Source organism: Hypanus sabinus, chromosome 7 (assembly GCF_030144855.1).
Source record: "Hypanus sabinus isolate sHypSab1 chromosome 7, sHypSab1.hap1, whole genome shotgun sequence".
Lineage (NCBI taxonomy): Eukaryota > Metazoa > Chordata > Chondrichthyes > Myliobatiformes > Dasyatidae > Hypanus > Hypanus sabinus.
The window spans coordinates 127,333,724-127,405,812 of NC_082712.1; positions in this window are offsets into that span (position 1 = coordinate 127,333,724).

Consider the following 72,089-nt stretch of genomic DNA (forward strand, 5'->3'; position numbering starts at 1 on the left):
CCTGTAACGTTTGCCTGATGGCAGAACAAACAGTTTATGGAGAGGGTGTGAGGGGTCTTTAATGATGTACCGTGTCTTCTGGAGGCATTGACTCTGAAAGAGGTCTTGGACAGAAGGTAGGGAGACCCCAATAACCTTCTCTGCTCCCCAACCACCCTCTGCAAGGCTTTTTTGTCGGCAGCACTGCAGCTGGAGTACCAGGTTGTGATGCAAAAGGTCAGCACACTCTCAACCACACCTCTGTAGAATGTAGTTAAGATGTTAGTGGGGAGTGATGCTTGTTTAAGCTTCCTCAGAAAGTGCAATCTCTGCTGGGCCCGTTTCACAATCCCAGTGGTGTTCCCGGACCAGGTGAGATTGTCCGATATCTGCACCCCAAGGAATTTGACGTTTTCCACTCTCTCCACTGTGGAGCCGCTGATGCTGAGGGGTGTGTGCTCAGGCTGAGACCGTCTGAAGTCAATGATCATCTCCTTGGTTTTGGTGACATTAAGCATCAAGTTGTTGTCACTGCACCAGCTCTTTAGGTGTTTGACCTCCTCCCTGTATATTGCTTCATCATTTTTGCTGATGAGCCCCACCACTGTGGTATCATCAGCAAATTTAATGATCAGGTTCCCCTTGAATCTGGCTGCACAGTCATGTGTTATCAGTGTAAACAGCAATGGGCTAAGCACACAGCCTTGTGGGGATCCAGTGCTCAGATGTTCCTGCCAACACGGACTGACTGTGATCTCTCTGTCAAGAAATCCAGAATCCAGCGACACATGGCAGTGTTAAGGCCAAGCAGCGACAGTTTCTCCACTAGTCTCTGTGGGATGATGGTATTGAACGCTGAACTGAAATCAATGTACAGGATTCTGGCATAAGTGTCTTTATTGTCCATGTGAGAGAGAACTGTGTGCAGTCTTTATCATCTAAAATCAATGAGTTGTTTGGTTTATGTCTCCCCACTCACTAACCCTTTACTGGGGAGAGAGAGTGCCTGTGGTATGTCAAATTGTCGGGGTAAATAATAAGGTTCTGTTCTACTGCAGATCATAGTTTTTCTTGGAGGCTTTGCTATTGTTTCCTTGGTGGGTGGAGGGCGCTGATGCAATTTTTTGCTGAAGTAATTTGGGGTGGGTTGTCACTTTGCTGCTGCATGTGCATTGGGAGGAGTGGGGGAGATTTTGGAATTCCAACGTTTTACTGTCACTCGTTCTTTGGGGCACTCCTCTGTTCTTGTGAATGTCGGCAAAGAACACAAATTTCAGATTGTGTATTGTATACATTTCTCTGATTTGAAATGGAACTATTGAACTATTGAGACATTAAGGTGAAGGTCTTGAAGCTTATTGATTAGATTTAAGGGGATGATAGTATTGAATACCGAGCTGTAATCAATAAAGAGCATCCTGATACATGCATCCTAGCTGTCCAGATGTTTCAGGGTTGAGTGAAGAATCAATGAAATGGCACTTGCTGAGGGCCGGTTGATTCAGTAGGCAAATTGGAGTGGATCGGAGTCACTTCTCAGGCAGGAGTTAATATGTTTCATCACCAACCTTTCAAAACACTTCATCACAGTAGATGTAAGTGCTACTGGATGATAGTCATAGAGGCAGGTTATCACTTTCTTCTTCAGTAGCGGTGTAATTGAAGCCTGCTTGAAGCAGGTGGGTACCTCAGACTACCAAAGCAAGAGGTTAGAGATCTCAATGAACACTCCAGCCAGTTGATCAGCACAGGTCTTTAGTTCTTGGCCAGATACCCCATCTGGGCTGAACTTTTCTGTGAGTTTACCTTCCTGCAGGATGCTCTCAGATTAGCCTCAGAAACTGAAATCACACCATCACTTGGGGTCTGTGGGAGTTTGCGATGTTTCCTCCATGGTTTGTTGGTCAAAACAAGCATAGAAGACATTGAATTCACCTGTTTCCACCTGTTACTTGAATCTACTTTATAAGAGGTGATAGCATTCAAGCCCCGCCACAGCCTTGTTCATTATCAGCCAAGTAAATAAAAGTCCTTGATGGAGAAGTGATCATGTCTTGAACTACATATACCTGTCTGGACACGCCCCACCTGCTGACTGCTCCTGTGGCTCCTCCCACAGACCCCGGTATAAAGGCGATTGGAGGCACAGACCCTTCCTCAGTCTCCAGGATGCTGTGTGATGGTTACTTGCTGCTTGTGCTTTCTTCCAGCCAATAAAAGCCTACCTTAACCCACGTCTCAGGGTTATTGATGGTGCATCAGATCATAATGTGCCTTTGTTCAAATCTGAAATTCGAACCTTATGAAAACAAAAACAGAATAAGGAGGAGTCTTCCCCCTACCCTGCCATTTTATATGTTAGTGGCTGATCTTCACCAGGCCTTGTCTTCTATTTTGTACCAATTCCCCATGGCCCCAAATTCCTGATCTTTCAATATATTATCTTTCATCCAAGTAAGGTTAAACCTGAATAAAGTAAACTACAAAGACATAAGGTATGACTCAGCTACAGCAGGTTGGAAAATTCAATTAAAAATTTTGCTGTTTAAAGAGTTTATGAAGTTTCCGGTGTATTTGTATCTCAGGTAATTATCAGGTATCATGTACAACTGAAGCTCAGGAGAATTTAAAGTTAGTACAACATCAAACAAAAAGGCTGTTCACAAAAAAGTAGTAACCCTGAGCACTGGGAAATTTTCAGAATTTAACAAAGGACCAAGGCCTTGTTAAGAAAAGGGAAAGTAGATTTAAAGAGTAAGCCAACAGGAAATATCAAAAGGGGTGTTAAGAGCTTCTATTAATATGTAAAAAGAATGACCTGGTACATGACTTGCAAAAGACTGACCTGTAGGTAAAATAATTATTTATGAGACCTACCAGAATATAATTGTTTTATGCGAGGAGAATTTTTTTTAAATGTATGCAGTTTATGCTTCGTGTAAATAAAACATTGACGTCACATCTGGAGTCTGTGTGTAGTGCTAGTCCCCCTAAATGCATTGGAAGCACTTTAGAGAAGGTTTACTCAACTAACACCTGAAATAGGCAGAATATCTTACATATGAAAGTTGGCCAGGTTCAGTACTAATTGGAGTCTAAAATGGGAGGGGATAAAGCTTGTCACCAAAGTAAGATCGCAGCAACAAGGAAATGGCAGAAAATTAAACCGATGTTTTGTTTCTGTCTTCATAGTAGAAAGTACCCCCAATTATCTCACCTAATTGAAAAGCATTGCGGAAATTTTAAATATCAGCCTGTTATCAAGAGTTAATATCAGGTAAATTAAACAGGTAAAAAGGTGAACAGCTTCCTGGATTTGATAACTTGCAATCTAGGACGCTAAAAGAAGTTGCCTCAAAATAGTGATGACATTGTTTGTAATCTTTCAAAAATCCTTAGGCTCTGGTGAAGTACCAAAAAACTGGAAAACTGCCAACCCAGCATCTTAATCGCTAAGGGTAGGAGGGAAAAAAATCAACTAACTATAGGCCAATCTTATTTATTATTGGAAAAATGTTGAAGGAGAAGAGAGCAGAATATCTGGAAAATTATAATCTAATCAAGCAGAGTCATATACCTTCATATATGATAAAACATTATTTATTTGATTTATTCATAGAACTATTAGTCCAAGGGACCATGTGTAACCAGTAGGTGTAATATATTTGGATTTTCAAAAGGTATTCAATAGTTACCACATTAAAGGTTATTTGGTAGGAGCTGTGGTGTTGGTGGCAATATATCTGCATAGATAGAAGATCGTCTGACAAGTAGGAAGCAGTGGATAAGGGTAAGGTGCTCAATCTGTAGTCAGTGGGGTGACTGCATCTGTTTGCAATATATATTAATAATTTAGAGGAAGGAAGCGAATGTACTGTAGCCATGTTTTCCGATTATATTAAATGGGAGGAAGGGGTGGAGATCATCGGCAAGTTGGTGCGAATGGAGAGATAAAGATAGGGTATGCAAGTGGGCAAGAAGTTGAAAAATAGTGTGTGGCCATTCACTTTGGAAGAAAAAAAATGAAAACACTTATTACTTAATGGAAAAAGTCTGTAAAAAGCCACTGCAAATAGATGTGGACGTCCTTGTAAATGAAAAACAAAAAAAAAGTTACTGGTCAACATGTAATTGGAAAGGTTCATATAATTCTGGCTTTTATTTAAAGCAGGTTGGAGTATCAAGGTAGGGAAGTCTTAGCTCAGCCTTATCTGATACTAATGAGCCTGCATTTGAAGTATCAAGAACAGTTTTAGTTCCCTTTTCCAAGGAAAGATGATATAGCAGAGACCATTCATAGGGGTTCACTACAAAGATTTGATTATCTTGTGAGGAAAGGCTGAACAGATTGGGTTTGAGCCTATAACCTTCTAATCTTTTTAACACTGCTTTGAGATTTTGAAGGTGTTCCTTGGCATCCCTACTGGGAAGAATGATGTCATCCAGATAACACTGAGTCCCTGAGCAGCCTTGCATCACCTGGTGCATAGTTTTCTGCCAGAATGCAAATGCAAATGCTACTCCAAAAATAAGCTTATTATAGAGATAAAGCCCTCTGTAAGTGTTTATAGAAACACAGAAAAACCTACAGCACAATACAGGCCCTTTGGCCTACAAAGCTATGTTGAACATGTCCTTACCTTAGAAATTACCTAGGGTTACCCATAGCCCTCTATTTTCTAAGATCCTTAGAAATTATTCCCTTCACTTTTACCATGTCCCCACAAAGTGGCTAGTTACCATGATAAATATAACAAATGCACAAACAGTGTACATGACTCCCACAGAAGGCATGGAAAACAAAGTGACAATAAAAATCAATTTACCAATATACAGTGGGAATACCAAACAGATGTCAGAAAAGAGGCTAATCAGCATCTTCTTGAGAACAATTAAGAGTGGATAATAAATGCTGGCCTTGCCTGCATTCCATAAATGAATCAAAAAGGTTTTCTCTCAGGTGAACACCAGAAAACAACAAGGTCCATCAATATACTATGCTTGGACTTTGAAATAAAATAGAAAAGTATTCGGAACATCCTGATAAATTTAGAGAGAAGAATTAGTATCACCAGCCAATGAGGTTTTCGTAGGGTCTGAGGTTGATAATATTTTCGTCAGCAATCAGAATCTGGTTTAATATCACCGGCATACGTTACGAAATTTGTTAACTTAGCAGCAGCAGTACAATAAAATACATGATAAATATAGAAAAAAGTGAATTAAAGTATATACTGTATGTATATTATAGTGAAGTTATAATGTACCAAACTCATCTATTCTTCATGGCCAAGCAGGTATAAAGTTTTGAAACTCTTTGTGAGGAAGGCTTTATCAAATCCTGTCAGAAACATTCTGGAGCAGTTACACTGTAGTCATTAAGAGCAACAAGCTTTCTCAAACCTCTCAAGGAAGCAGAAAGACATTGCTCATTTGGTGGTGGGAAAGCACCCTTTTCAGAGGTCAAGTCCAGAGTTGAAGTCAGCACAGAAATAAAACAGAGAGAAAAGTACAGTGCAATTCTGTATATGTTTGCTTTCAGCTAGTGATTGTTGCCCACACCTATCCTCAGTTGTCCAGTTACCTATTATTTAACCTACATTAACTTTAGAACATCTGACACTCTGTTGCTGTTCTAATTTGTACCATCCTGTTCACCAATCAGCCACGCACTTTCATATCAAAATAATTTTCCAGTTAAGCAACATTCAACTTGAAAATTCTCATCCTCATTTACAAAGCCCCCACCATCTCAATTTTTGCAATGTCTTTCACTAGGCAACAATTCAAGATATTTGTGTTATAATTCTGTCCACTTGATTTCTGATTTTATCTATTCTATCACGAGAAGCATTGTCCTAAACTCCAGAATTCTTTCCCTAAACTTTCCGGACTTTAAAAAAATCCTTTGACAAGCATTAAAACTCATTCTCTGAACAAACTATTGGTCATCTGTACCTAGTATTTGGGTCTGTGCAAGTGCTTGCTTGATAACTCATTTGTTAAATATTTAAACCCACATAAAAGCAAATTACTGTATCGCTATTATTATGTATGAAAGACCTTAAAATGGACCTGTTTAAATTATATTAAACCATGCAGAACCAAGCACATGCTTGATTATTCATTCAGATATCCACTGATTAGAACTATTCACCGAATAACAAAAGCAATTCAGTCATATGAAAAATGAACATTTTCCTTATTTTCAAATGATACGATATATTTGGTGACCATTTCGACTAGACATTCATGAAGTACTGTAGTTCTAAGTCAGGGGGAAAATAAACATAATCCTTACAGCCCATGATTAACTGGACACAACTTCATAGAAATTAACATTAAATTGGCACAAAGTTGATACAATGCATCTTCTCAGGATAAAATAAAGGTGATTGTTGCTACTATTTTTCCCCAACTTCAGCAGCTTTAATACAGTGGTTTGGCAAGCTTTCCATTATTTCATCTCTATCAAGTTGAGATTTTTCAAAACTCTGTTGCAATGTTCAAACCAACACCAAGTCCCATCTATCTATTTGCTACCCCTGTTCTCTGTCTTGGTTAAGCTTTGGTGAAACAAGGTTAAAATTGCATTTTGGTTAAGCATCACCTCAACTTTAAAGTCTTATCGTTCTTGTTTACATTCAGTTAAGTGATACCATACTAGCTTTATGCAAGAGAAGTAATTATGCTGAAGTCCAATTCAGCACACTATTTACAAACTTGTAGCTTTAACAATGAATCTTGGATATTACTTAATCCTACCACTTTTAAAAGGTGCTGTACAGATATTGGATTCTCCTCCACCTAAGGTGCATACATTGGTCTTTTGAAACCACATATCAGTGAATTTAGAGTATCAATGAGATTTTATTTTCACCTAGAATGTCTATTGATTTTAATGTATAAATAATAGCAGTAAGTATTTTGACCAAGGATTTGAAATTTTCAAGATTCTCTATAACTTGTATTTCTCAGGCACTTTCTGTTCCACACAAATTATTTGAAGCCTTCACTCCGTCGTAATGTGTCCCTAAATAGTTCTTTAATTGTCCTTCAATTTTAAGAATGTAGAACAGTACAGCACAACAACAGGCTCTTTGGCCTACAACGTTGTGATGTATCAATTAAATTAGGAATCAACTAGCAAGCTAAACTAAACCCCTCTGCCTACACAATGTCCATATCCTTCTTTTATAGAAATAGAACAGTATATTTTGTTACTCATTTCATACAACGGCAGTGCAGTGGTTGTTCATGAACTAGAAACCCGGTGGCATGGACTAACGTTTGAAGAACTGAATTTAAATCCTGCATTGGTGCTGGCCATGTCACTGATGTCCACTTTTCAAAAAATGAATAAATAATAAAAAGATCAAAATTACCAATTCTTCGTTCTTTGCTGTTATCCATTTTTTTTATTTGAGCTGACTGAGAAACATTGAATATAACTAAACTACTTTTTTACAAACTAAACCTAATTTCTCAGTCATTCTGGCAGCAACAACACAAAAGAGGAGGATGTGCAGGGGAGACAGACAGTTAAGAGCAGTTTGGGATTATACGTATTTCATTATGTTCAGAGGAGGAATGGGCAAATGCAAAGTTCTTGTTGTAATGTGAGTATTATTAAAAGTAAGTTAATACTAATCGGAGAGCTGTTGGTAGCAAGAGGCGGGATCCGGGGTTGGCGGGGTTTTTACTTCTGCTCTTTTTACTCCCAGTATGCATTGTATATAGTTCCTCCACCCAGGCCGCAGGAGGTACCTGGAAGCCTCTGTATTGTAAATATCATTTGCCGTCCCAGATACAGATGCTCTTTTGGCCATAAAATTGTTGAGTGGTCTTTTGTAAAGTAGAAGTTACCACATATTTTTGGCGACGAGGTAAACTGGTTTTGTGGACATGTGGCCCGTTTCGAACAGGAGCTGTGAGAGGATGAGGAGCCTTACATTCGGATGGCTACATTCAGGACTATCGGTGACTTTGTGGAGGGAACTGAGGAGTGGCTGGAGTATGAGGAAAGAATGGGACACTTCTTCTGTGCTAATGGAGTTACTGAGGAGGCTAAGAAGCACTCTATTCTCCTGAGTGTGTGTGGGGCAAATACTTACGAGCTGATACGGAACTTTGCCACACCGCGGGAACTGGGAGAAATTCCATATGATGAACTGGTCAAGCTCGTGGGGAACCACCACAATCCGAAACCTTCAGTGATAGTCCAACAGTTCAAGTTTCACAGCCATGTCCGGAAGCCCGGTCAGTCTGTGGCCAATTTTGTGGCCGGGCTTCGGCAGATGTCGGAGCATTGTGATTTCGGAGCCGTGTTGGATGACATGCTCCATGATAGATTAGTACGCAGCATTAATAATGACGCTGTACAATGCCACTTGTTGGGGGAAACCCCACAGTTGACTTTCAAGAAAGCCTTAGAGATTGTCCAAGATATTGAGATGGCTGCTAATAATCCGAAGGATATCCAGAAAGGACATGGGGGGTCGCAGTCAGCGGCAGTGCACCAAGTCCGGAGGGAGTCTGGTAAACAGGCAAAGTGGGTGGAATGTTTTCGGTGTGGAGGGACGCACTATGCAAATGTTTGCAGGGCCAAAGATACTGTCTGCCATGCTTGTAGCAAAAAGGGACATCTAGCTAAAAAGTGCAGGAGCATAAAGGGTAAGGTTAGGCCTGGACAGGGGAAAGCTCAACAGTCTCGGGCAGCCACACACCACACACACACAGAGTCGAGGAGGCAACATGTGCCTACAGCATGTTTGGGGTGGAAACGGATGAGGAACCACCTGAACCATATTATGCCACAATTACCGTCAGGGGAAAAGTGGACATCGGTGACATGGCCAGCATCAATGCAGGATTTACGTTCAGTTCCTCAGATGTTAGTCCATGCCACCGGGTTTCTAGTTTTGACTTTGTAAATAAGGACCAGAATTTTCAAGTTGAGTGTTGCTGAACTAGAAAATTATTTTAATATGAAAGTGCGTGGCTGATTGGTGAACAGAATGGCACAAATTAGGACAGCAACAGAGTGTCAGATGTTCTAAAGTTGATATAGGTTAAATAATAGGAAACTGGGCAATGGAGGATAAGAAATGTGGGCAAAAACCACTAAATTCCCAGTTCTTCTATATTTGGGGAATGTTGGATTTTAAAGTGGGAGAAGTGCAGTAATGTGAGTGTTAGTAAAAGTAAGTTAATACAAATCGGGAAGCTGTTGGTAACGAGAGCCTGGTTCCAGGGTTTTACTCCTGGTGTGCATTGTATGTAGGTCCACCACCCCGCCGTACGAGGTACTTGAAAGCCTCTGTATTCTAAATATCATTTGCTGTCCCGATAAAGATGTTCTTTTGGCCATAAAATTGTCAAGTGGTCCTTTTTTAAAGTAGAAGCTACCACAGTTCTCAAGTTAGGTCAGTGCAACATGCATTTCTGTATCATATCTGATTGTTCCTCTCTTTGCAAATATTCTGACTTTGGTTGCTTTGAGACAGGTGTTATTTATAGGCAAATTCTTGTGATCAGACTAAATATTAATTACAGAATTACTAAAGACGATAAGTAAAAACCTATTCCTATGTAACTATTGAAGTTTCTGTAAAATTTGGTCAATGGGAGCAGGCTGTTCATATGGTTTGGCATGTACTAGATGGGCCAAAGAGCCTGTTTCTGTGCTGAACTTTTCTATGACTTTATTTCTCAATGAAAATTATCTGTTCCATTTCTGTTCTTGATCTATCCCCTTGCTCTTTCACCAAAACAGAGCATTCCCCCCCCAATTTGATTAGTTATTTAATTGTATTTTGCAAAAGTTAGCACTTAACTTCATCAGGCAGTAAATTTCCAGTCTTAACAACTAATTACTCAAAAGGGTTTTGCCTGCCTTTTTATAGCTTATGGTGAGAAGTACTTTGGACACTTCTTCCATCTCCATCTATAGGTAGGCCTCAGCTAAGTCCACCTTGTTGAAGTATTTTTCTCCAGAAACGTTTGCAAAGATACAGTATCCTGTATCTTCAGCATACGATATTGATCTACGTTCAGTACAGTGTTGATGGTGAGCATAAAATCACATCAGATCCCAACAGACCTATTCCTCTTGGCTACTGGGACCTCTGGCTTTGCCCATGAACTCCACTCAACCTTAGAAAGAATTCCTTCAGCCTCCATGTGATAAAGTAACCAATGAACTACATCACAGGCTACTTGATCACAGATGGTATAAAGAACCAGATGGACTTTATAAAATTTGAGTGTGGTATTTTCATTTAACACAGTTTTACCCTTGATCTGTCTGAGTTTTCTAATGTCATCCCTGAATGTCGCAGTGGCATTACCCAGTAGCTTTCTTAATTCACTTTCAGTTGACTCTGCTGAGGGTATTTGGCTCGCAAATGGTGGATGGATCTCCAATCAAGTTGTAGTTGTTGCAGCCATTCATACTCCCACAATTCTGGCTCTCCGACTTTTACCACATACAAGCGCAATGTGGTTTGTTGGTTGTTCTGTTTCACAGTTACGAATGTAATTCCCACAGGATTCATCTTTTCTCCAGTATAAGTTCTGAGTTGGATATTTGCAGGCTTAAGTTCAGTGTCTTTGAAATGCTGTTCAAGCTCATTTTGTTGAATGACTGAAACAACTGAGCCAGAGTCCAATTCCATTTTAATTAACTTGTCATTCATTTCTGGTGTTAACCATATTGCTTGTCTATACCCTGAGCCAATAGGCTGGTCCTGGACATATTTTCACTTGGAATAATTTACTTATTATTATTTAATTATTTATGGTCTTATATTGCTATATTTCTACACTATTCTTGGTTGGTGCAACTGTAACGAAACCCAATCTCCCTTGGGATCAATAAAGTATGTCTGTCTGTCTGTCTGTCTATTGTTAGTTTTCACTTTGTAAATCTTAAGACTACTCAGTCATTGATTGGCCTTATCTCAAACAATAATGAGGTGGCCTACAGGGAAGAAGTCATCCCATGGTTCAGGACAGTTACAGGAACAGGTGTGTCAAAAGGGCCCGTAGGATCATTGTGGACTCAAGTCATCACAACCACAATCTATTCCAGCTGCTACCATCCGGGAAACGATACTGCAGTACAAAAGCCAGAACCAACAGGCTCACAGCTTCTTCCACCAGGCCATCAGACTGATGAACTCACACTGATTTGAGTGTACTTTATATTACATTGACTGTTCCATTTATTATAAATTATTATAAATTACTTGGTTGTTCTATTTATTATAAATTACTATGATTGCACACGGAACATTTAGATGGAGACGTAACATAAAGATTTTTACTATTCATGTATGTGAAAGATGTAAGAAATAAAGTCAATTCAATTCTTGTATCACACACAAAATGCTGGTGGAACACATTTTGGGCCGAGATGTCAACAGTGCTTCTCCCTATAGATGCTGCCTGGCCTGCTGTGTTCCACCAGCATTTTGTGTGTGTTGTTTGAATTTCCAGCATCTGCAGATTTCCTCGTGTTTGCTTTTCAATTCTTGTGTCACTGTCATCATTAACAGACTTTTCATCAACAGGATGCAGATTAGTGCTCTTGTTTTGAAACTCCCACTTGACTTCTTTCTTTTTCTCTTCCCTGTGCAGTTCATTTATTTTTTTCTGCCTGACATACTCTTTGTATGTGTCCTATTCTGTTGCATTTTCAGCAAGTTTCGCCTTTAACTCTGCATTGATCTGGTGTACGTGAGTCCCTGCCACAACAGTAACACAACTTGTTTGGCCAGGCAGGTTTCTGTTTAGCCATTGCAATCTTGTTCATGCTCACTTTCATTCCTGACTGTAACTCAGTTGCATCTCTATCTGCTGTTTCCACTGATAGAGTGATTTCAACTGCTCTTTTAAATGTGCTTTAGTTAGGAGCTGTTTTTGAATGCTTTCTTGTAAAATTCCACAAACTAAACAATCTCTCACTGCATCATTAAACCCATCACTGAATTGACAATGCTTGGACAATTTTGTCAATTCAGCCATGTAAGCTGAAATGGACTCTGTTTCCTTTTGATTCCATTTATGACACATTCTGCATTCAACAAAGGCTTCAGCTCTATATGCTTCTGCATTATTTTCACAATATTGACAAAGCTCATTTTGGCTGGGTTGGTTGGAGCAGCTAAACTTATTAGCAAGCTATGCCTTTAAAGCCAATGCTCACAGCAAAATTGGCTCTCGCTTCTAAATGAGCAAAATACTATGCAGTTCATTCTGTATACAATATTCAGTTCCTCCTCTTCAATTGAAAGCATCTATCTTTCCAATGTAGGCAGCCATTTCTGCTTTTTTATTTCAGACTATCATTACCCAGTATTTACTGTTTATGAATCCCTGAATATTTCCATTTCTGCCTTTTTTTTACTTGTAATTGAACATTTCACTGCACTTTATTTTAACTCGAACGTCTTGCTATGTTTCGTCAGGTCAGTAGTTGTCTTGAGCTCATTTAAAACTTCCTCGTTGCCACTGCTATGTTTTTTAGTTCCAACACAAAAAACTCTTTGAAAGAAGTACAATGGGAGACCGAAAGAACTTGTACACTTTGTTTTTAATTTATCGAGGCAGGCACGTATGGTGTGGTAGCATGTACTAATCCTGATGAATTAGTTAACAAAAAAATAATGCCTAATAAAACAAAATATTTACAATATTATTCAAACATTGGTACAGAAGCAGTCTCTTGAAGTCCGAGGAAGACGAATGTGTTACGCAGTTAACGTCTGTGTACACGCATATGACTTCTGAGGCCAAAGTCCGAAGCGCAGATATGGTTGCAGATGGGGCAAGGAGCGCTGCCTGTTGGGGTAGGAGCGGGCACCTTCCTGTGTCTTTCTCGACTCGCCTTGAGGCGCTCCATACGCCAGTTGGCTTGGAAGTTGTTTGCTGCCTTGGAGCATAGATTGCGCCACTTGGACCAATCAGCAGCCGTGTGTTCGAGATCACGGGGCTGAAGTTTGGCCCACTTAAGGTTTGATTTGAGGTTGTCCTTGTACCTCTTCCTTGGGCAACCTTGAGTACGGTTACCCTGCTCCAGTTCTCCGTAGGACAACTGACGCGGCATTCTGGACTCATCCATGTGGATCACATGGCCGGTCCATCTGAGCTGAGCCTTCAAAACCTTGGCTTCAATGCTTGTGGAATTGGCTCGGTCCAGGACTGTCAGGTTGGAGATACGATCTTGCCAGCAGATTTGCATGATTGATCGCAGAGCGCGATTGTGGAATTGTTCAAGCTGTTTGACATGTCTGCGATACAGTGTCCAGTTTTCACAGCCATATAGAAGTGATGAGACCACAACAGCATTGTAAACCTTCAGTTTAGTGGAGAGGCGAATGTCTTCGTGCTGCAGAACTTTGACCGGGAGCCTTCCGAGTGCTTGGCTTGCTTTCTGGATCCTTGACGTGATTTCTTTATCAAGGGCACCGTCGCTGGAGATGGTACTCTCCAGATATTTGAAGTTGTCAACGTTCTGTAGCTGTGTGTCATAACCTAATAGCGCCCCGCCACAGCCATGCATCACCATTCAAACATTACTGATTTATTAAATATACAAGAAGTCCAATTACACTTATCCTCTTACGTGGTGATCAAAAATATAACTTGGTCCAAGAACACACACAAAATGCCAGAGGAACTCAGCAGGGCAGGTAGCATTTCTGGGAAAGAGTAAACAGTCAATTTTTCGGGCCAAGATCATTTATCAGGACTGAAAAGGAAGGGGAAGATGGTAGAATAAGAAGGTGAGGAGGTCCATTTAGTGTTGAATCCATAGCCTTCCTATTTTTAAAAAGCAAGTGGTACTTCAACCCCCTTACTTACCTGTGCTGCTACCTCTAAGGACCTGAGGATATACATCTGCAGGTCTACCCTATCCTCCACACCACTCAGTATCGTCTCACTTTTTCTGCATTCCAGGGCCTTCTCACACTTCGCCAAATGCATTACTTTATGTTTCTGCAGACCAATTTATATTTTCTACTTTTCTTCCCAAGTGAGCAGATCATCGATAACTTCTAACAGTCCAAGGCATTCCTCCTCACTGTCAGCTGCCCAACCACATAACAAAAAGCAGAAAATGCAGGGAACACTCAGCAAGTTAGGCAAACTCAAAGAAGAGAGAAACTCAGTAAACATTTCAGGTTGATGACCATAAAACTCTGTTTCAAGTTGAACTATTGAGAGTTCTACATCTGTGTGTGCTGCAGTGTAGGAAGCATTGAATGTGCCCGAAGCTGGATAGTCACATCTGACCCTCCACACTTTCTCTTGACTCACTGTTGCATCAGGAGTTCATCTGACCTGAGACACTTCAAATATTGGCCCTGAGCTTTATATCAGCAATGGCTGTCACAATGGGGGCACTAACCTTCATTAAAAAGGGAAGCACTGGTAAGTGATTTATTCTTTTTAAACTCATTTTCTTTTCAAGGATTTAAGGTTAATTTTGATATTTTAATTTAACTTCCAAGCAATTGCTCCATTAATTTTAATTAATGTTTAATTTAAATTACTTATTTATAAATGCTCAATTGTTTCTGAATGTCACTGATGTTTGGAAGTAGTGAAAGGGCTTTGGATAGTATGTGCTGTCAGAAGTCATGGAACATTGTGTGGGAAGTACCCCAGTTTCAGCCCTTTTCCATGATGAGTACCCCTTTCTGCCACAGTGTGGGTCGGGTGATGAATAAGTCTACAAAGAGCAATTCAAATTTATTTCCCTTTTCACTGATGCTATTTCGGCATTTTCCATTTTAAATTTCGAGCATTTTGCTCTTGGAAAAGCTGTGTGCACGATTATGTTATTTGAAGAGTCCAGTAGTACTGGAGTGTGGGCTGTAGTCTTAGAGATCAAGATGCACACAGAATTGTTTGCTTGCTCAAAGAGAATGACAGTGAAGTTAGGTCTCCTTAAGATTCAGTAGCAACAAAGCTAAATACTTCAAACTGCAATCATGTAAACTCTAGCTAGCAGCCAGATTTTAACTGAAGTTGAAAAATCAGTCAAACATTTAGACCACCCACTGGTACTTCAGGGATTGTACAGCAGAACAGACATATATGGAGCTGTTATTTGAGTGTATAAGCACAGAAGAAAGTGCAATATGGAAACAGGAAGAGTAAATGTATTTGGAATAGATCACCCACTCAGTGGTTAGACGCCAAATGACTTGTTTCCATTTGTCATTTCTTTGTGACTTCTGTACCTGGCTGACACCTAAAAGATCAGGCAATTGTTAGGAAATACACAGTCATGTCAAAGCTGTGCTAGCTCCATCAGAGAAGAAGAAAACCTGGAAGAATAAAGGCACCCCAAGTATGTTTTTGTTATTTAAATTTATGTAGATAATGCAGCAAGCTGGAAATATATCATTAACAATGATTCACCCGTCACAGCTTCAACATTTTTACTTAAAATACACCAAGTTCAATCTACATATCTGTTTATGTTTCACAAAGAGAACTAATCTTTTGCTTTAGAGTTTAGAAGTTATTGCTTTAATCAATGAGATCAATTCAAAGGCAACCCTGGAGCATTTTTAAAACAACCTCCATTGAAAGAGTGGCCTCGGACTTACTCGAACCAATCACATTGACTCAAGAGCAGAGCTAATGATTAGCCAATCAATCAGATCTTTGCAAATTGTGTCTTCTGGGGACCTTTAGAAGAACATAGAACAGTACAGCACAGAAGCAGGCCATTCAGCCCACAATGTTTTGCTGAACCAGTTAAATAGAAAATCTAAAACACCCAAACACTTATCCCTCCTACCTACATCCATATCCCTCCATCTCCCTTACATCCATGTGTCTTGCCAAATGTCTCTTAAAAGCCACTAATGTGTTTGCCTCTACCATCAGAACAGACAGCTTACTCCAGGCATCCACCACTCCCTGAGTAAAAAACTTACCCCTTACAGCCCCCTCGAACCTATCTCTCTCACCTTCAATGCATGCCCTCTGGTATTAGAAATTTCAGTCCTGGATGACAGGTACTCACTTTCAACGCTATCTATGCCTCTCATAAACTTGCAAACCTCCATCAGATCTCCTCTCATACTCCAGTACTCCAGAGAAAACAACCCAAGTTTGTCCAGTTCCTTGCCCTCTAAACCAGGCAGCATCCTGGTAAGCCTCTTCTGCACCCCCTGCAAAGTCTCAAAATCCTTCCTGTAGTGGGGTGACCGGAACTGTGTACAATATTCCAGATGTGGCTTAACCAGAGATTTATAAAGTTGCAACATAGCCTCCTGGCTTTTAAACTCATTGCCTCGACAAATAAAAACAAGCATTCCATAAGCCTTCTTCACCACCTTATCAACCTGTGTAGTCACAGTCAAGGAGCTGTGAACTTGGATCCCAAGATCTCTCTGCTGTCTTCTTGCATTTGCCCTATTAATGTGCAATACTTCATAATTATCTGGTTAAACTCCATTTGTCATTTCTCCACATGTCTGCAATTGATCTATCTTGTGCTATATTCTTTGTTAGTCTTCTATACTGCTCACAACACCAATCTTGGTATCATCTGCAAACTTACTAACCCACTAATCTATATTTTCATCCAGCTCATTTGGATACATCACAAACAGCAGAGGTTCCAGCAGAACACCACTAATTACAGACCACCAGCTCAAGTAAGTCTCTTCAACCATATTCTCTCTCTTCTATGCAGAGGCCAGTTCTGAATCCAAATAGTCAATTCGCCACAGACCCCATGCATCTCAACCTTCTGAATTAGCCTCCCATGAGGGGACTTAGTCAAATGCCTTAAGATCCATGTAGACAACATCCACTGCCCTACCCTCATCAACTTCTTTCATCACCTTGTCAAGAAATTCATTCAAGTTATGCCACGCAAGAGGCCATGCTGGCTCTCCCTAATTAGGCCACGGGTTTCCAAATGCTCATATATCCTAGTCCTAAGAATTTTCTTCAGCAATTTCCCTACAACTGATGTGCGACTCATTAATCTATAGTTCCCAGGATTTTCCCCTGTTCCCTTCTTAAGTAGAGGTACAACATTAGCCTCTCGCCAGTTCTCTGGGACCTCGCCCATGACTAGAAAGGACATGAAGATACTGGACAAGGGCCCAGTGATCTCATCTCTTGCCTCCTTTAATAACCTGGGGTAAGTCCCATCAAGCCCTGGGGACTTAGCCACCTTATCAGCAGGCCCAACACTTACTTCTCCTTGACCTCTAAATTCCTTAATCTATTTATAAACTCAGCACTGATCTCCTGGTCCTCCATATCCTTTTGCTTGGTAAATACTGAACCAAAGTACTCTTTAAGTACCTCATTCACATTTTCCACATCTAACCTTATGTTCTCCCCTTTATCCATGAGTGGTCCAATGTCTCCCTAGTTATCCTCTTGCTCTTGATGTATGTATAGAATGCCTTGGGATTCACTTTAACTCTACTCACCAAGGACTTTTCATGGTCCCTCCTGTCCTTCCTAATTCCCTTCTTCTGTTTTCTCCTGGCTTCTTTATATTCCTCATTTGATCCTAACTTCCAAAGCTTTATACACTTCTCCTTTTTCTTCTTGACTAAACTCATCACCTCTCTGGACATCCAAGGTTCTCTTATCTTTCCATCCCATCCTTCCTTCTAGCAGGAACATACCTTTCCTGTACTCTGTGCAATTGATCTTTAAATGCCCTCCACATGTCTGATCTGAACTTGTCAGAGAGAAGGTGTTCCCAATTAACACTTCTCAGTTCCTGCCTAATGCCTTCATAATTTGTTCTAGTCCAATTTAACTTTCCCAGAAAGACTATACCTAGCTATATCCATAGCAAAACTGAAAGTTAAGTAGTCGTGGTCACTGTTCCCTAACTATTCACACTGAAACGTCAGTCACCAAGCCAGGCTCATTACCCATCACCAGGTCCAGCAACGCCTCTCCTCTCATTAGACCATCCACATATTGATTTAAGAAACTTTCCTGGATGCACTTCACAAACTCTGCCCCATCTAAACTCCTTGCACTAAGAAGGTCCCAGTTTATATTAAGGAAGTTGAAATTCCCCATGACAACAACCCTATTATTTTTACACATTTCCTGAATCTGATTACATATCCATTCCTCAATGTCCCAGTGGCTATTAGTACGTCTGTAGTACAATTCCACCAGTGTGATTGCACCCTTCCTACTCCTGAGTTCTGCCCAAATAGATTCAGTGTCTGACCCTCCATTATGTCTCCTCTGAGTGCAGCTGCGACATAGTCCCTAATTTATAGTACAACTCCACCTCCTCTTTGACCTCCTTCTCTATCTTTTCTAAAACTTCAGAAACATGGTACATTAGTCATCTGTTCCTGTCCCTCACTCAAACAAGTTTCAGTAATCGCTACAACATCATAGTTCCATGCTCTAAGTTCATCATCTTTACCCATGATACTCCCAGCATTAAAATATACACACTTTAAACTATCCGACCCATCATCTCTGTTATTTTGACATGCTTTTCAATACTTCCCCTGACTTCAACCTTCAACCTACTCACCTTACTGACCTGGGGCTCCGGCTCCCAAACCCCTGCAAAATTAGTTTAAACTCTCTCGAGCAGCAATAAGAAACCTCCTGGCCAGGATATTGGTTCCTCTCAAATTCAGGTGCAATCCATTCCTCTCGTACAGGTCACCATTTCCCCAGAAAAGGTTCCAGTGATCCAAGAACTTGAAAGCCTGTTGCCTGCACCGTCTTCTTATCACAGAGTTTCTCCTCATCACATTTTGTAAAGGAGAGATGCCACTTAAGACCAGTTCTGGAGTACTGCATGCAGTTCTAATCTTGAAATTTGAATTGGTTTTATTTTTGTCATGTTAGAGCTGATCATATGTTTTAGGATTTGGAGCTCTATGTAGGCCAGACCAGGTAAGGATGGCAGGTTTCTTTGTTTGAAGGGAAACTACACTAAATGTTCTATTAAATGATGTACGATTAGCTCTAAAATGCCCCATAATATGCATGAAGAAGCCACTTAGTTGAAGTAAACATAGGTTGCATTATTGATTCTGGATTTAATTGATTAACTGAAATTAAGTTCTGTTGGCCCTTTAGATTTCAAGCCCCTCGTAACAAAACGAGATTGCAACTATACCTTATTTCCCTTCACTGTCCCACCAAACTGACAGCTTTCATTAGCTACAGGTCTTCTGAATTACAGTAGGTTTACGCCACTGAACATAAGCTGACAACCATACGTAACCAAGCCCAAAAAGCAGGTGCAGTGCACAACCTTACTAATAACTCACTTTGCATGCCCTTCAGGCTCCACTATGGCACACCAAGGGTCCAGTAGTTGCCTAAGAGTGCAGAGAATGGTGGTGGAAGCAAAAGATTCATGATACCTAGAGCATGCCAAAGGAGAAGAGAAACCACCATGAACAAATAACTATTTACTTATTTTGAAAGCTATTTTTCTTATTTGAGTTCTTATTTCTTATAATTATGATGATTAAATCTATTTCCTGTTCAAGGATTTTTTATGATGCATGCAGTCAGTTATCCAGTGTAGATTGAAAATTACTGCTAAATATCATAGTTAAATAACATTCCCTATTGTATTGCTTACATGAACAAACACATATAATGATCAAAGTATTATACAAGCATTTTAAAGATTTGGTGTTTTTATTGTCAGCAGCTTTTTTTTTTGCCTGAAGTTTAAAAATCACAGTAAATATTAGCAATGCACCATGATCCTCTCAGTTTTGAAAGAAAAGTAATGCTATCAGCGTTTTGATAATCATTCTTAATGAAACCTCAGTTTGAAATTTTTAATAATGTTGATACAATCGTATCATTTGCTATGGAGGTTTTTTTCCTACTTGGGCAAAAGAAATTAGTTTAGTTAGCTGTTTAATTACTAATTTAATTGGTCTAGCACAACATCGTGGGCCAAAGGGCCCATTTCTGGGCTGACTGTTCTATGTTTACTTGGTTACCATGTTACTTATTGTCATTTCCATAACTGAACATTTTACCTCCTTATAATCTGAGTTTGAAAATTGATGATAGACCACAGAACCAGTCTGAAGTAAGATAATCGATCATAAATATCTGAGGTGGCTTTGAGTTTCTAGCTGTATAAACATATTACATAATTTTGAAAACCATTTGCTTTAATACTCAATCCTATTACTTAAAATCAAAATTATTTTCAACATTTTTCCTATCTGGACAATCTTCTGCTTTTGTACTTCCCAAGGGTTTTGAATGGCAGTTGGCATAGTAATTCCTGTTTTTGTAGTGTGGATATCGTGAACTCAGCCGGCTAGGATCATTAAATTCCAAATGTAAACCAAAGGAATACAATGTACTAGCCGATGACTTATAGGCATTTTCAACCTAATGTCTTGCCTTGAAAATAATAATAAAATTGCAGAGCATGCCGTATATTTTCTCCAATTAAAAAGATTTAAACAATTATCTTCATATTGCAACTTCTTTCCCAGAAAACATTTGAAACAGATTGACTGCATTCTCATTCTAAAGCGATAACAGAAATGCTGGAAGTTCGGAGCATATGTAGGATGAGTGGAAGAGTTAACATTTCAATCTGTCCAGATGCAGGTCTCAACCCAGAACCCAGACCTAGCTCCTCAGAAGTTGTTTGCTACGGTGAGTTTCTCCAGCATTAATTTTGCTCTGGATTCTTGCATCTATAGGGTCTTTGTCTTTATGCTTTTCTGGAACTTTACAAAACCTTCAAGATTGTTAAAGATTCAAGATTTAGATTGCTCTCTCTTGCACATCTGTAGAATGACGCAAGTATAGATGTGCAGAGTCCAGCTGTCTTCACCCCATAAAGTAAAGGCATTGGTGAGAATTCCTAATTGTTTAGAATGTGTTCTGGGACCATGAGAGGTTGTGCAAGATGCTTCCACCCAGGAGTTTGAAACTGCTTGCTGTCTCCACCGTCACGCTGCTGATGTAAATGGGGGTGTCAGTGTTGTTAATTCGACTGAAATAGATAGCTAACTTCATGTCGTGCTGGCATTGAGGAAGAGGTTATCTTCCTGGCACCAGGCCTCAAGCTCTTCCCCTTCCTCTGTGCAGGCCTTTTCATCATAATGGTGATTCCCCCACATGTGTTGTGTCATAGACGAACTTGACGTTGTAATTACTTTGGTGTTTGACCATGCAGTCTTGTGCGAGCAGAGTGTACAGCCATGGATTCAGCAAATATTCTTGTTGAGAATGATGGGGAGGGAGAGGCAGTTGTGCTTTCTGACTATCTTAGGTCTATTGGTTAAGAAGTCCAACACACAGTTGCGCAGTGGTGTATTTTTTTCCAGGAGTAAGAGCTTGTTCAGAACATCTGTGCAATACTAGTGTAGAAATCCCAACCAAAATCCAGAAGCAACATAAGTGACCTTTGGGGTCATGTGTTAAGGATATGGTTATGGAGGTACTTAGAGGCATATGATAAAACAGGACAAAGTCAGCATGGTTTCCTTAAGGGAAAACCTTGCCTGACAAATCTGTTGGAATTCTTTGAAGTAATAGCAAGCAGCATAGACAAAGGCAAGTCAGTTGATGTTTACTTGGATTTTCAGGAGGCCTTTGACAAGGTACCACTTGAGGCTGCTTAACAAGATAAGAGCCCATGGTATTACAGGAAAGAAGACTGGCTGATAGGCAGGAGGCAAGCAATGAGAATAAAGGGATCCTTTTCGGATTGGCTACCGGTGCCTAGTAGTGTTCCTCAGGGGGTTTGTGTTGGGACTGCTTCTATTTACAAACTCAAGACAATCTACAGATGCTAGAAAACCGGTCCCTATATACCTCAAACCCCCATCAGGAAGGCTTTAAAGCTCTTTGCTTCTTTCTGGACAACAGACCCAACCAGTTCACCTCCTCCAGCATTCTCCTCCGTCTGGTGGAACTAGTCGTCACTCTCAATAATTTCTCTTTTGGCTCCTCCCACTTCCTTCAAACAAAAGGTGTATCCATGGGCACTTGCATGGGTCGCAACTATGCCTGCCTTTTTGTTAGCTCCATGGAACAGTCTATGTATCAAGTCTACACTAGTATCACTCCCCAACTCTTCCTACTCTACACTGACAACTGTATTGGTGCTGCTTCCTACACCCATATGGAGCTCGTCAACTTCATCATCTTTGTCTCCAACTTCCATGCTGCCTTCAAATTTACTTGATCCATTTATGACACCTCCCTCTCCTTTCTCGATCTCTTTGTCTCTTTCTCTGGAGACAATCTATCTACTGATATCTTTGATAAACCCACTGATTCTCACAGCTACCTCTTCCCACGTTGTCACTTGTAAAAACACCATCACCTTCTTTCAGTTCCTCCATCTCTGCAATGTTTGCTCTCAAGATGAGGCTTTTCATCCTAAGACTAATGAGATATCCTCCTTCTTCAAAGAAAGGGGTTTTCCTTCCTCCATCATCAATGCTTCCCTCATCTGCATTTCTTCCATTTCTCACCCTCATCCCAACCTCCTGTCACCACACTAGGGATGGGGTTCCTCTTGTCCTCACCTACCACACCACCAGCCTCTACGTCCAGTACATAACTCTCTATAAATTCTACCATCTCCAAGCACATCTTTTCCTCTCCCACCCCCACCCATTTTCCATTTTCTGCAGGAATTGCTCCCTATGTGACTCCCTTGTCCACTTGTCCCTCTCCACTGATCTCCCTTCTGGTATTTATTTTTGCAAGTGGAGCAAATGCCACACCTGCCCCTACACCTCCTCCCTCTCCCCCATTCAGTTCTTCCAGGAGAGGCGTCACTTCGCCTGTGAGTCTGTAGGGATCATCTACTGTTTCTGGTGGTCCTGGTCTGACCTCCTCAATATATATCAGTGAAATCCAACGTAGATTGGGAGGTGGTTTCACTGAACACCTCTGCTCCATCTGCCAGAAAAAGTGGGATCTCCCAGTAGCCACCCAGTTCAATTCTACTTACCGTTCCCATTCCAATAAGGGTCCATGGCCTCTTCAACTGCAGCAATGAAGCCATGCTCAGGTTGGAGGAGCAACAGCTTATATTCCATCTAGGTATCCTCCAACCTGATGGCATGAACATCGATTTCTCAAGCTTTTGGTAATTGCCCCACCCCTTCTCCATTCCCCATTTATGTTTCCCTCTCTCATCTTATCTCCTTACTTGTCCATCACCTCCCTCAGGTGCTCCTCTTCCTTCCCTTTCTTCCATCTACCCTCTGCTATCAGATTCCCCTTTCTCCAGCCCTATATCTCTTTTCCCAATCAACTTCCAAGCTCTGTTCTTCACCCCCTCTCCCGGTTTAACCTATCACCTTGTACTTCTTCCTCCCTACCCCCACCTTCTTATTCTTGACTTCTCAACCTTTTCTCCAATTCTGATGAAGGATCTCAGCATGAAAAGTCGACTGCTTACTCTTTCCAACAGAGGTTGCCTGGCCTTCAGGGTTCCTCCAGCATTCTGTGTGTGTGGCTTCTATTTACATTGTATGCCAATGATTTGGATGATGGAATTGATGGCTTTGTGGCCAAATTTGCAGACAATATGAAAATAGGTGGAAGGACAGATAGTGTGGAGGAAGCAGAGAGGCTGCAGAAGGACTTAAACAGATTAGGAGGATCTGTTTAGGAGGTTAGGAGGTGGCAGATGAAGTACAGAGTCGGGAAGTGTATGGTCATGCACTTTAGTAGAAGGAATAAAAGCATAGTCTATTTTCTCAACGCGCAGAAAATTCAAACGTCCAAGGTGCAAAGGGATTTGGGAATCCTCAGACAGGATTCCCTAAAGGTTAATTTGCAGGTTGAATCGCTGGTGAGAAAGAAGAATGCAATGTTAGCATTCATTACTCAGGCTGCATGATGAACTGTTGAGGCCTCATTTGGAGTATTGTGAGCAGTTTTAGGCCCCTTATTTAAGAAAGGATTTGCTGACATTGGAGAGAGTTCAAAGGAGTTTCACAAGAATTAATCCAGGAATGAAAGGCTTATCATATGAGCAGTGATTGAAGGCTCTGGGTCTGTACTTGCTGGAATTTAGAAGAATGAAGGTTATTTCACTTAAGCCTATTGAATGTTCAAAAGCCTAACACAGTAGATGAGAAGATGTGGTGGTGGAGTCTTAGACTACGGGACAGTCTCAGAATAGAGGGACATCCATTTAGAATGGAGATGAGGAGCAATTTATTTAGCCAGGGGGTGGAAAATCCATGGAATTCATGGCCTTATGCAGTTGTGCAGGCCAGGGTGCTTTAAAGGTGAAGGTTGATAGATTCTTGATTAGTCAGAATGTAAGAAGTTATGAGGAGAAGGCAGGAGAATGGGGTTAAGAGAAAAATGGATCAGTCATGATGAAATGGGGAGCAGACTTAATGGGCTGACTAGCCTAATCCTGCTCCTGTGTCTTTTGGTCTTGTTTTCTATTTGTGTCAGGGATAGCAATTTTGTCAATAAGCATTTTGTTGAGTGTCCAATGTGGCAGGAATATTTTTAATTTGTACCATTAACAGACATCCAAAGCACATCATGATGACTGGCATCAGTGCCACTGGACAGCAGTCATTTATTTCTGTAAGTGTAGATTTCTTTGTGGCTGATTTGAAGCATGTGAGGACGGCAGCCTGAATGAGTGAAGTGTTCAAGATGTCAGTGAGCTAGTGTGCACACTCCCTGACTGGGATGTTGTCTGGCCCGGCCTCATACAGAGCTTGACTCTCTGCGGAGTCCTTCCCATGTCTTTTGCTGCAATAGACAGCGGCTGCTCCCCTATGTTGGGGGTAGCTTTCATGGCAGGCATTGTGTTGCATTCCTCAAAGCCCGTATAAAAGTTGTTTAGAGAGGGAAGTGTCACTGTCGACTCCCTGACATTTCAGTATTGTGGGCCCTGATGTTCAGCACTACACTATTCAACTGCTTTGACCTGAAGCCCTGGGTTTTCCACCCTCATTGTCTCTAGTTCACTGCAAAAACGCAAGCCAGGCTGCCCAACAGGTATGCGTCAATATTTACATCCCAGAAAAGTTCCTCACACCATACTTCATCATGTCATCCTGTTCCCTTCTCTCTAGTTTCCCACTTCACCGAGCTTCCTTAAATCCGTTGATGTCATCGGACATCAATTCCGCTACCCATGTAGGGACCAAATTCTAGCCACTCCAGGAGTGAAGGAGTTAATCTCATTTTGGATTCTCCAGAGATAATCCTTGATCAAACCGTTGGGAACCTGTCATGGTATCTCTTTTTACATTGCTCAGTATCAAATTCTGTCTGTAACATTTACACGTAGTGCCTCAATGGTGGTTTCTGCAATTCTTTCACAAAACAGTTGCAGCATTTAACCTTAATCTGTTTATAGGATCATATGAGGAGAGACAATTATCCCACCACGTCCACACTGACCAGAGGGCAGCATTTGTAGTAATACCATCTTCCAAAAGTTGGTCTGACATCTGCCCAGTCCATTCAAGTGCACCTCAAGACCCTTGGGGACTGTGTGCAATTCTGCTTCCCTGCTTTTTGGCTACAGCTGATGAATATTCTGAGTTTAAAGACTTGAGCACTAAATTCCAAATTGACCTTCCAGAGCTGTACCGCTCTCTGCTCCAATGAGTCCTGAAGAAGGGTCTCGGCCTGAAACGTGAACTGCTTACTCTTTGCCATCTACGCTGCCTGACCTGCTGAGTTCCTCCGGCATTGTGTGTCTGTTGTCCAGTGCTACTGCCTTCCAGTTGAAATGTTAAACTCATTACTACAAATTCTGACTAAACGTTTCCTCTCTGCTTTCTGAGGTGTTTTTCTTGGGTCACCTATCACTAACCCGATTATCACTTCGATCTTTGTGGGAGGTTGCTTGTAAACAAATAGGTTGCTTCCTTTCTATGTTAGAACATTTGAAAGAATTGTCACAGAGGCACACGAAAGGCACCGTGGCAGTGAGATTTTTTGTGTTGTTTTATTTCGCTTGATGCTGTTTCAGGTAAATGAAACTAACCTGGTCGCCACTGGTTTCGCCGCTGACTGAAGCTGAGCAGATCACTGCTATGCCGTCCGCTTTGTTTCTCTGACGTTTCCGAGTTCGAGCCCCACCCTCTCTTGGATTAAACTTTCTTTCTTTTGCTAGTCTAGGTCGATGCCTTAGCACTACCCAGGCTATGCTATGCACTTCGATTGAGTGATAATTATAAGCAAGACACATTTGTTCTTTTCTCTCTCTCTTCCCCCTCCCCCCAAGAAAAGTTCACAAAGTCGGCGCCGTGAATGAAGTTTCACGAGAAGCGAACGGAGTAAAAGTTAGCAATAGTTTGTCTTATTTCGTGGATGAGATGGCATCGAGATGGTGGAAGACGCCGTTACTGCTACTGGGCAGCATTTCCCTATTCCAGGTGAGGATTCAGTGAACTGAATCTCCTTACTGTGTGGAGATGGGAGGGGGACCCGAGGAAGCAGCTCCTTGCACCTGTTGCGCTGGATCCGTCTTCCGTTTGAACCAGTGGGGACTGAGTGGATTGTTACAGTTTGGCAAAAGCGCTTTCTGGTCGAATGTTGAGCTCTTTCTCGGCCCTAGCGCCGAAGAATTGTTAAACTTGGTTTCCTAATTACCTCAGTATTTAAGAATTATAGAGTCACGATTTAACAGGCGTACACGGATGACAACAAATACTAGTGAAACTAACTCTGTGACCTGACCCATGTTTCATCAATAACTTCTAGATTGTTTAACATTAAGTGAGTTAAGTGTCCATATGCCAATTAAGAAAATCGGTGTTCACATTTTAAACGTGTAGTATTTTTAAAGTTGTATGTCGGAAATACAACTATCTTTGGAAAACGTATATTGTTGACTGTCCTGTGATTTCCACTGCTGTTTCCAACACACGTTGATTGGCCCAAGTCTATGGTTATTCATCTCCTGTATCTCAGTGAGAATTCCAATCTAGTGTTGAGGAATCTGCTGTCACAGAAAGTCCCCCCAAAAAGGGCTGCTGGGGAAGAACTCCAGCAAGTTAAGCAACATCTGTGGAGGCAAAGGAATGGTCACATTTCAGATCATGGTCCTGTGTCAGTCATACTTTAAAACACTTACAATAACTGGAGTTCCTCTAGCACATTTGTTTTCTCTTTTAAGGAATCTAATGCTGTATTTCTCAGCAATATTTGGTTTCTGTTTCAGTGAGGGGCGGTGGGTAGCACATGTCCTAGTTAAGTTTTGCAGCATTAAGTGATTGTATTCCTGCATCTACCTGCTCTGGTGTCTGAATTGGTGTGAACAATGATGGCATTGTAAAATAGCTCATAAAATATTTTGCTTGTATACAGGCAAACTAGGAACTGATTTGATTAATGAAGTTTATATATCGTTAAAAGCTTCTGAGAAAAACACTATGCTGCTTTATGTTCTATATTTTTATTCAATACCAAACTTTGCCTTTTATTGAAAAACGTAATGGTTGCTGTCAATGTGAATCCATACCAAAACAGCTGAAAATGTTCTGTGAGAGGCACACACCTCATCAGTTTTGTGGGGAATGATCTATAACACCATTATGATATAAACACTTCAGAGGAGGGCTGTGGGCTTTTGCACCCACTTTCTATTATTGTTGGACAATTGGACTTCATTATAAAGGTTTGCTTCCTTTTATAAGAACTTGTATAATTCAAACCAGATACTGGTGAAAACTATTCAAAGATTCAGTTGACAATGAGAGAAATTCCAAGTCAACTATATTTAATCAACACTTTTGTTTGTAAAAAAAGCTTCTTATTATGACTTTAATTTTTATTGTAGTTTTGCATGACTGAAAGGTCTGGCCTGGTTGTTCAGAGAGCCTGTTTTTTCCAATAAAGTTATCTTACCGGCACAACATGGAAGTTTACTAACAATATCCAAAACTTATCATTCAACTGGATAATTTGGTTTAAAATGGCTATTTCTGTTCACTCCAACTCTGTGACATAAGATTACCAGAAATTGGTCCATAAACAAATACTCATATTCTGTACTGAGCTGTTATAAAACAACTAGCATTTCTGGCATCATTGTAATTAAAAAGTGAAACATCTAGATGCAGTTCATTATCCTTTTCACAGTATCTTTTCCTGACTGTTCCAATTTAATTTCTTTGGTTTCACTTCTCATGCTACCACTTACTTTCTTGTATTTTATGGGCTTAACACATCCTCACTTATTCTGAGAATCTGTAAGAGACAGAACGCTTTACAGCTTCCCTTCATCTGCACAATACTTATACTAAATGTCCTGTGACAAAATAAAAGGTGTTTATACACTTCCAAAATAGACCATAACCATAAGACAATAAAATATAGGAGTAGAATTAGGCCATTTGGCCCATCGAGTCTGTTCCAACATTTCATCATGGCTGATCCATTGTCCTTCTCAGCCGCAAACTTCTGCCTTCTCCCCATGTCACTTCATGCCCTTACTTATCAAGAACCTATCAATTTATGTTTTAAATATGCCCAAAGATTTGACCTCCAAGTTCCACAGATTTGCCACTCTCTGGCTAAAGAAATTTGTTCTCACCTCCATTCTAAAAGGACACCACTCTGTTCTGAAGTTGTGTCCCCTACTTTTAGACTCTCCCACTATAGGAATCTATAGCGGGGGCAGTCTAACCAAGAGGTGCATTTAACAAGGAAGGATAAGAAGGGCACTAATAATTAACTTTAAAATGGTAGAGGAGCAAATGAATTTAGAGGTACAAATGCACTAATAGAAGCGGAAATGCTACTTGATAAAGTTATTTAAAAAGAAATAAGAAACCAAAACAAAAAGTGTTTCCTTCTTCACAGATGCATCTGCAAGGCAGGTATGCTTTGTTAAACATCAATGTGATCTCATCTGAAGAACAGTTTCCTTTTTATGATCTCATTCTAAAACATATGTAGGTGGGCTGAGGAAGGTGTTGAGCCTGTTTATAATCAAATCTGAAAAGATGTATTTGTCAGAAAAAGCTGAACTTGCTTGGAACTTGGAATCAATCTTGTATAACCAAAGCACCAGGGGTTACAATTGATGGGGTTTCATATAGAGGGTTAAGAGGAAATTGAATCAGAAAGTGCTTCTGTTTAATCATTGCTATGTAATTTCATCCATTATTATTTCTCTAATACGTTACTTTGAAAATTGTAGTAGACCCTTTGAGTTTCAAGTTTATTGAATTAAATTTGTAGGAGGTAACAGACATTTTGCATGTAGACATTTTGTTGAACTCATTCTCTGATTTCCGTGTTTTAAAGGGTAGTTTGGCAGCTACCTCCAGCAGCCACCAATTGTACATGTACTAGAATATAGCTGGAGTAGATCTCATTTTATTTTGCTTTTCACTTCCTTCAGAAACTGGACAACGTGACGGAACTCCCCAAATGAGTACCACTATCAACCTAGTAATCATGCATTCATAGTATAATTTAGGTGCTACTGTTCTGTTCTTACTATTTTTCTCCAGTTGTAACAGAGTTTCATCCTTTGCTTAAGTTGTTCACTTAGTGTGTGAAAGCAGGGTCTTCAAGCCCAAGTCCCAGCGTAGATGAGTCTTGCCAACTTGTGTCAACCTGCTACTCAATAATTGTGTTCCGTGGTCTATCAAATATCCTTACATAGAAACATCCGCACATTTCTGATTTTGTGGGATTGTCCACACTTTTCTGGAAGAGAATCAGAATCAGGTTTATTATCAACAGTATAAACACAAGAGGTTCTGAAGGCGCTGGAGACCCAGAGTAACACGAACTGAATGCTGAAGGAACTTGGCAAGTCAGGCAACATCTTTGCAAAGGACAAAGGCCAAGACTTTTCATCAAGATGGTCCTCCAGCATTTTGCATGTGTTATTCAGGTTTATTATTGTTGACATATGGTGTGCAATTTGTTGTTTTGTGGCAACAGTACAGTGCAAAACATTAAAAATTGTTGTAAGTAACAATAATAAATATATAAAAATAAGTAAATGTGAATGAACAGAGCAAAATAGTGAGGTAGTGTTCATGGTCCATAGACTATTCAGAAATCTGATGGTAGAGGGGAAGAAGCTGTTCTTAAAACCTTGAATGTGCATTCTCAGACTCCAGTACCTCCTCCCTGGTGGTGGTGATAAGGGAACATGCTCTAGCTGGTGAGGGTCTTTGATGATGAATGCCACCGTCTTGAGGCACCAACTTTTCAAGGTGTCCTCGATGGTGGGGTGGCTAGTGCCTATGTGGTTATTTATTAATGATGGTTTACTCCTTCCAAACAGCAAGCCATGTCTGAGCTTATAATTCTACCTATTGTCAGTGTCCAAATTGGATTTCTGAATTAAATAGGACAGTGGCATGCACAAAACCTTTTGGAGACATCAGATTTAGCTTTTCTCTTTGCAATAGCTACCATTTTTCTCAACAGATGATTACAGCCTCACACTTATCCTATCCTAACCATGGTTCATTAACCTTCTGACATTCCGTTTCCCTGATTTACAGATAAATTGCAGTTATTTGATTTATGTGAGATGTTATAAATGAGGAAAGCAAAGCATGCTATGACAGGTGATCTCGTTTTTCTGTTAAAGGCTTGCCCTTCCCTAAAATCTACCGGCTGTAAAATCATAGCTTGACATTCTTTAATAACTGGTTTTTATCAGTTAACTCATCATCTTGTTTATTTTATCTGAACTTGCTCTTGTCCTACTAGAGGAGAGCGCGATAATTATTTACCACTTCCCTTGATTCTGGAATGTCTCAAAATGCTTTAACAGCCAAAGATGCATTTTTTTAAAACCAATCATTGTTGAAGCATTGCAAAGTTTTCACAGAGGACATTTCTGTCTACTTGTATTGACTCAGTAAAATATCTGCCTGAACTCTGTGATGAGCTCTCTTTTTAAAATAACTTTTCAAAGCTACTTGAGGGAGCAGAGAGGGGCTTGATCAGTGGTCCCCAACCACCGGGCTGCGAGGAAACAATATGATTCGGTGATATGAAACGATATGAGTCAGCTGCACCTTTCCCCATTCCCTGTCACGGCCGCTGTTGAACTTGAACGCACGCGAGGCCATCAGTCGCCTAAACGCAGTGACACCCTCGCGCGGCCGGCGGGAAGGGCCATTGCCGCCGGCCTGGAGCGCGGACAAGTGGGCGCTGACCTGTGGAGCTGTTTACCACACCGAATGTTTGTGGGGAACCCGGTGCTAAAATATTCACGGACGACCTAATTCGGGCTCAGGGTTTCGTAAGTAACAGAGTAGCTACCTCGCTGCAGTCGACTGAAAGTCATCCCTCAAACCAAACCTTTGTCGGCTGATAGATCCTACAGGAGTGCCCGTTCCCTGTCGCGCTTCTCGCTCGGTCCCAGCACGGGGCCCTCCGGCCCTCACCCCACGGGAAGCTGGAGTTCGGGCCCGGAGGTTCTCTGATGAAGCCCTCAAAACTGCTTCAGCACCTTGTGTCCAAGTACCCTGTACTTAAAGACAAACCTGTTGAGTTTTTTTCAGCGGAAAAAACGTGAGCAAGCGGGACAGAAGCAAGTGCTGATAGCCACGTAAATTAAATTGTGGAATAGACTGGGCATAAGGAACCTCCTTTGACTATCGCTGTATTCCGGTTGTGACCGGCCGGTCCGCAAGAATATTGTGAATATTAAACCGGTCCGCGGTGCAAATAAAGTTGCCTTGATCATCCAAGAGCAGTACAACTGATGGTAAAGTACAGTCGGCCCTCCTTAACCTCGGGTAGGGAAAACCCGGAGGTGCTCTTCCAGCACTCGTTGTTTGAGCATATACAGACTTTTTCTTGTCATTATTCCCTAAACAATACAGTATAACAACTATTTACATTGTATTAAGTATTATAAGTAATCTAGAAATGACTTAAAAGTACAGGCAGTCCCCGGATTATGAATGAGTCCATTCTTAAGTCAGATTTGAAGTCGTAACAGGTACATCCGGTATTATTTAGCGTCAGTTAGTCAAACATTTTTCTTAGTATATAGTACATATTTTACCTTTCTATGCATATAAAACACTTAAGAAACATACATATTTCAATAATTAAACCACTGTGTTGCTTAGTAATAATTGTATCTTTCATTGGGGCAGGGCCTTTCACATGCTCCATTAAAATTGTTCCAATCGTTGACCGACTGTAGCCTAACACTTTTCCAATGACCGTTGGTGTTTCACTTCTTTCCAATCGCTTTATTACTTTCACCTTATTTTCAATCATGAACGTGATTATTTCCATGAACAGAAACACCGCGGATTCAGAGCTGCACCGGGTCCTAATGTCCACCGCATAGGGACGTGTTAAATAAAGTACGGGGTTCCGCTGGGTCCGAAAGACAACTACATTGCTTCAGGTTAAATAAGGGACTTGAGCATCCGTGTTTTTTGGTATCCACGGGGGGTCTCAGAACCAATCCCCCGCAGATTAAGAGGCCCAACTGTATTCGCTCGATACTGTTCTGGAGTATTGGCCTAAATTTTCACTCATGGGTCTCTGGTGTGGAAAGTAAACCAATGCAATTCTGACTTGAGAAGAGGGGGCTACCAACCAGGCTATAAAAGACATTTATCAGTTGACATTTCCTTTTAAATTTTACATTTTAGAAACAAAATATATAAAATATGTTGACTCAAGGGACCCTGCAGATGCTGGAAATCTCGAGCAACGCATACAAAATGCTAGAGGAACTCAGAAGTTCAGGGAGCATTTATGGAGGCAAATGAACAGTCGACATTTCAGGCTAAGACCCTTCCATAAGAAGGGGGCCAAAGCCAGAATAAACAGGTGGGTGGAAGGGGAGGAGCACAAGCTGGCAGGTGATAGGTGAGTCCAGCTGAGGAAGAAACTAGGTAGGTGGGGGATGGGCAAGAAAGGGGATGATATGAGAAGTTAGGAAGTGATAAGACGAATAGGTAAAAGGTTGGAGAAGATGGTAGAAAATAAGAGATGAAGTGGACCATGGAATAGAGGGAAAGAGATAAGGGACCAGAGGGTGGAGGAGACAAATGGTAAGATGTGATGATCGAGGAGTAGAAAAGAAGGGAGGAGATGGACACTAGAATGTAGGAAGTCAAAGTGGGTGAAGGGGGAAACAGAGAGCAGTGGCTATCATGTTAGAGAAATCTGTCAGGCTGGAGACTATCCAGGTGGAATATGAGGTATTGCTCCTCAACCTGTGCCTTGGCTTATTATGGATTAGAGAAGGCCGCAGACAAAATGAGGGTCTCAGCCCACAACATTGTCTGTTCCTGTTCGTTAGATGTACTTGACTTGCTGAGTTCCTCCAACATGACTTTTAATGTGCCCACTTGAACCTTTATTTCTGGTAGTTCATTTCAAATACACACCTCCCTCTTTGTGAAGAAGTTGCTTCTGATGTCCCTTTTAATCTCTCAGCTTTGATTTAAACCAATGCCCTCTTTTTTTTTTAGCACCTCACCCTGGGAAAAAAAGATAGTGTTTTCACCCTTTCTTTGACCCACATGATCTTAAATATTTCCTTCAGGTCACCCCTCAATCTCCTTCATTCCAAGGAATAAAGTCCCAATCTACACAACCTCTTTTTGTAAGTCAGGCCCCAAGTCCAGGCAACGTCCTGGTACGTCTTTGCTGCACTCTTTTCCGTTTAATAACTTCTTTCCTTTGACAGAGTTGCCAAAATTGTAAACAGTACTTCTACTGCAACCTCTCCAACATCTTATTTAACTACAGCATCATTTCCCAACTCCCGTTAGCCAAAGCACTGATTGATAAAGGCTAGTGTTTTCAGAGGTCTTCTTCACCATCCTACCTGCCTGTCATGCTGCTTTCAGCCAACTTTGCACCTGCTTTCCCTGGCCCCTCTGTTCCACAACACTCCCCACAGCCCAACTATTCACTGTCAAAAATTCCTGTGCAAGTTTGATCTTCCAAATTGCAATACCTGGCATTGGTCTTAGTTAAAAATCAATTCTCAGCCTATGTACCTAGCTGATCAAGATCCCCCTGGAATTTCTCATAACCTTCTACACCATCTACAATCCCAGCTACTTTCATATCATCAACAAACTTACTAATTGTGCCTTGTACGTTTATATCCAAATCATTTTATATAAACTACAGTCAACGACCCGTGTGTCATATCTCCAGATATAGGTCTCTAGTTTGAGAAACAGGCCGCCACCACAGCTTCTGCATCGTATCACTGAGCCAATAATGAACCCACTTTGCTGTCTTCCCCTGGATCTCATGCATTACAGGCTAGCTTGCTGTGAGGGACTTCAGCAAAGGATTTGATGATACATGGTGCTATTTGGTAGGCAATTTACAAAACTACTAGATACTCTACTAGATATACTTCTTCTGAACTACAATCAGTGCAAACTGTAGTCTGTAATTTCCCTTTAAGAAACATACTTTTGAACTATCTAAAGGAACTAGCCATTTTACAATCTCCTAAACGACTAGGCGAACTTGACTTTCAGGAATGCAGGGATGGCACCTTGCAGCGGTTGGAGGCAAGAGAGAGCACCGATTAAAAAGTTGAGCCAGATTAAACCACCAAAGCCCGAGAGTGGAAAACGAAACAGTGTTCAGCCTCATTTCCCCCTGCCAGCCAAGGTCCCCCAAAAGAGTCTGTCCCATCTGCCTGCATTTGAGCCATCTCACTCTCTTCATGCTACAACCATCAAGTGGGAGACCATATGCCTTGGGACCCAAGTCACAGGATTTGTGAACAGTTGCTGACATTCAACCATCGAGCTTCTTGACCAGTTTCACTCGCCTCACCGCTGAACAGACTCTGCAGTTTGTGGACTCATTTTCGGGGACTCTGCATTTTGTGTTCTCTGTATTATTTGTTTGTTGTATTGATGGTGCCAGCGAACAACGATCCCTTCTGAGAGATTTTCCAGTTAGCCGATCTCTTCAATTATTTCACTTTTTCTACGCCTTCTGCTTGTTCTTTTTGTCTTGATTCTGTTTTGGAGACTGTTGGAGCCTGTTACATGCAGGCTGGAGTTCAGTCGAATAATCTAGCGCTCTGCTGTCCACGGAGAGGACTGTGCACATGGATTGCCTCGGGCAGAAGACCAGAGAAGGGCACAGGGCCACAATCAACTCAATTTTGAAGTGTTGAGGAAGATTGAAGCATCAGGATGAATGCAGAGGAGGTCGGCAGTCACTCTCCACAGGTCAACGGTGCTTGGTAGCCTGGTTGGCAGTGTAGCAGTCGCAAGGCCGCAGGCCAGCAGTGTGGTGGTCACTCTTCGCTGAAGGAGTGAGTTCGGGCGGCCAGCCTCCTTGGTTCTGGCAGGAGGATGTTTTCGAAATTCTAAGATTATTGTGATTATTGGACTGTAGTTTATATCGCTCTTCTGAGTTTTCTTTCTTGTTGCCAATTGTGAGGTTGTGGTTCCAAGTGGGCTGGGTCTTGTGGAAGCGAGGGGTTGGGGATTTGGGGTCTGATGTTCCTGTTGTTTTTGTGTGCGGGAGGGAGGGTTGGGGATTTGGGGTCTGATGTTCCTGTTGTTTTTGTGTGTGGGTGATCTGGTTTTTGTGTGTGGGAGGGAGGGTTGGGGATTTGGGGTCTGATGTTCCTGTTGTTTTTGTGTGTGGGTGATCTGGTTTTTGTGTGCGGGAGGGAGGGTTGGGGATTTGGGGTCTGATGTTCCTGTTGTTTTTGTGTGTGGGTGATCTGGTTTTTGTGTGTGGGAGGGAGGGTTGGGGATTTGGTGCTGTTGGTGCTGTTTTTTTGTGGAGGAGAGGATTGGGGTTTGGGGGTTTTTGATGTTCTGGCTGCCATCTTCCGGGTGGCCAATCTGGTGGTTTTTGTGTGCAGGAAGGGTTGGGCTTTGGCGTACTAGCTGCCATTTTATGTGTGGGCGATCTGTAGTGTAGGGTTTGTGAATTTTGTTTCTTTTTCTTTTTCATGCGGATGGGGGGGGGAGAATTGATATCATTTCCTTCAACGTTGTATTGTATATGCATACTTTGACAATAAAATGAACCTTTGAACCTTTGGGCCTTTATTAATGATAGGATTTGTCCTCTTTTGCATCCAAGATAGTTATCGGCCTTTGTAGTGTGTATGTTTTTTTGTCAGTTCTATTGTTTCTTTTGTTTTACTCTGGGTGCCTACAAGAAAATGAATCTCAAGGTTGCATATGGTACGTACTTTGATAATGCATTTACTTTGAACTTTGCTAAAGTCCATCTAGATAAAATTCACTACCCTAACCTTATCTACCCTCTTGGTTACCTCCTTGAAGATAATTGTCGGACACAACCTCCCATGCAAAAGACTTTTCCAGATCGGTCCCTGTCTCTCCAAATATTGCTAGATTCTGTTCCTCAGAATCCTTTTCAACAATCTACTGCTACCATTGTCATTTTTATTGATAGATTGGGATACACTGTTTATTAAGTTTGTTGCACAGCTGAAATTAGGTATTAAAACTGACCACTCTTACATGGTCGTGCAATTTAGTTGACTCTAATGCTTTGAGTTGGCCCTACAAAGGTGGTCTGTTATTCACAGAAATTCGTCATCAGACAAAGTGTCCTTAGCTAGGTGAGCATCCTACTTATGATTTTAGCCAGGTGATCCCAACAGCAGCCATCTACACTTAGTATAAACCTTTTTGCAAACCTACATCTGTTCTGCTAAGAACAATGTAAGTGAAATGTCTCACACACAAAATGCTGGAGGTGCTCAGCTGGTCAGGCAGCATCTATGGAGAAGAATATAGACTCAATGTTTCAGGCCAAGACCCTTGATCAGAACGTGTGCCCTTGTGGAGAGAGTATCATCACACACCATCTGGCCAACAGAAATTATGATACTGATTTTTTAATAGCTTGGTTTAATGAAAGTTAAATAGAGTAAGTGAAGGCAGCATGTGCAGTTATCTCGCTAATTTAAGAATTTGTAAATCTAGTTATTTAAAGAAAACCCTCTACAACAATCTACCAGGACTGGATAAAGTAAATAAGCTTTTAATACTTGCTCACAAAATAAATACAGATAATGATAGAAATATTAATAGCTGTCATTTAGTTAAAACTCTGGTTATTAGTTAAAAAATTAACTAAAACTTATTTTGTTCCTCGTCTGCAAGCCAAGTTAAAGGTAACCTTTGAAATGCCTGAGATGCTTGAGTTTAAATGGCTTATTTGAAAAATAAAATGTTAAAGTCGAAAGCATGAATGGTTAATGTTTTTTACACAAATTCATAAAGCTGTAAATTAGTAATAGATGATAATATTGTATGTAAAATTGTGCTGTTGTCTGTAGACTTATCTAGCAGGTGATTTTGGTTGGGGGTCTCTTGAATACTGTTGATCAACAGTGGAAAATTAGTTGGTGGTATTTATAGATTACTTGGGTTGTGACCTTTTTATAAATATCATACAGCCACATGGGACTAAATACTGTGAAAAGGGGAAGTGTAGAGTTCAGCTCCCAGCTGCTACTGTTGAGGGTGCAAAAACTCAAATCTACTCCAACATTATTTGCCTATTCTAATCACTATAGAATTTTTTTTCTTCCTCTCTCTCCCCCCTTCCTCACCCTCATCCTCACCCTATCTGACCCCTACTCCCCTCACTCCTTCTCCTCTCTACCCCTTCCTCTCTCCCCACCTCCACTCTGCCCACTCCATCACTCCAACCCCCACTCCGTTCCTCATTCTGCCTCCCCACTCTATACCCAACTCTGTTCCCTCCCACTCTGCCCCTCCCCCACCAGAGTATGACTGCCTGATTTATGTACAGCCCATTGATGTACACATGTTTGGGATGACTTTGCTGGCTGCTACAAGGCAAAAGGCATGTTCTCTCTGAGGAAATCACTAGTAGCAGTGTCTGAATGGTTGATTTAAACACCGTGGTTTAACTGCACATTGTCTGTTGTTGACCTATACTTTACTCCGAGGCAACTTCGATCTTACTAGCATTAGGGGTACGATCATTCCTCTGGAATGAAACGCTATAGTAACCTACTGAGGACCTGTAACCCTGAGGCTTATTGAAATGCCTTTAGTGCCATGCTAGGGGTCAGTTAGCACATCACCATGCATGATATTCTTCTGTACTTGATGTCAAAGGTGTAAATCCCATACTTGCTACAGAAAGGGTGAAAGAATTGCAAAAAGAGAATAAAAATTATTTTTTCATTGGAATTGGAATTTGTTTATTATTGTCACATGACACAGGCACAGTGAAAGTTTGTTTTGCATACTACCCTGACAGATCAAAACATTACACAGTGCACTGAGGTAGTACAAGGTAAAACAATAACAGAATGCAGTTAGAAGTGTTACAACTAGAAACTAAGTACAGTGCAGGTAGACATTTAGGTGCAAGATCTTAATGAGTGAGGTTGTGAGGTCTAGAGTCCTCTTTATCAAAGGGGAATTATTCAATGATCCCATAACAACAGGGTAGAAAAATTATATATGGATTGGGCTGAGGGCAAGGCAGATGTCTCTTTACTCCTCATCATCTTGAATCCCTGTCTCTGCAGCTGCAGAAAATACTGAAAGAGACAGGTAGTAGCCATGGAAAGAAAATATTTGAGTTAATGTTAACAGCCACTGTAATTCCCAACTTACCCCTCCCACTCTAGCCTTGAACACCATTTCACTGAGGCCCAATATGAGCAGCATCCCACTTTCCAACATAATTGATTGCAGCCCTGGGGATTCAACACTGAATTCAACAATTTCAGTTAATTTGTCTTTCCAGTTTGTTTCAGAAAAACAACACTACCACTACATTGTCTGATGATGCATTGCAACAATTTGCAAGTTGCATTTACAGCTTCTCCTAATCTTCAGCCACTCCTGCAAGTGCTTAGGTGCATCATTATTGTCAAGGTCAACTCCAAATTGAATCCGATCAAGACTTGGAAATTTATTGTCATTTCTTTATTGCCATCAGGTCAAATATCCCAGACCAGGGGTTCCCAACCTGGGGTCCATGGTTAATGGTAAGGCTCCATGGCATAAGAAAGGGTTGGGAATCCCTGTTCTAGACCAATCTAGCTAACAGTACTGTAAGAATATTATCACCATGCTGAATATAATAACTCAATGATGAGATTCACATTGCCTACATTAAGTAATTTTGAACAAGAAAGGCCCGTAAACCATAAATTAATTTCAAATCTCAGTTATTTCAAAGCTATGGATTGAAATTATCATAATTGGTATGGCTGTGATACAGCTTATATTTGTTTATTTGGGAACTTAATATCCTGGTTTGTAGTATTTCTGGAGAGAGTAAGGGACTTCTGTCCATCTTAACAAAAGAGTAAAGTTTGAGAAACTGGTTTAGGGTAGAACCTGTACAAAGGGAAAGTTTATATATCTGTGTTTTCAGTGTTAATTAGGGAAATCAACAAGTTGTTCATTTCAATAAATGAATGGAAAAGAATGCAGATTGCAAATGAAGTAAAAGGGAAGATTAAAAAGTGATCTGGCCAAAATGAATTGGAAAATTAACTAATAAGTAGGTAGGCCAACAATGAGAAACATATATATACGATCAGAAAGAGGACAAAATATATATCAAATAAGCATGGTTAAGAAGAGAACTGCAAGCTAAACAAAGTAACTAGACATCCTGATGCTACTGGTATTTTCAATACGCTACAGGATGAATTAATGGTTACATGGATGGTCCTGACAGTGGTGGAAATAACTTATAGGAGAGTTTTAAAATAAGCATTTTGGAGTAGTTCACTGTTTGTAAGACTTGTTTATTATATTTGTATTAATATAACTTCCAAGAAATAATACAGGTACCTGCACTATAATATTGGCTAACAGGTCTTCTGCACCATAATATTGCCTAATTCATCTCATGCATTCTGCTTAATATCCTTTTTATACTAAACAAGCTAAAATTCAGATTCAGATTCAGTTTACTGTCATTTATAAACCACAAAGACAATGCAGTTAAAAAATGAGACAACGTTCTCCAGAATGACATCACGAAAAAGCACAAAACAGATCACACAAGAAAAACCACATAACGTTTGGTAATGTCCAATCCAGAGTCCGGAGAGGCTGCTGCGTATCGATATCGTGCTACCGTCTTAGCACGTTCCCCGGAAAGGAACTACAAACCCATCAGACAAACCTAAAGCTACAAGACCAACACAAACCACATAGTTACATATAGTTATAGTTAACATATAGTTTCAACAGTGCTGACAAAACCATAATTTATAAAAGACTAACTGAGAAAGACCACATAATTATAACATATAGTTTCAACAGTGCAAAGCAATAGCGTAATCTGATAAAGAGATGATATGCTTGATAATGAATTCATTTCAAGGAGCAGTCCCCTCCCCCAAATTGTCTCATCGACATCTTCTGGTGGTCATTTCATGCAGATTCGTTCTCCCAGGATGAAAATTGACGCGCTCTTGTCCCTATTCTGTGAGATTTGGAGTGGCATTGGAGTCCTAGGCAGTATCCTTGAGCTCTCCCACAGATGTGGCAGCGACATCTGATACGATGTTGGATCTGGCCTCTGCTGTTTGTGTATGTCCTCTTAGAAACCACCGGAGGAGCTCAGTTCCTTATCAGGCCTCTGCTTCTAAGTGGTCACAGGTCAGGGAACTGAAGAGTTGATAAGGATGTTTGCTTGAGAGGTGCTGAGCTTATCTTTGAAGTGTTTGCTGTATCTCTCTGGATATCTCTTGCTGTGATCAGAGAATCACTGTAGAATGGGTGCCAGAATGGGAAAACTGATTCAGCAATCTTGCCAACGGATTTGGTAGATTTGTGAAGAGAACAATGATTGAATTTCTGCAGAGTTTTGAGGTGCCTACTGTGGATAGTTTGCATTTCTAAGAATGTCAAGCTTTGTACTGGATTGGAGATTTTCGCTTTTGAACACTCTTTCTTGCTCAGTTTTCTGAAGTCTGTGCTGGTGCACTGAGGGTAATTGTAATTGTGGGATGAGTTGAGGTGTAGCACAGGAGCAAAATCGAAAAAGGTGATGAATGCAGCATTGAATGCATGTGGTTTGTGAAATAAACTGGATGATCTTGTAGTGCATTTAGAGATTGGCTGGTATTACATTGTGGACATCACTGAGTTGTGACTTAATGACGATTATAGTTGGAAGCTTAGTAGTCAAGGATATACAATGTATCAAAAGGACAGGCAGGTGAGCAAGGAGGATGAGGTGGCTCTGTTGGCAAGACATAAAATCCAATCCTTAGAAAGAGGTGGCATACGATCAGAAGATGTAGAATCTTTGCAGTTAGAGATAAGAAACTGCAAGGGTGAAAGGACCATGATGAGAATAGTATATAGTTCTCCGGGCAGTAGCCAGGATGTGGGGTACAAATTACAAGTGGAGATAGAAAAGGCATGTAAAATGGGGGATTTCAATGTGCAGGGAGATTGGGAAAATCGGATTGATGCTGCATACCTAAAAATGGAGTTTGTAGAATGCCTACAAGATGGCTTTTTAGAGCAGCTTGTGGTTGAGCCCACTAAGGTATAGACAATTCTGGACTGGATGTTGCATAATGAACAGATTTGATTTGGAAGCTTAAAGAAAAGGAACCCTTAGCAGGCAGTGATTATAATATAATAGAATTCATACTGCAGTTTAAGAGGAAGAAGCTAAAGTCAGGTGTCCCAGTATTACAGAGGAGTGAAGTGAATTACAGAAGCAGGAGCGAGGAGATGGCCAAAGTTGATTGCAAAAGATGGCAAGAAAACAGCAAAAACTGGAGTTTCTGGCAGCAATTTGGAAGGTGCAGGATAGATAGATCTCACAGAAGGCCGAGGCAAACTTGGCAGACAAGGGAGGGCAAAGACAGCATAAAAGCAAAGGAGAGGGCATATAATATAGGAAAAAATCTTGTTAGAGGATTTGGAATGATATAAAAAATGCACAAGGCAACTAAAAAAGCAATAAGGAGAGAAAAGATGAAATATGAAGGTAAGCTAGCCAACAGTATAAAAGGATACAAAATGTTTCTTCAGAGAACAAGAGAGATGAGAATGAATATTAGACTGCCGGAATATGATGCTGGAGAGATTGTATTGGGGGACAGAGAATTGCAGGCGAACTAAGTAATTTGCGAAGGTCTTCATTGTGGAAGACACCAGCAGTATGCCATAAATTCAAGAATGTCAGAGGCAAGAAGTGAGTGTAGTTGCTATTGCTAAGGAGAAGGTGTTTGGGAAGCTGAAAGGTCTGAAGGTAGATAAGTCACTTGGACTAGATGAACTACACACCAGGGTTCTGAAAGATGCAGCTGAAGAGATTGTGGAGGCATTAGTAGTGATCTTTGAATGGTAGTGATCTTTGAGCTAGATTCCGAATGGTTCCAGACTACTTGAAAATTGAAACTGTCACTCTACTCTTTAAGAAGGGAAGGAGGCAAAAGAAGATATTATAGCCTGATTTTAGTGGTTGGAAAGACATTGGAGACTGTTATAAAGGATGAGATTCAGAGCACTTGGAGACACATGATAAAATACGTCAAAGTCAACATGGTTTGCTTAAGGAGAAACCTTGCTTGACAAATCTGCTGTAATTCCTTGAGGAAAAACCAAGCAGGATAGGGTAAAAGGTGAGTCAATTGATGTTGTTTACTTGGGTTTTCAAAAGGCCTTTGACAAGATGCTGCACATTAGGCTGCTAAACAAGATAAGCACCCCTGGTATTATATGAAAGATATGAGTATGGATAGAAGATGAGCTGGCAGGAGGCAAAGAGTGGGAATAAAGGGAACATTTTCTGCTTGGCTGATGGTTACTAGTGGTGTTCCACAGGGGTCTGTGTTGGAACCACTTCTTTTCACATTATATGTCAATAATTTAAATGATCTGATTGATGGCTTTGTGGCCAAGTTAGGGAAAGACACAAAGATAGGTGGTGGGGCAAGTAGTGATGAAGAAGCAGAGATCCTGCAGGACTTAGACAGATTAGCAGAATGGGGAAAGAAGTGGCAGAAAGAATACAGTGTAGGGATGTGTATGGTCATGCATTTAGGTAGAAGGAATAAAGGTGTAGACTATTTTCTAAGCAGTGGGAAAATTTAAAAATCAGAGGTGCAGAGGTATTGGGAGTCCTTGTGCAGGGTTAACTTGCTAGTTGAGTCAGTGGTAAGGAAAGCAAATTCAATGTTAGCATTCATTTTGAGATGACTAGAATACAAAAGTAAAGATGTAATGCTAAGACTTTATAAGACATTCACAGTTCTGGGCTCCTTATCTAAGAAAAGATGTGCTGGCATTGGAGGTTTATGCGAATGATCCTGGGAATGAAAGGATTAATGTATTGATGGCTCTGGGCCTGTACTCACTAGAATTTCGAAAAATGAAGGGGGATCTCATTGAAACCTATTGAATATTGAGAGGGCTTGATCAGGGACATTTTGTAAGCCATGGACCAGAACCATTAAGCAAGGGGTCTATGGACTCCAGATTGGGAACCCCTTGTTGAGAGAGAGAGTAGATATAGATATAGAGAGGATGTTTCCTATGGTGAGGGAGTCTAGGACCAGATTGCACAGCTTCAGAATAGAGGGTTGTTCCTTTAAAACAGAGATGCAGAGGAGTGTCATTAGCCAGAAGATGGTGAATTTGTGGAATTCATTGCCACAGACAACTGTGTTGGACAAGTCATTGAGCATATTTAAAGTGGAGGTTGATATGTTCTTGATTAGTAAGTATATTAAATGTTATATGGAGAAGGCAGGAAAATGGGGTTGAGAGGGATAATGAATTAGCCATGATAGATTGGTGGAGCAGGCTGGATGGGCGAAATGGCCTAATTCTCGTCTCATGGTCCTATGACCTTATGGAGTGTTTTTCTAATTTTGGTAAACACTTTAATCCTTTAATTTAGAGAGATTATGGAGAATCACTGCAAAGTGTGATTGTCTTCAGAAACTTAATGCTGTTCTCTGATAAGGTACAAGTTGTTATCCTAACAGACAAGACCACCATAGCAACAGTCAGACTCAATGTGAAAACTGGCGCAACCATGAATAATACTGGAAGTTAAAGGAAATGGGCTTGTAACATTTCCATAAAATAACAGTGTAAACATGATAACTGAAAAAGTTTCAGAAATCTGTGGAGGAGTACTAAGTCACTATTAAGAAGCAGTCCAGTGAAGGCCATGGAAACACATTTTAAAAGCTTCAGCAGATATATAAGAGGAAACTATTTGTAAGGAATAATGTGGGTTTTTTTTTACAGATGGAGACAAGAGAATTAAATTGGGGAATTAGTAAATGGCAAAAAATATTAAATATTTTGCTTGTCATGAAAGAAGAAATAAAGTCTTCTGGAAATGTTGGAAAGTTACAGATCTCCAATAGAATATACTTACTAGGGTTGTGCAGTAGCAGGGTCACAGAGTCATGCAGCTTAGAATCAGGGCCATTCAGCCCACTGTGTCTCTGCTGAACATCATTCTATCCATAACTAATCAAGTTTGCCTGAATTAGTTCCATATCCACTTGCTGTCCCGCTCATTCATGTAATCGCCTAGATAGCCCTGAAGTGTTATTACTGTTCCTGCCTTGATCAGTTCAACAGGCAGCTTATTCTAGGTGCCAGTTACTCTGTGTGAAGCATTCACTCCTCACATCCCCTTTAAACCTCCACCTATGCCCGCCAGTTTTAGCCATTCCACCATCAGAAAACAGACTCTGACTATCTACCCAATCTCTGCCTCAGAAATGTATATACCTCTATCATGGCATGTCTCTGCCTCCTTTGTTCCAGGGAAAGCAGCCCCAGCCTATCCCATATCCTCTGACAATCTAAGCCCTCCAATCCAGAAAACATCCCACTGAATTTTTACTGCATCATCCCTACCTTAATCATGTCTTTCATTTGGTGTGGTGGGTAGGCATGGTAGCATCAGAATTATCGCGACACTTTACAAAGCAAGCTGTAAGATCAGGGTTCAATTCTGCCACTCTTTGTGACCAATATCTTTTATAAACCTACCGATTCCCACAGTTGTCTTGATTTGTATCTCTTCCCACCCTGTTTCCTGTAAAAATCCCATTGTTTTTTCTCAGTTTCTTTGTCTCTGGCACAAATGTTCCCGGAAAGAGGCTTTCTGTCCAAGACATCAGAGATGACTTCCTCTTCAAAGAACAGGGTTTTCCTTCCTCCACCATTGATGCTGCCCTCACCTGCATCTCCTCCATTTCCTGGTCATCCGTGCTCACCCCATCTTCCATTGCCTTAAGAGGGATAGAGTTCCTTTTGTCTTCACCTACCACCCCATGGGCTTCTGCACCCAACACATCAACAGGGTCCTGCCACCAAACTCATATTTATCTCTCCCCTCACCTTCCACAGGGATCACTCCTTCCATGATTACCTTGTCCTTTTCTCTCTCCCCACTGATCTCCCTCCTGGTACTTAACCCTGCAGGTGGCAGAAGCAATGCACCTGCCCATCCAACTCCTTCCTTATCTTCATTCAGGGCCTCAAACAATCCTTCCAGGTGAGGCAACATTTCACCTTCAAATCCATTGAGGTCATCTGTTCTGTAAGGTGTTCCCATGCAGCCTCCTGTACATTGTTGAGACCTAACATAGATTGAAGAACAGCATTGTCAAGTACCTTTGTTCTATCCGCAAAAGGCAGGATTATACAGTGGCCAACCATTTCAACTCCAATCCCCATTCTCATTCTGACATGTAGGTCCATGGCCTTCTCTTCTGCTATGATGAGTCTTCTGTCAGATTGGAGGAGGACCACCTTATATTCCATCTCACTAGCCTCCAAATGATGACATGAACATTGGCTTCTCTAATTTCCAATAACTTTGTCCCTCTCCCCCTTCCCTCTTCTCAATTCCCCACTCTGCTCCCTCTTCCCACTTCTCCTCACCTGCCTACCACCTTCCCTTGGTGCTCCTCCTCTTTCCCTGTCTCCCATGGTCCACTCCCCACTCATTCTTCTCCACCCCTTTACCTTTTCCATCTCCCAGCTTCTTATTTCATCCCTTCCCCACCCTTCTGGCTTCACCTACCACTTTCTAGCTTATACTTCTACTCTTCCCCCACCACCTTATTCTGGAAACTTCTGTTGCAGTCTGAATGAAAGTCTTTAACCGAAAACATTGACTGTTTATTCATTTCCATAGATGCTACCTGGCCTGCTGTGTTTGTCCAGCATTTTTTGTATGTTGCTTTGGATGTCCAGCATCTGCAGAACCTCTTCTGTTTATGATTTGCTGATTCACTGTCAAGTCTCTTTGAGGTATGCCTACTCTGAAGAAGTTTAATTCTCTTCAACGGGAGTTCACTGAGTCACTCTCTCGCTGCTCCTCCACTATTATCTATACTGCCGTCTGACCTTTTGACCATGTATTCATCCAAACTCGGTACTACAGCAACGTATCTTTCCCAGGAACATGTCTTTGCCACCATCTTGTTCCACATGGCTTCCAGCTCTGTTTTCAGGCCTCCCATTTTGGACCCTCCAAGTATACCTGGTATTTTCAGTTGATTAACTGCTTCTCCCTACAAATTCTACATACCACCCTCTCTGCCATGCAGAGACACCTGTCTCAGTCTCTGCCTCAGCTCTGGGCTTCACTCTCCACTACCTGCGATGGACCTCTTCGATATTTCACCCTCCGCATGATCCACACCTTCAACCGCCAGTTCTTCACCTTCCTCACAAACAGGAGGGATCGGAAGATCATCCGTCTCCAGACAGTGACCGCTACTTTAAGGGGAAATAGACAAGCTAAGTGACTAGGCAAGGACATACCATTGTCCTTAATATAAGGTGGTAAAATATAAAGTCACTCAATTTGGAAGGGAAAATTTATAAAACCGTTAATGTGTTGTTTAAAGATACCTTCTTGTCCTTGCGTACAAGATTAATATGCAAAAGGAAAGCAAACAGAACATTGGTCTTTATTGTAAGAGGATTTAAATACAATGTAAAGACATCTTACTAAAATTGAACAGCACTTGCTGAGATTGTATATGTATCATGGATTATAGTATGGTCTTCCTACATAAGGATTTGTTTGTGATATAAGGTTCACGAGATTAGCTTCTGGGATGGTAGTGTTGTCTTAAAGGGAGAGAGTGAGCAGAGAACTGAACCTTGCAGTTCCAAATGAAAGGTGATCTCAGTGAAATATTCAAAATTCTAATGGGATTTGGGAAGATGGATTCAAGAATTAAAACAAAATGCTGAAACAGTATATGTGAGATAGGCAGTGTTCAGTGAAGATTGATTCTTTGATTGAAGTCTTATTCTATAAGGTAACTGGACTCACAGAACATAGAATAGTACAGCACATTACAGGCCCTTCGGCCCACAATGTTGTGCTGACCCTCAAACCCTGCCTCCCATATAACCCCCCACCTTAAATTCCTCCATATTCCTGTCTAGTAGTCTCTTAAATTTCACTTGTGTATCTGCCTCCACCACTAACTCAGGCAGTGCATTCCACGCACCAACCACTCCCTGAGTTTAAAACCTTCCTCTAATATCCCCCTTGAACTTCCCTCCCCTTACGTTAAAGCCATGTTCTCTTGTACTGAGCAGTGGTGCCCTGGGGAAGAGGTGCTGGCTGTCCACTCTGTCTATTCCTCTTAATATCTTGTACACCTCTATCATGTCTCGTGTCATCCTCCTTCTCTCCAAAGAGTAAAGCCCTAGCTCCCTTAATCTCTGATCATAATCCATATTCTCTAAACCAGGCAGTGTCCTGGTAAATTTCCTCTGTACCCTTTCCAATGCTTCCACATCCTTCCTATACTGAGGCGACCAGAACTGGACACAGTACTGCAAGTGTGGCCTAACTAGAGTTTTATGGAGCTGCATCATTACATCACATCTCTTAAACTCTATCCCTCGACTTATGAAAGCTAACACCCCATAAGCTTTCTTAACTACCCTATCTACCTGTGAGGCAACTTTCAGGGATCTATGGACATGTACCCCCAGATCCCTCTGCTCCTCCACACTACCAAGTATCCTGCCACTTACTTTGTACTCTGCCTTGGAGTGTGTCCTTCCAAAGAATACCACCTTACACTTCTCCGGGTTGAACTCCATCTGCCACTTCTCAGCCCACTTCTGCATCCTATCAATGTCTCTCTGCAATCTTTGACAATCCTCTACACTATCTACAACACCACCAACCTTTGTGTTGTCTGCAAACTTGCCAACCCACACTTCTACCCCCACGTCCAGGTCGTTAATAAAAATCACAAAAAGTAGAGGTCCCAGAACCGATCCTTGTGGGACACCGCTAGACACAACCTTCCAATCTGAATGTACTCCCTCCACCATGACCCTCTACCTTCTGCAGGCAAGCCAATTTTGAATCCACCTGGCCAAACTTCTCTGGATCCCATGCCTTCTGACTTTCTGAATAAGCCTACCGTGTGGAACCTTGTCAAATGCCTTACTAAAATCCATGTAGATCACATCCACTGCATTACCCTCATCTATATGCCTGGTCACCTCCTCAAAGAACTCTGTCAGGCTTGTTAGGCATGATCTGCCCTTCACAAAGCTATGCTGACTATCCCTAATCAGACCATGATTCTCTAAATGCCCATAGATCCTATTTCTAAGAATCTTTTCCAACAGCTTTCCCACCACAGACATGAGGCTCACTGCTCTATAATTACCTGGACTATCCCTACTACCTTTTTAGAACAAGGGGACAACATTCGCCTCCCTCAAATCCTCCAGTATCATTCCCGTGGACAACAAGGACATAAGGATCCTAGCCAGAGGCTCAGCAATCTCTTCCCTTGCCTCGTGGAGCAGCCTGGGGAATATTACGTCAGGCCCCGGGGACTTATCCATCCCAATGTATTTTAACAACTCCAACACCTCCTCTCCCTTAATATATGCTCCAGAACATAAACCTCACTCATATTGTCCTCACTGTCATCAAGTTCCCTCTCAGTGGTGAATACCGAAGAGAAGTACTCAGTGAGGACCTCGCTCACTTCCACAGCCTCCAGGCACATCTTCCCACTTTTATCTCTAATCAGTCCTACCATCACTCCTGTCATCCTTTAGTTCTTCACATAATTGATTAATGCCTTGGGGTTTTCCTTTACCCTACTCGCCAAGGCCTTCTCATGCCCCCTTCTTGCTCTTCTCAGCCCCTTCTTAAGCTCCTTTCTTGCTACCCTATATTCCTCAATAGACTCATCTGATCCTTGCTTCCTAAACCTCATGTATGCTACCTTCTTCCACCTGACTAGATTTTCCACTTCACTTGTCACCCATGGTTCCTTCACCCTACCATTCTTTATCTTCCTCACCAGGACAAATTTATCCCTAACATCCTGCAAGAGATCCTTAAACATCGACCACATGTCCATAGTACATTTTCCTGCAAAAACATCATCCCAGTTCACACCCGCAAGTTCTAGCCTTATAGCTTCATAATTTGCCCTTCCCCAATTAAAAATTTTCCTGTCCTCTCTGATTCTATCCTTTTCCATGGTAATGCTAAAGGTCAGGAAGCAGTGATCACTGTCCCCCAAATGCTCACCCACTGACAGATCTGTGACCTGACCCGGTTCCTTACGTAATACTAGATCTAGTATGGCATTCCCCCTAGTCGGCCTGTCAACAAACTGTGACAGGAATCCATCCTGGACACACTTAGCAAACTCTGCCCCATCTAAACCCTTGGAACTAATCAAGAGCCAATCAATATTAGGGAAGTTAAAGTCACCCCATACTCCCTTGAGTTTATAAAAATGAGGGATGATATTGAAGCATCCAAATTACCCAGGGCTTGACTGAGTAGATTTAAATTCCCTGATTGAGTGTTTAGATACAGGGTTCAGTTTCACTATAAGGAGTTGGCCAAAGTAGGAAGTCAGCCATGAGATAAACTGAATGGCAAGGCAGGGATGAGGGTCTAAATGGTCTAGTCCTGTTATTTCTCATGTTGTTGCATTCCTATCTCACTATAGACCAGAGTCAAGGCAGACAGTTATCAAAACCCTCTTCTCATACTTCATTCCATTATATATTACTTCCAGCAGGTTTGCTGCTGCTGTGGAGTTAATCAACAGAATGACCAAGAAGCTGTTCAAGTTAGGCACAGCAGATACATACAGCAAAAACCTTGTTTTACTCTGTCAGGCAACCTCAAAGGAGATTTCTGTTTAAACCAAAGTAATCTCTTGCACTTGCTAAACCAACCATCGCAGAAATCTGACTTTGCTGCAAGTATACAATATGATTTTAATAGCCTGAATCATTTCTTGTGGGTTTCTTTGTGCCTGCAAACAAAAGTTTGCATCTCATTTGCTGGGCCTGACCCTACAAGACAATGAGAAATATTATACACTGAAAGTAAACTGTATAACTAGTTCTGGTGGGTGTTAATGTCAGTCTGATTGAGTCTAGTGCCAATTTAATTGAATAACCTGTCCAGTGATCAGTGCTATGTATCAATCTAAGAAAAGAAAAGTTTTTGCTTATGATCTGTTTTGCAAATTTCTGGTGTGCAATGTACGTTATAGGCAATACAGTATTTTTGAAGTGTGGTTACTAATGTAGGAAACAAGGCGACGGTTTCACACAGCAACCTTCCGCCCACAATACTCAACTTCTGTAATCCTGATTGTGCGATTGTGTATTTGCTTGGACTCTAGGGATAGCTCCCTTGCTCTTTGAAATAATGCCTTGCAATCTTTAAACTCCATCTGAGTAGACAAAGCATTGGCCTGACCTTTTGTCAGATAGATTGATCTAATGTAATTGGATGATGTAGCTGGACAAAGAGCTCCACTAGTTGGTCAAGGCAGCAAGATTTTTTCTGACTGTTGATCTCAGCTGTAGGAATTCTCTTTACGATTGCACTGGATGTTCCTGACGGGAGGAATCAGCAAAATCTCTTGATGCAGTTAAGGAACCAACCATTTGCACTATGTTTATGATGTGCATGAACCACTCTTTTGAGGTTCCTTGGCTTTGCAGTGTCCTCGCCATAGCCATTTTATACATAGCAACTTTCTGCTGTACTGATGCTCTTTACAGGCAGTGCAGTATTTTTGAGGTGTGGTTACTAATGTAGGAATCAATGTGGCGAAATGTCACAGGAAACCATCCACCCACAATACTCAACATTCTGTGATCATGATTGAGGGATTGTGTACTTGCTTGGACTTCTTTTCCCATTTAAAATTCATGAAACTCTAATGTTATTTCACTATCATTGGTTTGCCTATAGCTCATTATATGGAACATAGAACATAGTACAGCACAGGGACAGGCCCTTCAGTCCACAATGTTGTGCTGAGCCAGATAAATAGTAAATCAAAACCTCCAAAAACTAATCCCTCCTACCTACACAGTGTCCATATCCCTCCATCTTCCTCATATCCATGTGCCTATCTAAATGTCCCTTGAAAGCCTCTAATGCATTTGCCTCTACCACCATACCAGGCAGCACAGTCCAGGTATCCACCACTCTCTGGGTATAAAACTTACCCCTCATTTCCCCTCTGAACCTACCCCTCTCACCTTCAATGCATGCCCTCTATTATTAGATGTTTCTACCCCAAGATAAAAGATTCTCCCCGTCTACTCTATCTATGCCTCTCATAAACTTATAAACTTCTATCAGATTTCTCTGCCTCTGGCTCTGCAAAGAACGCAAGTCAAGTTCGTCCAGCCTCTCATAATAACACCCCAGGGCAGCATCCTGACAAACTTTTTCTGCACCATCTCCAAAGCCTCAATATCCCTCCCAAAGTGGGCAACCAGAACAGTAGGCAATACTCCAGATTACTCACTGCTGCTTTTACAATGAGTGTCCAATGAGCTCTTTTAACTCTGTTTTGTACATCTGATAGTTTTCATTGCCATACTCTTGTTGCGCTGCTGTTGAAATTGATCATCTTCCATGTTGCCTCTATTACCCAGATTCCATGTATTTTATCCCATCCAAGATTGAGAGAATTTCTGTTTCTCAGCTCAAACTAGTTCATCGATGTCCTAAGCTGACTCCAACTTGTGTGTGTAATTCTTATTCTACCAGCTTGAACTTCGAACCCTTTAATGTCCCAAACCAGACTGCTTCTCCCCACATCAGTACATATTATAAGAATTTTACCATGTACTTTTGCACACACAATTTGCAGATGGTATTTCAGGTAAGATTCTAGCATGGATAAAGCAGTGGCTGATTGGCAAGAGGCCAAGAGTGGGAATAAAGGGAAACTTTTCTGGTTGGCTTCCTGTGACTAGTGGTGTTCCACAGGTGTCTGTGTTGGGAACAATTCTTTTATGTATGTCAGTGAGTTGGATGGTGGAATTGATGGCTTTGTTGCAAAGTTTGCAGATGATATGAAGATAGGTGGAGAGGCAGCTAGCTTTGAGGAAGTAACGAGGCTACAGAAGCACTTGGACAAATTAGGAGAATGGGCAAAGAAGTGGCAGATGGAGTACAGTTGGGAAGTGTACAGTCATGCACTTTGGTAGTTGGATTGAAAGGGTTGACTATTCTCTAAATGGAGAGAAAATATAAAAACTGAGGTGCAAAGGGACTTGGCAGTCCTTGTGCAGGTTAATTTGCAGGTTGAGTCTTTGATGAGGAAGACAAATGTGATGTCAGAATTCATTTCAAGAGGACAAAAATATAAAAGTAAGGATGTGATATTAAGACTTTATAAAGCACTGGTGAGGCCTCACTTGGGGTGTTGTGAGTAGTTTTGGGTCGCTTCTCTTACAAAAGATGTACTGAGAGGGTTCAAAGGAGGTTCATGAAAATGATCGCAGGATTGAATGTCTTGTCATGTGAAGAGCATTTGATGGCTCTTGGCCTATATTCACTGGAATTCAGAAGAATGAGGGGTGACCTCATTGAAACCTATCAAATGGTGATAGACCTTGATAGAGTGAATACGGAGAGGATGTTTCCTATGCTGGGAGAGTCTAAGACCGGAGGACACAGCCTCAGAATAGAGGGGCGTCCTTTTAGAATAGAGTTGAGGAGAAATTTCTTTAGACTGGTGAATCTGTGGAATTCTTTGCCACAGGCTGCTGTGGAGGCCAAGTCTTATATTTAAGGCAGAAATTGATAGATTCTTGATTAGTCAGGGCTTGAAGGAGTACATAGAAAAAGAGGAAATTAGGGCTGAGATGAAAAATTGGATCAGCCATAATGAAGTGACAAAGCAGACTCAATGGGCCAAAAGGCTTAATTCAGCACCCACATCTTATAGTCTTATGGTCATTTAAAAATGAGGTGCAGAGGAATTTATTCTTGCATATGATGGTGCATCTCTGGAATTCTCTTTTTTGGACGATTTGGAGGCTATATTACAGGGGTATTTAAAGAAGAGGAAGATACATTTTTGGAAGATTTGGAGCACTGAGAGCTAAACAGAACTGGAGTTGAGGCTTTGTGCAGCTCATATTGAATGGTGGTGTCTAGTAGTCCACTCATCTTCCAGTTTTCTTATGTTCATAGTTTTAGCTGCTGCTCTCGCCATCATTTCCCTTTCCCCTACACTGTCATTTCCATTTAACTCTTCAAAGCCCTTCCTTTTCTGTTGTGACACCACCTTTCACTCCACCTCTCTCAGGTATTTTTCCTTCCCAAATATTCCATTCTTTCAGCACAACTTGACTGTATCTTCTCCTGCCATTGTGGTCTTGACTCCTCCATCGTTCCTTTGTTCCTCCCATGGACTTGTCCAAAGAACAAATCACATCAGTCATCTTTGCTTCCTTACAAAAGCATCCCCAATCCTGCTTCTTGCTCTTTTCACCAAGCATAAATTATTTTTGCTAATCTGTCTCCAGCCAATGCTGACACTGATGGTTCTAGCAATGGATCATGTGTCACCAGCATATTACAGAATATGCACTCACTTACTAATGGCAAGTGCTTCATTTGCAAGTTTATACCTTGTTGAAACCTCCTTAACAAACTCTATCATTTGCCCTATCCAGATTTGCACCTAACTCCAAACTACACATGCATCTATAAACAAAGATCTGATGCTTTCTCCATTAAAATTCTAGCATTGTTCAACTCCTTCACTTCTCTTTTAGAACTTTTGTTTTCTATTAGCCTGTTTTCTATGACATTCTGTAATATCTTCACTTTTTCCTTTCCCCAGTCTCTGCATTGGATGAATTAGCAACCTCGGTGACTTAAGTCTAGTCTCATTCATCGTGCTGTCCCTTCTGTGTACTAGCCTCCCGTCCTTCTATAACCTTGCACTACATGATGTTCATTCCTTCAATCAATGAATGATTAGTGATAATACATTCTCTATCACTTCCTTTTATGTTCCTGACTTGCATTCTACTTCTGCTTTCAGTTCCATTTAACTCTGTCTGTTCCTAGAAATACTTTCCTAAGTCCTCAAGAAAGGTATTTTCCAATGTTCAGCAAGGTAGTCTGTGGCTCTGATTGATTTATTTTATCATCCCTTTCCTTCATTTCTAATGGCCTTGTCCCTCTTCAAAAGCTCTCTTACCCTGTTCATAGGTCTTAAGTCCAACCTTTTTAAGAGTAAAAGAAACCTTTCATTTAAAATTTTTTCTCATCACCCTTCACATCTTCAGACATAAAAATTTACTGTTCCATTTCCACATCACAAAATGCCACTCAATCACCTCTATCTTTATCCATTTACCACATTTGGATCAATCCATTTGTGTATCCAGTACCAGTGGTCCTCATCAAATTTCCAAACACATTCTGTGGAACTGTAATCACTGTAAATTATTCTCCTTTATCCACCTAGACTATTCTACAGCTTTCGATACTATCCAGGCAAACTTCCTGAAACACTTCTCGCATCTTCCCTATTGTGCTGAATGCTCTTATCTTGTTCCATATTTATCTCTGTAATAGCTGCACCCAGAAATTGCTATAATAGTTTCACTTCCCTCTGCTGCATTGTTATAAGGTCCCCTTTCTGCTTCCCGAATGCTGCATCTTGAAATCATAACATATGATATCTGTACCCTGACAACACCCTATTCTACCTCACCACCACCCAGCTTGACTCCCACTGCCTTTAATTTGTGGCTGACTTCTATTGATCTACATAAGTTAAGGATGAGCAGTAATTTCTTCCATCTCAAGGTTTGGAGACTATATCAACTGCTTTTGGTTCTTGTCAATCAGTACAGGCTGAACCAGGTTATTGACAAACATGGTACCCTGCAAAGTTCAGAGCTAAAATTTGAACTGATGCACCTATTTCAACTTAGGGCTGATTCCAACCCTCTGTCATCTATGCCTTTCACTTTTGAGCTTAATTTCAGGTACTCTCCTGGCTAGCTTTACTTCTGCTGTCCAAAATTCTGCTGATCGTGTTTCACCTTGCAAAAATGTTCAATTCATTCCCCAGGCCTGTATTTTCAGAGCCAGTGACTCTTGATCAAGTAATGTTTTGGTTTTTAAATTCTTATTTTTATTTCCATATCCTTGCAAGACTAGGACCTCCTGTGCCTCTGCAATTTCCACCAATTCTGAGCTTGTAATGCATTCTGAATTTTGGCATCACATACTATACCAATTACATTCAGTGTACCATTCACAGTTAGACCTTCAGCTGCCTTGGTCCAAAGAGCTGTAATTCTTCTCCTAAACTTCTATACTTCCCACCTCTTTCCTTTTGACTTATTAAATCTATTTTTTCATCTGTCTTAATCTACTATGCCTTATTAATTAGCACTCCATTGAAGAGCTATATAAAAAACAAAGTAAAAATGCAAATTATTCCAGTACTGTTTGGTGATGACTGGCTTAATCTCGGCAGTAAGGCTAAAGACTCTTCAGAACCAAACACCAAACCATGCTGTCCCTGTCAGAGCAAATCATACTAACAATAGTCAAGTGCATAAATTAATTGAAATTTTTGGTGCCGATCTGACTATGCTCTTAACAACCTAATTTCTTTGGAAGAAAGATAAGAAAAAGTGAAGTGGGGGGCAGGAAGAATGCCTGGAAGACTTCAGAAGAAGTATTAACTCCATATTTGGAGTAGAACTTGTTTTATCATCAGGCTATTCTGGATTTATCCTGTACTCCTGGGTTCAGACCCTATACTAAAGAGACTAACTTCTCCTTTGAAACAGACTGAAGAGTACTGCTGCAGAATTGGCAGTGCTCCAGGGGTTTGCTGTTGGTTGTCGGATGTTGCTGGGTTGTGAGTTTTCATTATTGTATTTACAATTGCCCTTTATTCCAAATCAGTAGGCCAGTATCGGTTCACAGCTTCTTCATTTTTATTTCGAAAGATTGATACAGCATTCAATCATTCAAAGGATTGCAAAAGAAGGCTTCATTTTATTCCAACTAAAATGTATTCTTATGTTATCTATTTTCCATAGTTTTCTGGAAAAGAGAAGGGATTAATTTAATTTATACTGCAGAATAATTCCCTGCAGGACACAATATTACCCTGCATAGTTTCTCAGTCCAGCCCAGTAGTAGTTAAATGCAGCATATGTATTCAGCAAATTTAAGATATGGATCTGTGCCATTACAACATCAGGAACTGGGTGGCGCAATGGGTCTAACACTTTTCCTTTTCCTCAGAGATGTCTGAAAATGATTAAGAGTCTCTAATACTGTTCCGCCTTGACCCCTCTACATCCCTCTCCTATTTCTGTTCCCCTTTTAACCAAAAAGGGCTTGCATGCTAATTTTGTGAGCATTCTCACTTTGTCCCCCATTGCAGTTTTGAATATTCAAATAAGCACTGCCGTTCTCACTCTAGGAACAAGGATCCCTGCAAAATTTTGGATGAGATGATTGGTGAAAGGTGCTTTTGAAACCATTTTTAAAGCATTTTATGACCACCTAAAATTCACAGTCTACTGGATGTTGTCAATGACTTCAAAGGGATAATATAGTGAGGCTTTACTTTGTACCCAAACTGAGGAAAGACACATTAAATAATGTGGAAAATATTTACTACTGAATCTTTCGTGTGCTCGGCTTGGGAATGCATCGTCCTTGCACTAAAGGTCAAAGTTTTAAGTTCCCAGCATTGCCATCCCTTGCCTCACTTGGTACAATTTTTACCAAAGAATAAATTTCATTGAAGTTGTAATTATAACTCAAGATAGGATTCCCCTATTTTCAGAATATGTATAGAGTTTATTTCAGAGTTGTGATATATCAGAAATAGGGTTTATTTTCAAAGTTTGAGTTGACTTGCATAATTTATTTAAAGTTGGCTGTTCCTTTGAGGCAGCAGATTTCAACTATTGTGCCAAGACTGTAACCGAGGCACTCTTGTCAGCAGCATCCAGGCATACTTAAATTGACCTATCACTGCCACTCCCTCATCCTCTTATTATTGCCTGCATTTATTTTTTTGTTACTGTGTAAACATTTCTCATTTTCCCTTGGTTGAGTTCTGTATACTGTATATCCACTGCTTGTTGCTAACACATGGTCAGACCACGCAGACGGCAAACTGGAGCTTCCATCATGAACTACTAACTCACCGCACAGCATAGTCAGAGCATTCCAGACTTCAGCACATAATTTTGAAGCAACTTGGAAGTCAAGTGTGTATTCATCTGCCCTTTATTTCTATCCCTGGAACTCCCTATCAAATCCAGGGTCATCCAATAACTTAATTAGCTGAGAGTGGAAAGATTTGATATCTGGTCGCTCTGCTTTCTATGTTAGCCACTACAGGCACTCTTAGTTGAAAGGGGCTATTGACCCTACTCAAAAAACTTTTTTAAAAATTCCAGATCCATGTGTTTTCATTTAATTAACTAACTGAACATGTTTTTGTTCCTGTGTCTTAACTGATTTAGTTTTATTATTAAATCAATTTCAAAAGTTGTTAAATGTCTGACTATTAGGAGCATACAAGAATGGTGCAACAGGGCTTGGACAACATAAGCAGCCAAGTGCCGTTGGCAGGTCTCTGCTCTGCTCATGGGAGGTCACTAGGCAGTTGGCAGCTTGTTGCTATGTGATGGGGATGCTTGGGCACTGGCAGTGGGTCAAATCAATGCGCTACATAAGAGCTAATTAGATCTGTTCTTAAATGGCCGTTAGGAACCTTGGGTACCTAGTTGAGCTTGTTTTAAATGGGTTGGTATGCAATAGCCTGCAACAACTTTTTACTGTAATGAGTGACAAAATTTAAATATGCCAATGGGAAGGTAGCTTTTAAGATCAATAATAACTTGGTCTGGCAAGCTTTGCTGGAGGATATTTGCTCTCTGTTCTGATTTAAATACATCGTGTCCAGTACATACTGTTGCTGGAACATGTGGTCCCAGGTCATTACTTCTATATGCAAATTATAAACAGTCTGTTAAGCTGTTGAAGCAAATTTTCAAGAAATAGTAAACTGAATAGCTTTTGACAAAAAAAAGGAAATGAAAATGACATGGTATTTATTTGAATAATTTATTTCTGAAGCTCTCACTGTCACCAAAAACTCTGGATTGGACTGTGATACTTACACAGTTATAATGGTAGAGGGTTGATAACCATAAGACATAACAGCAGGTTGAGGCCATTCCCCCATCATGTCTGCTCCACAAAGATCCATTGTCTTGACAGTAGTTCATAACAGGGATTATAAACTTTGTTCAAGGCAGTGGGTCTGTAGATATGCTTGTTTGACCACAGGCTGAAAGGTGAAAGTACAATATTGATTTAGGTAGAATATCCAAAGGTAAATAATCACAGAAAAATCTGATCTCGATTATTAATCAGTAACTCCTGGTAGAAAAAAAAGCGGACTTGAGTTTTCTCCAGTTGGCCAGCTGTAGGGTGCATGTTAGCCAATTCCAGTGTTCTGAGCCTGTACCCGAGCTGCAGGAGAAATGGCAGTGCATTGAATCCAGCAGCAGTTCAGCTGAGGGGCTAGGTGCACTTCAGTGCAGGGAATGAGGGTTTGGGTTAGCATTTGGGGTCATAGATGAGGAGAGTTAGCACTCAGGGACAGTAAGTTAAGAGTCAGGGGCAGAAGCTAGTCTTCAGAGTCCAGGTCAAAGTGCTCCATGGTCCAAGGTCAGCGATCATGGAGATTGGGTTGGCAAGCACCGAGGATACCAGCAATCCCTAGGCCTACCCAAGTCCTAGGTAAGGGGGTCCATACAGGTGGAAGACACAAGGGCCTGTCAACGCCCAGTTCAGCCGGTTCTGAAGTCTGTGTGAGTCTAAAGGTCAAACCTGTAATAAGCAAGCCTGAAGTCAATACCCAAAGGTCACTTTTTCCAGAGGGCAAAGAAAAAGGTCAAAGTCCAGAGCTTGTGAGTCCAGAAGTAGAAGCTTGAAGCCTGGATTTGGCAAGACTGGATGTAAAGACCTGAAGGTTGAAGCCCCTGAATGTCTTGTCCAGAGGTCAGAGGCCCATAGTCTGACAGTCTGAAAATGCAGGGCTGGCCAAGTACTAGAGGCTTGGAGATGGACTGTCCTGTGGTTAGAGGCCTGTTGTGCATGTGAATGGGTGGCTGGGAAAGGTGCTTGTTTTGTTTTGTTGTTGTCAATGTTGCTATTTGAGTTGTTCTGTTGAACTTTATGGGCATGCTATGTTGGCACTGCAATGTGTGCAATGTGTGGCAACCCTCGGCACATCCTTAGGTTGTGTTGGTTGTTAGTGCAAACAACACATTTCACTGTATGTTTCAATGTACACGTGATACAGTTAAAGGAATCTGAATCTGGATTAAGTGCCTGAGCTTCACTACAATGGCAGGTGAATCTAATTTTAATTTACAATGGTAGTTTTAATTAATTCATGTAAATTAAATGTGAATTTAAACATCATTCATAAATAAATGCCATTGTTTTTCAACTGCTTCTAAACGTCTCTACTGTTCAGAAGTCAACAGAAAATTGGCCTAGAAAGGACAAATACTACCAGGTTTAATGGGATTAGTTTAATTTGGCATCATGGGTGGCACAAACATAAGGACCCTGTACTGTACTGTACTGTTCTATGTAATACTCTGGCAGCTTCTAAATTTCAGTTTCGATAAGATATTCTTGTGAGTTCCAACATTGAGTAAACAAAAAGAGGCTCCAATAAAATCTTCATTGGCCAAATTTATCCAGATTAGTACCATTTCAAGGTGTTGGTATCCTATTGAGTAATTTTTTGAACAATTTACCCATTGTTGTCTTTGATTATGCTCAAATACTGTTAGAAAAGCAACTCAAACTGTTAAAGTTAAAAAAAAAGCATCTCTTTCTTCCCAACATTACTTTCCTTGCTCAATTTACCTCAGAGATTATGGGAAAATAAGCAGGGGTTCCCATTCCCGAACTCTTTCATGGACCATTGAATCAGATATACATGTGAGTAATCGTGCTCAATGATCTTCCCTATCCAGCTTCATTGGTCAAGGATTTGATGAGCTGCCAGAGGTGGCTGTCACCTGAAAACCTGAACTCCAGCAGAGCTAGTGCTTCAGCAAAGAGGAAATTCAAACAATAGAACAAAGGCTCCTTTTAAGCCAAGCTGGGTCTTTACTTACCCTACACACTATTCTTTTCATAGAGGAATGCAAAGCAGGGGCTAGTAGGTTTTGCTTTATGTAAATACTTCCTTGTTCCTATACACATTGTGGTTCTTCCATTTACTTCAGTTTCATATCCCATAAAGCTGATCACACCATAACCTAATCTTGTCTAGCAAAATTGTGAAAAGAAATTAATCACTGAGTACCCCCACAAAGAAATATGTATATTGAGAGTGGATATTTAGAAGATAAGATTTCTCTTTGCTCCTCTCTCTACCATCCTTCCTTCTTCCACATCCTGACTGTTTCCAGGCCAATGAAATTTTTAGAACTCTAACACAGCCAGGCTATTGCATTGCTCTTTTGAATTCTTTATGCATTTGATGTTATGAATTTTCTAAATTGACTTTTTACAATGTTCAGTTTTCAATTTTTCTAATAATTGTTTGTTAATTGTTGTGGCCCCTTTGTTTGTCAAAGCCTTAATGGCACGCAATTGGACACTAGCACTTGACGAGTGACATTGTGCCAATGTATTGGCTTTTATCTTATTTAGCAGTCTGATGTGCAGCCTCTTGTCAAAAGCCTTTTGAAAATCTATGTTACACAACATTCACTAATTCTCCTTTGTCCTGCTTGTTATTTCTTTAAAGGATTCCAACAGATTTTTCTGACAAGATTTCTCCTTAAGGAAACTATGCTGATTTTGACCCATTTTATCATGTGCCCCCAAGTACCCTGAGACCTCATCCTTCATAATGGACTCCAACATCTTACCAGCCACTGAAGTCAGACCAGTTGTCCTCCATTTTCCTTTCTGGATAAGGGAGTTTTGTGGTGATATTTAGATGAAATGAATAGGCTACCAGGCTCCCAGTTTTTCAGTAGAAATAAGTGGTTTGTTTTAAAGCCAAAAACAACCAGGCATAATTGAACAGTGGCATAATCACAACCACTTTTTATCAATTGGGCATTTAAGCTTCTCAGTGATTTGGTATGTAAATCCCTTGCTTGATTATACAATTAAACAAATTAACCAAGATGGAGATGTTCCAACAAGCTCATCTATATATTCCAAATGTTCCTCCTGAATTACTCTGGAATCATCTACCTGCAACATTGCAAACCAGGGAATAAGCAAACATCTGACACTCACTGCATCTGGAATAAAACTCATGATCTTCTGGGCTGCAATGATCCCTGCCCCTGGTGTGCTTCTGAGACCTGAACTACTTCTAACAAACACTGGAAAAAAATCACCATTGAGACATAGAATAATACAACATGGAAAAAGGGATTCATCCATGCCAAGCTGGTTCCATTTTCCCATGTTTGGCCCATATCCTTCTAAACACTTGTATTTATGTACTTCTCTATATGTCTTTAAATGTTGTTATTGTTCTCAATCAGTTTGCTGGGCTTGTCAGCAAAGCCCAAATCTTGAAAATGAATATACATTATTAAAAATGCATATATATCAATCCAATCATCTCTTTGTACCTCAAATCCTTTTAAGCATTGATTGAAACAGGGTCCATCTCTGATTTGGAAGAATATTTGGATGTATACAAGAACTTGAGTGTCCTTAGCCAAACCTTGTTTGGAAAGATTGGTTCATGGGTGTGGTCCAATGGACAGGCTCGAGAGGCCAAGTAGCCAACTTCTGTGCCTGAATTATATCTCCATAATGTTATAACCCTAGAAGAAATCAAGCAATTTAACACTTTCTAAAGCAAGGCTTATTCTTTCATAACTATTTGTCAAAACACTGTGCTACCAGCAACCATCCATGACAAATCAATATTATGGAGTTGATTGCCTCTCCACTTCATTATCCAAAATAAGTGGCATTCTTATATTATGCCGTCTTTGTAATTACATCAATATACTGTGCCCAGGATGAATCTTCAGGGTTGCTAACACCCAGAAAATTTACACTGCTCACCCTTTCCACTACTCACCCTTTCCACTACTGATCCCTTGATGAGTACTGGTTTGCATTCTCTCAATTTCCTCTTCTTGAAGTCCACAATCAATTTCTTGGTCTTACTGATGTTGTTTCAACACCACTCAACAAACTAACCTATCTTACTCCTCCATGCTTCCTTGTCACCATCATATACTCTGCCAACAATAGTTATGTCACCAACAAATTTATAGATGGCATTTGAGCTATACCTAGCCTCACAGTTGGGGGTGCAGAGAGAGTAAAACAGCGAGCTAAGCATGACAGTGTTGATTGTCAGAGAGGAAAAGATGTTATTTCCAATTTGTACTGACTGTGGTCTCCTGATAAGGAAGACAAGGATCCAGTTGCAGAGGGAGATACAGAGGCCCAGGATTTGGAGCTTGTTGATTAGAACTGAAGGTATGATGGTGTTGAACAATAAGCTGTAATCAATAAATAGTAGCCTGCTGTAGGTATTGTCTATTGTCTAGGTTATCCAAGGCTGAGTAGAGAGACAGTGAGATTATATCTGCTGTAGACCTATGTGGTGATAGGCAAATTGAATATAGAACAAAGAAAACCTACAGCACAATACAGGCCCTTCATCTCACAATGTCGTGCCAAACATGTCCTTACTTTGAAATTACCTAGGATTACCCATAGCCCTCTATTTTTTCTAAGCTCCATGTACCTATCCAGGAATCTCTTAAAAGACTATCGTATCTGTCTCCACCACTGTTGCCAGCAGCTCATTCCACGCACTCACAACTCTCTGTATAAAATACTTAACCCTGACATCTCCTCTGTACACACTTCCAAACACCTTAAAACTGTGCCCTCTCTGTGGGTTCAGATCCTTACTTAAGCAGGAGTTGATTCTGGCCATACCTATCTATCAAAGTAGGTGTGAATGCAACTGGACAATAATACTTGAGGCAGCTCACCCTGCTGTTCTTCGGCACTGGTATGATTGTCACCCTTTGATGCAGGTGGGGACCTCCAGCTGCAGCAGCGAGAGATTGAAAAGGTCCTTGAACTCTCCAGTCAGTTGGTTGGCACAGGTTTTCAATGCCCTGCCAGGTACACCATTAGGGTCTGGCACCTTGCGATGGTTCACTCTCATGGAAGATGTTCTGATATTGGCCTCCGAGACAGAAATTACAGAGTCACCAGATGCTACAGAAATTAGCACAGGTGTAGGTTTATTTTCCCTTTCAAAGTGTGCATAAAAGCAGTTGAGCTCACCTGGGAGTGAAGCATCACAGCCATTTATGATGTTAGGCTTTGCCTTGTTGCAAGTAATGGCCTACAAATTCTGACAGAGCTGCCTTGCATCCAATTCCATTGCTAACTTCAATCAGAATTTTTTTTCACACTTAAAATACCTTCCTTAGGTTGTACCTGGATTTCCTGTATAGTTCTGAATCACCAGACGTGAATTCCACAGATCTGGCCCTCAGCAGACCATGAATCTTTTTGTTCATCCATGGCTTTTGGTTTGGGTATGTCCAGTCTGTTCTCACAGACATACATACACTCATCTTCACAAGACTTGATGAAGTCGGTGAAAACTGTGGTGTATTCATGCAGGTCCGAAGTTGAATCCCTGAATACTCCAGTCTATCAACTCAAAGCAATCCTGAGAGCATTCCTCTGCCTCCCATAAACAAATCTTCTTGGTCCTCACCACTAGTGCTGCAGTCTTTAGTCTCTGCCTATATGCTGGGAGTAGAAGTATAGCCAAGTGATTGGACTTGCTAAATTGCGGGCATGGGATGACAAGGTAAGCATTCTTGATGGCGATATAACAGTGGTCAAGTGTGTTGGCTCCACTGGTGATATGTTGGTGATGGATGTTCGGAGACCTCTTCAAAATGGCCTGGTTGAAATCCCCTATAACAATAGGGAAGGCCGTCTTGTCATTAGCCTGAGATGGAATGCACATTGCTGCTAAGATGATGGCAGAAAACTCACCTAGCAGATAAAATGGATGACACTTGACCATTAGCTCTTCCAGGATGGGTGAACAGAACTGAGACAGAACCATCAAGACTTTGCACCATCATGCATTTAATCACAAAGCAGAATCCCCCTCCTCCATCTTCAAAAGACTCAACTGACCTGTCTTTGCAGTGAATGGTGAAGCCATCAGGCTACAGCACACAATCCAAAATGGCTGCAGTGAGACATGCTTCCATGAAGCAAACTGCATAGCAGTCCCTGATGTCCCTCTGGTACTGCAGTCTTGAGCTGAGGTCTTCAGTTTATTTTCCAGAGGCTGTACATTCACCAGCAGGATAGTCAGGAGTGGGGATTGATGCACCATCAATAACTCTCGGAGATGGGAGGCGAACGATAGGCTTTTATTAGCTGCTAGAGACCACCACACAACATCCTGGAGACTGAGGGAGGAGCAATGCCTCCAATCGCCTTTATACAGGGGTCTGTGGGAGGAGCCACAGGAGCAGTCAGCAGAGGGGCGTGTCCAGACAGGTATATGTAGTTCACCACAAGGATCTAAGGCCTCTTTCTTTCAAATATATCTGTAGACCAGTATGCCTTTCCTGCTTCCCATTTTCTTAAAGGGGAACTGCACTCGCAACATGAGACTGCTAAATGGGGTCTGTCGATTTTAATGATTGATAGATTTTTTAAACATCTTAAAATGATGTTGCTGTAGTACCCATAACTGTGACTGTGGATTAGTCCTAAATGAAAATGTTTGATGATTCCCGTCGGAGCTGCACGCAAGGAATTGCCACTTATCAGCATCATCTCACCACTAGGACATCTATCCTTCTCCAGCATCAAAAACTAATTTGTTTTTAGCAGAGATCATTGGACAACAGGTTCTCTGCTGCTCCCTCCCTTAATAAAATAAACTTCTGAAATGTTACTTTAGAGTCCAGTAATTAAATTTGCAACATTTTGGCTGCATGTGAACTCACAGCTATTAACAGAGAAAATCAGATTGAATGAAAATTGAAATAATCTGAAAAATACTGAAATGATAAAAGTTGTGACATTTCAAAGTACTTCATTGACAGTAAAGCAACTTTTAAAGTATTCTTATGTATCAGCTTGCTGAAGGTTGACTAGAAAATTCCAGTATTTACATGTGTTGTATGAGATGGGTCTACTCAGCCCACACACATCACCTTTGCAACCCACCCAGTCCGAGAGACATAAATGAACCTGAGCATCTGGATACAACAGATAAGATATCCAGGTGTTACTCCAATGGTCTGGACCAAGTTTAGATCCAGCTCAATCTCCAGCTATAAACTGAGATGTGATGATGCCATTTTCCATATTACTGATGGATACAGATTTATCACTGTATAACACCGCGGTGCAATAGCGCACATGGGTTTGACCCAAGACTACAGTACTGACAGGCACAACTCATTATAAAATAGGTACGATGTTGCTTGGTGCTTAATGTTATATTAAATTTGAGTACAATGTTACTGGGGAAATGTCTGTCAAGGTGTAAAGGAGCAGTGGGGATGTGAATGGAACAGTAAGGAGGCAGAAGAGTCACAGATTATGAATAGAACAGAAAGAATTAGGGTTTCTATTGTGAAGTATGATAGACTCTTAGTTATGAATGGGTAAAATAAATTGCGTCTCCTATACAAAGAATATTTACAAAATTTTTGTGTTCTGGCTAGACATTGATGAAAAGTTGGAAAAAATTTATCCATGTGTGCAGTTTGTCAGTGGTCCTGAACAATACCACCACAGAGACTCTTATGACCGTAGAACAGTTAAATCACTCAAATGCACCCATGTTAAGTTTTGTAAATAAAAAAGGGGAATGATTGTTTTTTTATCATGCTCATCAATATTCACTCTAAATGGATTAAAGTTGGCCACATAGGTGCTTGTAAAATACTTGAATATACCATCAAAGGGTTTAGATGGATCTTAGCTATGTTTGAAATATTGGCAGATTTAGCATCTGTCAGTGGACCAAAATTCATTTTGTGTTATTTGATTGTTTTCTGAGACAAAAAAATTATGCATTTATTGTTTTTCCATTCGTATCTTGGTTCCTGTGAGTGATAACTGAATGGGGCTTGAAGAAATAGGTGTTTAAAGTTGGTCCAATTTTGTAATGAATCATTATTTGGCTAAATTCTTGTTTAAATACTTAATGGATCCATATACCACTACTTGCTTTACTTTGACAAATTGTCAATATATCATCGTGTTTGCATCACATCTGAGCATGGTACATCCTGATTTAGAGCAAAAGTAGAGCTATAGCTCTCAAATCATAAGGTACTGTTATGAGGAAAAGCAATTTCGACTGTGTGGAAAGTTAGACCCATCAGACCAGTGAGCAAATATGAGACTCGACAATGGAACCTGTCTATAATCCAAAAAGGTCATTGGTTTCTAATGGAAGTCATGTTACAAATGATACTTCAAATGATCGCAGCAAGAAATATGCCTGTAAAAAACTGAAGTATGATGATGAATCTATTTCTGATGTCAGTTTCTGTGCTGTACACCAGTGCTCATTGTAATGTTGCTACACTACATTTTCCTATTCAGCTCTATGAAATATTATTTCTTTCAACATCTGTATATCCCCACAAGTTGGATATGCTCCAATTAGTCTACCAGAAAGACAGGGCCACAGCAGATGCCATCTCACTGGCTCTTCACTCAAATCTGGAACATTCAGACAACAAAAATATATTCAGTACCATTATTCCCTCAAAACTAATCAATAAGCTTCAAGAACTGGCTCTCAATACCTCCTTGTGCAATCAAATCCTCAATTTCCTCACTTGCAGACCCCAGTCAGTTCAGATTAGCAACATCTCCTCACAATCTCCCATCAGCAGAGGTGTAATATATGGCTGTAAGCTTAGCCCCCTGCTCTATTCACTTTACACTTATGACTGTGTGGCTAAGCACAGCCCCAATGCCATAATCAACACCACTGTTGTAGGCCGAATCAAAGAAGGGAGATTGAAAATCTGGTTGAGTGATGACATAACAACAACCTCTTACTCAATGTCAGCAAGACCAAGGAGCTGATTATTGACTTCAGGAAGAGGAAACCGCAGGTCCATGAGCCAGTCCTCATCGGAGGATTAGAGTTGGAGAGGGTCAACAATATTAAATTCCTCAGTGTTATTATTTCAGAGGAACTGTCCTGTGCCCAGCATTTAAGTGCAATTACAAAGAAACCACAACAGTGCCTCTACTTCCTTAGGAATTTGTGAAGGTTTAGCATGACAGCTAAACTTTGACAAACTTCTTTAGATATGTGGTGGAGAGTATTTTGACTAGCTGCATCACAGCCTGGTATGGAAACACCAATGCCCTTGAATGAAAATACTACAAAATAGTGAATACAGCACAGTCCATCACGGGTAAAGCCCTCCCCACCATTGAGCACATCCACATGAAATATTGTCACAGGAAAGCAGCATCAATCATCAAGGACCCCTTCAACCAGGACATGCTCTCTTAACACTGCTACCATCAGGCAGAAGGTACAGGAGATTCAGGACTCACACTGCCATATTTAGGAATAGTTATTACCCTTCAATCATCAGACTCTTGAACCAAAGGGGATAACTTCTCTCAACCTCAGTTCTTCATTGAAATGTTCACACAACCTATGGACTCACTCTCAAGGACTCTTCATCTCACATTCACAATATTTATTGCATATTTACTTACCATTCTTTCTCTTTGTATTTGCACGCTAGTTCAATGCCCAGGTAGATGTCCTTTCATTGAATCTATTACGGTTATTATTCTATAATGAATTTATTGCCTATGCCCACAAGAAAATGAATCTCAGGGTTGTATATGGTGACATATATGTACTTTAATAATAAAATTACTCTGAACTTTGAAATTTAACAATGGGGAATTCGAGCTTTGTCACAGCTGAGTTAAATTGTATTTTAGAAGTATTTTGTTAATGCTTGCAAGCTAGCACCATTTTCCCCTCCTGATGTTGCATACTTCTTGTTCTGAACTGTAGTCCTTTCTGTTGCCAAATCCATCTTTGTCAAATAACATTTTTCTATGAAGAATATTTGATTACAAATAAAGCAAGTCATGCTGAGTTGTACATTGTCCAAAGGACAAAGGTAAAATATCAGTTCACAAGGTAAATGAAGCAATTATTAGGCTATTAAATGGCTATTAGGCAACTAAAAGGCTATTCATCTCACCTGGTCAACAACCATGATTTCTTGGTTTATGCTATTCATTCTTTTGTTTGCAACATGTTGTTGCTGAAGTGTTTTATTTATTACCTGCCGTTTGAAAAGGCAATTTCTGAACTTTTTTGCCATAATTATGTTATGTGCTTAATGTGTTATTAAAGAGATTCAGAACAGTTAAATTTAAATGTTAAAATGCTTTGAGTAATGAGATAGACTGCACTTTGGGAGGGGAAAATATTAGACATTAGGATGAATTCACTGCACCCAAAACAATTACTTAAGGCATTGCAAAAATAGTACTTCTTCTTCTTAAATTTTCCTGCAGGTATGTCATGTATTCTCTTTTCCTGACTCTTAACATTCTTTATTAATTTTGTTAAGTAAGTATTGTGAGCATTAACTTTGTCCTATTAACATTTTGTGATTTTGATGTCTTTCTAACAGAAGTTGCTTGTTACATTGAAATAAACTCTAATGTTGTTAATTCCCTCTGAAATACTTCTCAATAAATTGTGTATCTAAGGTTGATTACTGCAATAAACCATGCTAAAGAACTGAGAAGTTGATGTTCTTACTTATTCTATCAAATATAAAGCAACTTCTGGTTATAAATGCATGTGTTCTTTTTATAGAGTAGCATGGACTAGATAACAATAATGTAAGATCATTGTATAGAAGCTGACTCACTTCCTAGTGCTCTTGAGTTTTTCTCAACACTAGTCTGTTGTGATGATGTGTGTGACATGTTGACTTCAAAATACAAAGGATTTCTTTGGACCAATAGAATTGAAATAATTGTCGTTTCTTCTTTGAATTTGCTTCAGCAACAAAGAAGTTTCCTGGATCAAGCACAGTTCTACTAAATGGGATTATGCTTCCCTCTTACAGCTTTACTGTCTTCTTTTTCCATAGCTAATTTGTAAGCATAGAAACATAGAAAATAGGTGCAGGAGTAGGCCATTCAGCCCTTCGGGCCTGCACCGCAGTTCAGTATGATCATGGCTGATCATCCAACTTAGAACCCTGTACCTGCTTTCTCTCCATACCCCCTGATCCCTTTAGCCACAACGGCCATATCTAACTTCCTCTTAAATATAGCCAATGAACCAGCCTCAACTGTTTCCTGTGGCAGAGAATTCCACAGATTCACCACTTTCTGTGTGAAGAAGTTTTTCCTCATCTCGGTCCTAAAAGGCTTCCCCTTTATCCTTAAACTGTGACCCCTCATTCTGGACTTCCCCAACATCTGAAACAATCTTCCTGCATCTAGCCTGTCCAATCCCTTTAGAATTTTATACGTTTCAATAAGATCCCCCCTCAATCTTCTAAATTCCAGTGAATATAAGCCTTGTTGATCCAGTCTTTCTTCATATGAAAGTCCTGCCATCCCAGGAATCAACCTGGTGAACCTTCTTTGTACTCTCTCTATGGCAAGAATGTCTTTCCTCAGATTAGGGGACCAAAACTGCTCACAATATTCTAGGTGCGGTCTCACCAAGGCCTTGTACAACTGCAGTAGAACCTCCCTGCTCCTGTACTCAAACCCTTTTGCTATGAATGCCAACATACCATTTGCCTTTTTCATCACCTGCTATACCTGCATGCCCACCTTCAATGACTGGTGTACAATGACACCCAGGTCTCGTTGCATCTCCCCTTTTCCTAATCGGCCACCATTCAGATAATCTGTTTCCCTGTTCTTGAAACCAAAGTGGATAACCTCACATTTATCCACATTAAATTGCATCTGCCATAAACTTGCCCACTTACCTAACCTATCCAAGTCACCCTGCATCCTCTTAGCATCCTCCTCACAGCTAACACCACCGCCCAGCTTCGTGTCATCCGCAAACTTGGAGATGCTGCATTTAATTCCCTCATCTAAATCATTAATATATATTGTAAACAACTGGGGTCCCAGCACTGAGCCTTGCGGTACCCCACTAGTCACTGCCTGCCACTCTGAAAAGGTCCTGTTTACTCCCACTCTTTGCTTCCTGACTGCCAACCAATTCTCTATCCACATCAATACCATACCCCCAATACCATGTGCTTTAAGTTTGCACACTAATCTCCTGTGTGGGACCTTGTCAAAAGCCTTTTGAAAATCTAAATATACCACATCCACTGGCTCTCCCCTATCCACTCTACTAGTTACATCTTCAAAAAATTTTATAAGATTGATCAGACATGATTTTCCTTTCACAAATCCATGCTGACTTTGTCTGATGATTTCACCTCTTTCCAAATGTGCTGTTATCACATCTTTGACAACCAACTCTAGCATTTTCCCCACCACCGACGTCAGACTAACCGGTCTATAATTCCCCGGTTTCTCTCTCCCTCTTTTTTTAAAAAGTGGGGTTACATTAGCCACCCTCCAATCCTCGAGCACTAATCCAGAATCTAAGGATTTTTGAAAAATTATCACTAATGCATCCACTATTTCTTGGGCTACTTCCTTAAGCACTCTGGGATGCAGACCATCTGGCCCTAGGGATTTTTCTGCCTTTAATCCATTCAATTTACCTAACACCACTTCCCTACTAACATGTATTTCCCTCAGTTCCTCCATCTCACTAGACCCTCAGTCCCTTACTATTTCTGGAAGATTATTTATGTCCTCCTTAGTGAAGACAGAACCAAAGTAGTTATTCAATTGGTCTGCCATGTCTTTGTTCCCTATGATCAATTCACCTGTTTCTGACTGTAAAGGACCTACATTTGTCTTGACCAATCTTTTTCTTTTCACGTATCTATAAAAGCTTTTACAGTCAGTTTTTATGTTCCCTGCCAGCTTTCTCTCATAATCTTTTTTCCCTTTCCTAATTAAGCCCTTTGTCCTCCTCTGCTGGTCTCTGAATTTCTCCCAGTCCTCAGGTGTGCCGCTTTCTTTTGCTAATTTATATGTTTCTTCTTTGCTCTTGATACTATCCCTAATTTCCCTTGTCAGCCATTGGTGCACTACCTTCCCTGGTTTATTCTTTTGCCAACTGTTGTAGTTCATCCATGCGAATAATGTAGATAATGTCGAGGATTGAGTTTCTTTACTTAAAGGAAGAATATATTTGCATTGGAGACAGCTCAGAAAATTATTAACATAAGAAAATCTGCAGACATGGAGATGAATTTATTCATTGCCATCGATGCTGCCTGACCTGCTGAATTCCTCCATCATTTTGTGTGTTTAGTTTCAGAAGTTCTTCGGGTTGAAGATGTTCTGTAATTGCTCTATTTCTGTAATCAAAACTTGTGAGACTTTGGAAAAATGAAAGGTGAACTTTCTAAAATATCTAAAGTTCTGGGTGGGCCTTATGGGTGGATACTGAACAAGGTGGTGGGGGGAGACATAAACTCAGAATAAGACATCATCAACACACACAAAATGATGGAGGAACTCAGCAAGCCAGGCAGCATCCATGGGGAAAAAGTACGGTCAAAGTTTCAGGCTGAAACCCT